General features: G+C 42.0%; 1 protein-coding gene across 1 annotated transcript; it reads right to left on the bottom strand.

Moving 5' to 3' along the window:
• Positions 1-33,353: 33,353 nt before the first annotated feature.
• On the bottom strand, positions 33,354-54,880 carry LOC120919498 (keratin, type I cytoskeletal 19-like). Its single transcript, XM_040331694.1, has 8 exons — positions 54,301-54,880; positions 51,214-51,296; positions 50,061-50,217; positions 48,676-48,837; positions 44,134-44,262; positions 41,738-41,958; positions 38,612-38,643; positions 33,354-34,451 (listed from the first exon to the last, which is right to left on the bottom strand). The coding sequence occupies exons 1-8, from the start codon at positions 54,757-54,759 to the stop codon at positions 34,369-34,371; spliced, it is 1,326 nt and encodes a 441-aa protein (XP_040187628.1). The 5' UTR covers positions 54,760-54,880; the 3' UTR covers positions 33,354-34,368.
• Between the last annotated feature and the right edge of the window lie 5,447 nt (positions 54,881-60,327).

Below are 60,327 nucleotides of genomic sequence, written 5' to 3'. Positions count from 1 at the left end.
AGTGAGTGTACAGCTTGTATAACAGTGTACATGTTCTGTCCCCTCAAAATAACGCAACACACAGCCATTATGGTCTAAACCGCTGCCAACAAAAGTGAGTACACCCCTAAGTGAAAATGTCCAAATTGGCCAAAAATGTTATTATTTTGTGTAGCCACCATTATTTTCCAGCACTTCCTTAACCCCCTTGTGTATGGAGTTCACCAGAGCTTCACAGGTTTTCACTGGAGTCCTCTTACGCTCCTCCATGATGACATCACGGAGCTGGTGAATGTTGGAGACCTTGTGCTCCTCCACCTTCTGTTTGAGGATTCCCCACGGATGCTCAATAGGGTTTAGGTCTGGAGACATGCTTGGTCAGTTCATAACCTTTACCCTCAGCTTCTTTAGCAAGGCAGTGGTCATCTTGGAGGTGTGATTGGGGTCATTATCATGTTGGAATACTGCCCTGTGGCCCAGTCTCTGAAGGGAGGGGCTCATGCTTGGCTTTCAGTATGTCACAGTACATTCATGGTTTCTTCAATGAACTGTAGCTCCCCAGTGCCAGCCGCACTCATGCAGCCCCAGACCATGACACTCTCACCACTATGCTTGACTGTAGGCAGGAAACACTTGTCTTTGTACTCCTCGCCTGGTTGCCGCCACACACGCTTGAGACCATCTGAACCAAATAAGTGTATCTTGGTCTCTCAGACCACAGGACATGGTTCCAGTAATTCATGTCCTTAGTCTGCTTGTCTTCAGCAAACTGTTTGTGGGCTTTCTTGTGCATCATCTTTATAAGAGGCTTCCTTCTGGGACGACAGCCATGCAGACCAATTTGATGCAGTGTGCAGTGTATGGTCTGAGCACTGACAGGCTGACCCCCCCACCCCTTCAACCTCTGCAGCAATGCTGGCAGCACTCATACATCTATTTCCCAAAGACAACCTCTGGATATGACACTGAGCACATGCACGCAACTTCTTTGGTCGACCATGGTGAGGCCTGTTCTGAGTGGAACCTGTCCTGTTAAACCGCTGTATGGTCTTGGCCACCATGCTGCAGCTCAGTTTCAGGGTCTTGGCAATCTTCTTATAGCCTAGGCCATCTTTATGTAGAGCAACAATTATTTTTTTCAGATTCTCAGAGAGTTCTTTGCCATGAGATGCCATGTTAAACTTCCAGTAACCAGTATGAGATAGAGATAACACCAAATTAACACACCTGCTCCCCATTCACACCTGAGACCTTGTAACACTAAGTCAAAGTCACATGACACCGGGGAGGGGAAATGGCTAATTGGGCCCAAAGTGGACATGTTCACATTAATGCTAAACCATAAGTGAATAAAAATTAAGGTGAATAAGAAAATAAATTGATATAAATAATGTCCATAAAGTCCAATGGGCAAAAAATTTGTCATCTGCAATTCAATTGCGAAACAAGGGTTTTTTCTCGCTATTTACCTCTGCTAATTACTGTCCCTTTAATTAATATCCCGGCTCAGTGAGGGGGATTTTTCTTCATCTATATATTTATTGCCAAATGAATTGACTAACAATCATTATAGTATGATGGGGATTTTTTTTTTTTTTTTATATAATAATTTTTATATTTTTAATTTGTATGATATTTGAGATTTAGTGGTGATTAGACCTTATCCAATTAATATGAGGTAATGTTCCTCTGCCCGTTCTGGTCATAGTGGTTGGCTCGACTCGAGGCTGTTTACATTTCCTATGTTATATTCATCATTATTTTTCCTGTACCTCGGGTGCTGCACTGAGATTATAATAGTCTCCGTGCGGTATCTGTTTACTATCCGTTTCGATGTGGTTTATGGCTCCCGTGATTGGTTGATTCCTGTCACGTGATGCCATAGGTCTCTCCTTTTTTTTCCCACATCGAGGCTTGGTTTTATCTATGTGTATATAAGCGCGACACGTCATTGCGTCGCCCGTTCCCCAGACGACGTCGCATACTGACGAAACGTACGTCGGGAGGAGGAGACGCTTTGACGTGCTGCGTCTTGGTCCCAGAGGACGGGCGTTCGTAGTAGCCGGCCGGCTCGATTTTTTATGCTGAAATTGACTGTTTTCCATGTAAGTGCAATCGTTTTAATAAATTTTTTATTATCTACGGTACATCACTATGTGGATTTATTCTTCTTTTGGTGATATACATCGCTGTGGCTGCTTGTAAGAGTTCCGATGCTCTGGCTGATGAATTGGAGGCAATCTCATTAAAGGCCCTGGCTGGGTTTGGCCACAAGTGTTTTGTTTTTATGTGTCTGGTAAGAGTCCCCCTTATTTGGTGATACCTATCGGTGGTGGCTTTTCCTTGGTGTGCTACTACAATTCGATTTATTTGCGGTACATCACTATATGATATTTCTTTCATGTACCTTGGATTTTCATCCTATCCACACAATTGGAGGATCACCATCTAGAGTGTCAGTGGCAGTTCCTGATAAAGATCCTAGCTGGGGGTTCCAGCTGCAAGCCTTGTTTGCTTGCCCTTCTGGTAAGCGCATAATCATATATTTATCCATTTCACTGGTGGAGGATCTATGTTTGCTAGTCACGTTGTGTATGGAATTTAACATTTTCATTCAACAATTCACTCACGTGATGTGAACTTTCACTACAATTTTTTTGCCCATTGGACTTTATGGACATTATTTATATCAATTTATTTTCAATTTATTTTCTTATTCACCTTAATTTTTATTCACTTATGGTTTAGCGCAACTGATTTTTTCCTTTCTTATGTATATTGTGTGTATATCACAATTTTTGTTGCAGCTCACTTATTCTTTTTGTGTAGTTAGTTAGCGCAGTATCATATTTCTCCTTGCCATTTTTGTTATATACCCAGTTACTGCAGGTTATATTTACAATGGATGTTTTTGATTATAGGGCTTCTAAAAAGGTCGACACCTCAGGGGTCTTTGAGTCATACAAAGATGATGAGGGAGATCTAACCGGTATCTTTACCAGACTCAAAAATTTGACTATATCAGAAACCCACACTCAGTGGGATATAGCCTACTTAGAAACCTACGTTAAAGAAAACATGGTCCCACGCAGTCTCAGATGGGAAGTTGCACCTCAGAAGGGTGACACCCAGCTTGATGACTGGTTCAAATATTTCAATGATGCTGGGGTCAAATTTCTCTGTTTTTTGATCGCTAGGAAGCGTGTTAAACTCACCAGACTAGACGAGGAGATCAAAACAATTGCAGAGAAGCTTGTCCCCTTACGTGAGACCATAGAGTATAAGGACAAATCACAGTCCCTTTCGTAATTTTTGGAGAAAGAGGAGAGAGATCAGAAAAATAAGAAAAAGAAAAAATATAATAGAGATCTCTCAGACTACCATATTGGAGAGGTTTTCTCTTGGCAAAAGAGAATTTTGGAGGAAAACAGGATTAGAAATGGGGAAACCGAGATGGAAACTAATCAGTTACGGACATCCGCCTCGGCTACCCACACTGCCGAACCCCAACCTCTAATAAAGGGTTGTCCCTCTTTTCAGGGTGCCAGGAGAAGGGGCTCACATTCATCCCCCTTTAGGGCACCCAACCAAGGTAGGGGTGGTTCTTCACAGTCACACTCACAACCCCTTCCACCGAGGAATTCAAAACCATCTCATGGCCCTGGTAGGGGTGGCAACCGGGGTAATTCTTATACCCATACTTATCCCAATCAGGGGCTCCCACCTCCAACCTACTCCCAAGGTTATCCACAATACACCAGTGGTCCACCACCCCCCCCTTTTTTTCCCCCTTCTCAGGGTCTTCCTTACTTTCAACCTCCTAATTATGGTCATCATGTATATCGCAATTTTTGTTGCAGCTCACTTATTCTTTGTTTGTGTAGTTAGTTAGCGCAGTATCATATTTCTCCTTGCCATGTTCACATTAATGGCTGTGTGTGTTGAGTTATTTTGAGGGGACAGCAAATTTTCACTGTTATATGAATATAAGAAATATGTAATTTCTTCAGCGTTGTCACATGAAAAGATATAATAAAATATTTACAGAAAAGTTTTTTTTTTTTACATTTTGGCGTTTCCCTTAACCAGTTCCCGACCCCCGCATGTACATATACGTCCACAATATGGCACGTACAGGCACATGGGCGTACACGTACGTCCTCGCCTATTAGCGGGTGGGGGGTCCGATCGGGACCCCCCCCGCTACATGCGGAGGTCGGGTCCGCTCGGGGAGCGATCCGGGACCACGGCGCGGCTATTTGTTTATAGCCGCTCCGTCGCGATCGCTCCCCGGAGCTGAAGAACGGGGAGAGCCGTATGTAAACACGGCTTCCCCGTCCTTCACTATGGTGGCGCATCGATCGCGTCATTCCCTTTATAGGGAAGACACGATCGATGACGTCATTCCTACAGCCACACCCCCCTACAGTTGTAAACACATACTAGGTGCACCCTAACTCCTACAGCGCCCCCTGTGGTTAACTCCCAAACTGCAACTGTCATTTTCACAATAAAGAATGCAATTTAAATGCATTTTTTGCTGTGAAAATGACAATGGTCCCAAAAATGTGTCAAAATTGTCCGAAGTGTCCGCCATAATGTCGCAGTCACGAAAAAAATTGCTGATCGCCGCCATTAGTAGTAAAAAAAAAAAAAATTAATAAAAATGCAATAAAACTATCCCCTATTTTGTAAACACTATAAATTTTGCGCAAACCAATCGATAAACGCTTATTGCGATTTTTTTTACTAAAAATAGGTAGAAGAATACGTATCGGCCTAAACTGAGGGAAAAAAATGTTTTTATATATGTTTTTGGGGGATATTTATTACAGCAAAAAGTAAAAAATATTGCATTTTTTTCAAAATTGTCGCTCTATTTTTGTTTATAGCGCAAAAACTAAAAACCGCAAATGTGATCAAATACCACCAAAAGAAAGCTCTATTTGTGGGGGGAAAAAGGACGCCAATTTTGTTTGGGAGCCACGTCGCACGACCGCGCAATTGTCTGTTAAAGCGACGCAGTCCCGAACTGTAAAAACACCTTGGGTCTTTAGGCTGCATATTGGTCCGGGGCTTAACTGGTTAAAATCCACACCAGACCCAAAGGGGATGACCATTGACAGCTTAACAACCTGATTTTACTGCGCCCTAATTGTGCAAAGCTTTGCCCAATCAGGGTGCAAAATGAACTGTGCAGCGTGCAGTACATTATAGGGTGGTCGGTGGGATGAACACCCGCTGAACGTCCTGCAAATTCGAGTGATCCCTTAGCCAATGTTCGGCCTGAACTCATGCTCGGGCCGAACCGTTTGCCTAACTCTCTTTGTCATCATTTCATAGGTGCATGCAAATTTAAAGCTTGACACATTGGGTATCTATTTACTCAGAACAGTTTCATTTAAACAAATGTACCAAAAAAATGGGGTAATACACTATATTACCAAAACTATTGGGACACCTGCCTTTACACGCACATGCACTTTAATGGCATCCCAGTCTTAGTCCGTAGGGTTCAATATTGAGTTGGCCCACGCTTTGCAGCTATAACTCTTCTGGGAAGGCTGTCAGAGCGTGTCTATGGGAATGTGGCACAGTGGTGTAGTGGGTAGCACTCTCACCTAGCAGTAAAAAGGGTTGCTGACTTGAATCCCAACCATGACACTACCTGCCTGAAGTTTTCCATGTGCCTGCGTGGGTTTCCTCCAGGTACTCCGGTTTCCTCCCACCATCCAAAGATATGCTGGTAGGTCAATTGGCTTATGTCTAAATTGACCCCAGTATAGGAATGTGAGTTAGATAGTAAGCTCCATGAGGGTAGAGACTGATGTGAATGTACAATGTATATGTAAAGTGCTGTGTAAATTGACAGCGCTATATAAGTACCTTAAATAATAATGTTTCACCATTCTTCCAGAAGCTCATTTGTGAGGTCAGGCACTGATGTTGGACGAGAAGGTCTGGCTTGCAGTCTAGGCTCTAATTCATCCCAAAGGTGTTCTATTGTGTTGAGGTCAGGCCAGTCAAGTTTCCTCCACCCCAAACTTGCTCATGCATGTCTTAATAGACCTTGCTTTGTGCATATATTTTGGTTGCAAATCCTTTCATATACCCAGTTAAGTGACTGGCCTCAGGTTATACACAGAGATTAAACAAATCCACTTACATAAGTTGTACTGTTTTATCTGCAGTCTTCTCCTCTTTACATTCGTTCAAAGTACAGCATTTTTAAAGCTTGTCTGAGCTGACACACTACAGAGCTCAGTAAGGAGAGCTCTGGTTGCTGATTGGAGAGAAGGGTCAGCTCCCCACCCCCATTTACACAGAACACAGGAACAAAGCTGAGGCTGTCAATCAAAAGCTGTGTGCTGGAGATCACTTCCCCGTCACCTTTTTTGTCTTGGTGTCAGGAAAACTTGTCAGTAGTGATTCATGCTGATAACAGAGGGATGAAGCAGCAGAGGGAAATACAACGTACTGCTCTCAATTGAAACAAGTATACATTGTAGAGGGATATGCTTTGTATTTTATACTTCATGTGTGAGGTTTACAACCACTTGAATTCCCATAATTTGCGTTTATACTGCATAAAACATCACTAATAACAATTGGAGACATTTGAAACAAAAGTAATTTTATTATATTACCTTATAATAGATACATCAGTTTATAGATACACTGTATATATTTGGTTTGTAGTCAACAATACATAATACCTAAAATATATGTAAAATATACAAGATTTATAAATAATAAAGTCAATACCCCCTCACCTATAAGTACAGCCTAATTAAGTCCTTTAAAGGGTAAGGGTAAGTTCATGCAAAGCCTCCTCACCCCTTTCCCCTTACCTTCCTGAGTAGATGTAACCCAATCTCCCCCCTCAAAGCCCTCAGCTTACCTAGATCTCACCACCAGGGCATGTGGTGATGTTTATTTCTCTCTCCAGCTTCCCGGCCTAATGCCCACGCTTGTGCAGTTCGGCCTCATGGACTTCTATGGGGCTGGGAGATTGACTCCTAGTCATCTAGCAATCTATAGGACTAAACTGCACACATGTGGACATCAGGTAAAAAAGCTTGTGCTGCAACGGCGAGATCTAGGTTAGTGGAGACCTTTGAGGTGCTAGGATGTATTACATCTGCTTAGCGGGTAAAGTGAAAGGATAAGGAAATTTTGTTTTAATAAAGTAATGTTGTGTTGAAAATGTTTGACCTATAGAGGGCTAATATAATATTAGTTATAGTAATAGGCATTAGATAGAATAATTATCTATCATTTTAAATAAAAAAAAGGTTTGGGCTTTAAAGTCTTCCATAACCATCTTCGGGTTGACAATGACTTTTAGGATTTTAAGTGGAGTAGAAATTGTCTTAAAGGAGTTGTAAAGGAAAACATTTTTTTTGCTGAAATGACAAAAAAGGGTACAGGGTATAGAGACATAGGGCCAGATTCAGGTACATTTGCGGCGGCGTAACGTTTTACAGGCAAGTGCTTGATTCACAAAGCACTTGCCTGTAAAGTTGCGGCGGCGTAGCGTAAATCCCTCCGGCGCAAGCCCGCCTAATTCAAATGATCCGGGTAGGGGGCGTGGATCATTTAAATTAGGGGCGTTCCCGCGCCGAACGTACTGCGCATGCTCCGTTTTGAAATTTCCCGCCGTGCTTTGGGCGAAATGACGTCGCACCGACGTAATTTTTTGAACGCCGACGTGAGTTACGTCCTTTCCTATTCACGGACGACTTACGCAAAAAAAAAAAATCGACGCGGGAACGACGGCCATACTTTAACATGGCAGGTCTATCTATACGCCACGAAATAGCAGCTTTAACTATACGCCGGGAAAAGCCGACTAGCGACGACGTAAGAGAATGCGACGGCCGCGCGTACCTTCGTGGATCGCCGGAAAAAGCTAATTAGCATACCAGACGCGGAAAACGACGCAAACTCCACCCAGCGTGCGCCGAAGTATTGCACCTACGATCCGAAGGTGTACGAAGCCGTACGCCTGTCGGATCGAAGCCAGAAGCCGTCGTATCTTGGTTTGAGGATTCAAACTAAAGATACGACGCGACAAATTTGAAAATACGCCGGAGTATCAGTAGATACTCTGGCGTATTGCTTCTGTGAATCTGGCCCATAATAGCTAACTGATTCATTTTAAAATTGATTAAAAATAGATAAAAATCAATCATATAATGTATCTCTAGTTTCGTTTTTGGATCTAGTTTCGTTTTTGCATCTAGTTTTCGTTTTTGCATGTTATCCTGCCTCTGTGCATGTACAGAGCCATAGAGCAGTGATGGTTTGGAAAATGAAACTAGAATCTCCCAGTACTGTGGTCATCAGGAAACAGACAACCAGGAAGTGTCCAGAACAGAGAAGAATTACAGCAACATCAGAGCAAAAACGAACAATGAGGACATGAAACCAGGACTGCAGTAAGGTAAAGGAAGCTATTTAGCTAAAAAAAAAATCCTTTAGTGACCCTTTAAAATCATCTGCCCTCTGCAGTAATGTCATTACCCCAAATACACACTCTGCCTTTCTGGTCTGCTTGACTAGTGTTGCTCACGAATATTCGCATTGCGAATATTCGACTCGAATATAGCATATTCGAGAAATCGCGCTATATTTCGAAATTCGCGGTGAATATTCGCAATTCCGAATATTCGATTTTTTACAATTTTTTTTTTGAATCAGATCACATCCTAGATATCTCCATCGACGTCTAAAAGCATTGCTGGTATCATTAGAGACCCTGGGCCGAGTAGCTGAAGCGTTCATTGAATTTTCCAGAAAGATCGCAATGCGATTATTCGGCAAACGCAATATCGCGCGATTATTTTCCTCGCCCCGATCTTCCGCATCAGAGCGATTTTTACAGTTTCATTTTTAAAACAGATCACATCCTAGTGATCTCCATAGACGTCTGAAAGCATTGCTGGTATGATTAGAGCCATTGGGCCGAGTAGCTGAAGCGATCATTTTATATTGCCGAATAATCGCAATGCGAATATTCGGCAATAGGAATATTGCGCGATTATTTGCTCCGCCCTTTTGCATCAGAGCCAATCAGAGTTCTCCTTCCACACTCGTCACAGGTTAGCAACCAATAGGAACCTGCCTGCATGGACATTATATAAGCTCACTCCCAGCACCATTTCATTGCAGATTCAGAAGCTTGCTATAGAGTGTGGAGGCTGTTTCTGTGTTCCTGGTTTCCTGGTTTCCTGTGTCTTTGTTCTTGATTGATTTAGATCATCACCAGCATTGCTATTTAGTGATTCCAGTGGATCTTTTCCAGTATATCAACTGCTTTTTTCAAAGCAATAGACCCAAGAGCTTTTTTCAAAGCTACGTTTTGTGCTGTTTTGTGCTGTTTTTTTCATTTGTGTTACTGTTTGATCCTGCAATCCTCCCTGTTCAGTTATATTTGCAAGAGATTTCAGAACACATATTGATCTGAGCTTTATAAAAGAGCTTTTCTAAAAGCTAAGTTTTGTTCATCTTGTGTTACTGTCAGATCTTGCAGGTTCACTGTTCAGTGATATTTGATAGGCATCTCAGTTCAAATTTTGTTTAGTTTTCCCTAAAGAGCTTTTATAAAAGCTAAGTTTTGTGTTCAGTTTAGTTAAATTTTGTGTAGTAAGTGTACACACTGTTAGTGTACATTTATTTCATCTAGCTTAGCTTAGTGTGTGTTTAGTGTCTGTGTTTTGTGTTTAAAAAAAAAAAAAAAAAAAAAAAGTTAGTGTTTGTTTAGTGCTTTTTTTTTTTTTCTTTAATTTTGTAGTCCTTGTCTGGTGTACTACTTTTCTTATAGTTTAGTAGCTGTCTGTGTACGTCTTTGTCTGCGTGCCTGTCTTGTAAAAAAAACACAAAAACACATTTTGTTCACATTTTCCCCCCCAATAAAGTTTAACCCCCCCACACACATATCAGCAATTATGAGCGGCATCCGTGGCCGTGGCAGTAGGGGTAGGGGAGTTACTCCCAGTGCTGGATCGCTGCCAGCACGGGGTACCTCTCGTGCCCCTACTAGTGGTAGAGGATCGGGTGCAAGGGGAGTACGCCTGATCCGGGAGTTCTTCCCATCGGGCAGCCGCCCGATATTGCCATCTCAGGCTCAAGTAGTGGTGGACTACATGGGGCACAGCAGTGCCACTGAGTCGTCGGTCCCGACTCACAGTAGTACCACCATTACACCGTTGCCTGTACTACCCCCCCCCAGCCCCCAAGAGTCCAGCATCTTACTGTTCGACAGCGACAGTGATAGGGATCTCTTGGGGGAGGCCATGCATCAGGCAGACCTCCAGCTCTGTCCTGATGGTCAGGACCTTTTTGAAGGGATGGATGAGGAGGATGGGATACCTGCTGGCAGTATCCCAGAGACATCCCTTCAAACTGGTGCTGCTGTTTTGGTGCAGGAAACAGCAGCACCTAGTCAGACCCAGGCGTGGGTGAGGGGACAGCGGAGCCAGGCTAGAGGCTCCATGTCACGTGGTTCCCTCAGACCAACACATCTCAGCCCTTGGTCTGACATCTCTGGGGGCGAAGAGGGTGACCCATCATGGTTGCCATCTGACGCGTCGGCTCACTACGTCAGTGACGACGGGGAAGGTAGGCACCCTGGTGAAACGGTGCGCCAGGTCACCACCAGGGAGACCATCGTCAGGGTCTCCACTGGTGATGGCAGCAGGAGGTGTCAGGAGGAGGAGCAGCAGCTGCAGCAGCAGCAGCAGGCAGCTCCACCTGTGCGCACCGAATCCCAGCAGGTGCAAGTAAGCGTCACCCCATCTGACAGGAGGGCGGTGCTGAAGTCACCTGTCTGGAATTTCTTTACCCTGGTGGCAGACAACCCTACCGTGGCCATCTGCCGGATTTGTAAAGTGAGGGTGAAGAGAGGGAAGTGTTTGGCTCGGGTGGGTACCACAGCCCTGAACCAGCACCTCAGGATAAACCACTGGGCGTTGTATGAGGAGATGAAGCGTGGTGGTGGTAGCAGCGCCACCACCACAAGTGAGCAGGGTACAGCAGCCCCTGCCACATCTTCATCTGTTTCCAGCAGGTCATGCCCCCCCGCTCCCTCTAGTAGAGGTACTGGTACCGGCAGCCAGACCTCTACTTCCACAGCACCCTCCACGTCTGTGTCCCGCACTGCCGTCCGGCGCCAGGCGTCGATTTCAGACGCCTTTGACCGCACCACTCCCTTCCCCCCTGGAGACCGACGTGTGCGTTCCCTCAATGGGCTCCTGGCAAGGGTTATTGCCCAACATCTGCTGCCCTTCAACATAGTTGACAGCAACCCCTTCAGGCAGATGTTGGAGCAGGCCCAACCCCAATGGCGTGTCCCCAGCCGCCATTTCTTTGCCAGGACTGGTGTCCCTGCCCTACACCAGCACATTGTTCAGAATGTAACCCTGTCGCTGGATCACGCTGTCAGCGACAGGGTTCATCTGACAATGGATGGCTGGACCAGCAGGCATGGGCAGGGACGCTACATCAGCTTCACGGCCCATTGGGTTTCCCTCCGAGGCGTCGGTGAGGGATCGTCGGCAACCGATCTTGTGGTGCCGCCCCGGGGTGTCCAGGGGAGAACTGCTGGTCTCCCTCAAGCCACTGTCTCCGCAGCTGCTGAGCCTCCCAGCAAGCGCCCCCGTAGCTACTCAAGTGTGGGGCACGTGCGCTGTCAGGCCGTGCTCCAGCTTGTTAGTTTAGGGGACCGGAGACACACTGCAGAAGAAGTGCTGAAAGCACTTCAAGCTCAGGTCCAGAAGTGGCTGACACCCCGAAGGCTCCAGCCAGGTATGGTTGTCTGCGATAACGGCAGCAACCTACTCGCCGCCCTCCATGCTGGCAGTCTGACGCACGTGCCCTGTCTGGCACATGTCCTCAACCTGGTGGTGCAGAAGTTCCTGCGCACTTATCCAGGGTTGAGTGACATTGTGGCAAAGGCGCGTAGGATTGCCAGCCACTTCAGGCGCTCCCCAACCGCTACCGCGTCCCTGTCCAAATTGCAGCGGAAGTACAATCTGCCCCTTCACAGGCTGATTGTGGACAGTGTGACGCGGTGGAACTCCACCCTCCACATGCTGAAGAGGTTGTGGGAGCAGCAAAGGGCGGTGAGGGAGTACCTGATGGAACTAGGCACTCAGAGGGCTTCACCACAACTCCCTTTCATCGCCTGTGCGCAGTGGGGGCAGATAAACCAGGTCTGCCAAGTGTTGTCCTCCTTCGAGCAGGCGACCAAGATGGTCAGCAGTGAGCAAATTGGCCTCAATAGCGTGCTGCCAATACTGTTCATGCTGGAGAGGACACTAGATCGCCTGCTCGAGGCTGGGGAGAGTGCCTTGGTGGAGCAGGAGGAGTCAGCAATGCTCCACCGAGACCAGGGCCAGGACCAGGAGGAGGAGGAGGAGGAGGAGGAGGATGATGATGAAGAGGAGGAGGAGGTGGTTGCTGGTGTCGTCCCGGAGTCAGGGCCTGGTCAGGAGGGAGAGCCGGTGTTGGGGGCACCGATAGTCCGGGGGTTGGGCATGTCTGAGTTTGACCAGCAGCGCCTCAGGGAAGAAGAGTCGCACCTCATTAACCTGGCCAGCATTGAGGAGTCACAGCGGGCTGTGCTCTTCCCCATGGCTGCCCACATGCTCAGATGCCTCAGGAGGGACCCCCGGGTTAAGACCATCAAGACGAGGGATGATTTCTGGATGGCCACCCTTTTGGATCCCAGGTGCAAGGGGAAACTGGAGCAGTTCATCCCAGCCAGCCGGAGGCAGCAGCGGATGGAGGAACTGCAGGCAGCCATTGTCAGACGGTTGGAGCAGGCAACTCCCCGGCCTCCAGTTGTCCCCCCTCATCTCACCCAGCAGGTGGCTGCACCCAGCTGCAGCCGAGCAGGGGACCTAATGGAAGAGATGAGGATGTTCTTCCAAACCGAGCGACCCAGTACCACCACCAGCAGCAGCAGCAGCAGCAGTCACCACCAGCGGCTGGCCCACATGGTGGCAGACTACATGGCGTCCGTCGGTGCTTCTGACAGTATGAGCACCGACGACCCCATGGAGTACTGGGTTGCCAGATTGGACACCTGCCGCGAGCTCGCTCAGTATGCGCTGGAGTTATTGTCTTGCCCCCCCTCCAGCGTACTATCTGAGCGGACATTCAGCGCGGCAGGTGGGGTGGTCACGGACAAGAGGACCCGTCTGTCCACAGAGTCCGTGGACAGACTCACATTCATAAAGATGAATGAGTCCTGGATCGGCGGTGACTTTCTGGCACCCGTCGTCGGTTCAGGGCGCTGAAGGGTCCCTTGCCATGCATTCCCTGATGAAGCCCCGGACCTGATGTATTTACAGTGCTGAATATAACTATTTCAACATCAGAGAAAATCAATGTTAATATTTGGTACAGTAGGCTTTCTTTGCAATTACAGCGGTCAAAAATTTCTTGTAGTTTTACACCAGCTTTGCACACACTGGAGGAGGGATTTTGGCCCACTCCTCCACACAGATCTTCTCTACATCAGTCATGTTTCTGGGCTATCGCTGAGAAACACGGAGTTTGAGCTCCCTCCAAAGATTCTCTATTGGGTTTAGGTCTGGAGACTGGCTAGGCCACGCCAGAACCTTGATATGCTCCTTACAGAGCCAATCCTTGGTTATCCTGGCTGTGTGTTTTGGGTCATTCTCATGTTGGAAGACCCAGCCTCGACCCATCTTCAAAGCTCTAACTCAGGGAAGGAGGTTGTTGCCCAAAATCTTGCAATACATGGCCCCGGTCATCCTCTCCTTAATACAGTGCAGTCACCCTGTCCCATGTGCAGAAAAACACCACCAAAGCATGATGCTACCACCCCCATGCTTCACATTAGGGATGGCGTTCTTGGCATGGTACTCATCATTATTCTTCCTCCGAACACGGTTAGTGAAATTATGATCAAAAAATTATATTATAGTCTCATCTGACCACATGATTTTCTCCCATGACTCCTTTGGATCAGTCAAGACAATTATGTCAGCAGTTATTTCACACCCTATATACTCTTATTAAGACTGCTGTACATCATGGCAACTCCTGCCCATGTGATATGACTCTGTATCAACTACTACTGTTAATACTACTGCTGCTGCTTCTGCTGCTGCTGCCCAGTCAAGACACCTATGTCAGCAGTTATTTGACACTCTATATACTCCTATTCCTACTGCTGTTCATGATGGCACCTCCTGCCCATGTGATATGACTCTGTATCAACTACTACTGTTAATACTACTGCTGCTTCTGCTGCTGCTGCCCAGTCAAGACACCTATGTCAGCAGTTATTTGACACTCTATATACTCCTATTCCTACTGCTGTTCATGATGGCACCTCCTGCCCATGTGATATGACTCTGTATCAACTACTACTGTTAATACTACTGCTGCTGCTTCTGCTGCTGCTGCTGCCCAGTCAAGACACCTATGTCAGCAGTTATTTGACACTCTATATACTCCTATTCCTACTGCTGTTCATGATGGCACCTCCTGCCCATGTGATATGACTCTGTATCAACTACTACTGTTAATACTACTGCTGCTTCTGCTGCTGCTGCCCAGTCAAGACACCTATGTCAGCAGTTATTTGACACTCTATATACTCCTATTCCTACTGCTGTTCATGATGGCACCTCCTGCCCATGTGATATGACTCTGTATCAACTACTACTGTTAATACTACTGCTGCTTCTGCTGCTGCTGCCCAGTCAAGACACCTATGTCAGCAGTTATTTGACACTCTATATACTCCTATTCCTACTGCTGTTCATCATGGCACCTCCTGCCCATGTGATATGACTCTGTATCAACTACTACTGTTAATACTACTGCTGCTGCTTCTGCTGCTGCCCAGTCAAGACACCTATGTCAGCAGTTATTTGACACTCTATATACTCCTATTCCTACTGCTGTTCATGATGGCACCTCCTGCCCATGTGATATGACTCTGTATCAACTACTACTGTTAATACTACTGCTGCTTCTGCTGCTGCTGCCCAGTCAAGACACCTATGTCAGCAGTTATTTGACACTCTATATACTCCTATTCCTACTGCTGTTCATCATGGCACCTCCTGCCCATGTGATATGACTCTGTATCAACTACTACTGTTAATACTACTGCTGCTTCTGCTTCTGCTGCCCAGTCAAGACACCTATGTCAGCAGTTATTTCACACCCTATATACTCTTATTAAGACTGCTGTTCATCATGGCACCTCTTGCCCGAGTGATTTGACACTGTATTGTCAATGTCTACTACTACTATTACAGCTCAGTCAAGACACCTGTGTCCCAATTTTTTGGTACACTATTGACTACTATGACCACTACTGATGCTGTAAAGTATTCCCCAAGTGTTTTTATGCTATGTATTACTATTACCACTACTGCTTGTAAATCATGCCTGTGTGATACTTAGTGGGAATGCTTTAATAAGCATTCCTAGTATGGATACCCGTAAATGTATTAATCTTAATTAGTGTGAATGCTTTAATAAACATTTCCAGTATTGATATCCGTAAATTTAGTAATCTTATTATTCCTTAAGTTTTTTGGTTCTGCGTAACTTCGGCATACTTTCAACTATTGAGACCATTCAACTGTAAAAATGTTCGTCTCGTTAAGCTAATGATGGGACTTCTTCAAGTTTTTTTCTACTTTTTACACTTTTATAAATTTTAAGCTTTTAGACCCTTTTATTAAACATTGAAGTCAATGAGAACATCCTTTTCCCCTTTGAATTCACATGCCATGCCAAAAGTTTCAGCTACTTCATACTTTCACTTACAGACACTGAAAAAACTTTAAAGCGGTCACAAAATATTTAGCTATCCGGCTATGACTTTTCAAATCGTTATCGTTTACAATTTTTTGGTGAAAACGCAATTTACGTTTTGCGAATTTTTCACAAAAATGCAATAGGTTATAATGTAATCCTATGGAGGGGATTTAGAGTCTGTCAGGTGACCTTAACATTGGAGATCTTTGTAATTAAAAATATCTTTACAAAAAGGGGAAACAAATTGGTCTCACGCCCACAAGATCTACTTTTCATACACAATTTTTAGATCAAAACGTAGCTATGCTTGTCTGGTTTATGGCAATGTGACCAATTCTGCGATACGTATTTTAGTTTTAATTATTGGAGCAACAGCCAGAAATTATGTCTCATAGACTCTCATGTGAAATTATCTAAAAAATGTTGCTGCAGAACTCACAAAGACGCTCTTTTCTAAATCGCCGAAATGGCCACATTTTTAAGTTTATCTACATAAATTTCATATCGATGCGTTTACAAGGGCCGTGTATTTCAAACGGTGTAGTCGTTGTATCAATTGCATGTACGTTTGAGGATTTATTAAGCTTTGTTTGGAGGCTTAAATCATGTATTAGATCTGTGAATTAAAAGCGTTTGTAATGTTATTTCTTTCCATAAATAACTTTCCTGACCTCAGTGCAATATTCCTCCTCACTGACCTGGGGGGGAGGGGAAACCTATTGAGGGGGGAGGGGCGACCAGGAAGTCAGCATACTCTATACTTTGCAGATAGAGAAAGAAGCTGTGTGTCCTAAAGATAGTGTAGTGGTTATGGTGAATGTCTTTGGCAAGGGGCTCACCAATTAAGCATTCCCACTCGCATTTTCCTCAGGAAATGCATTGTCTAGTTATATTATATTTTAATACTCCTGCTGCTGCCTCCATGCTGAGTAAAGCTTCATGACCTTTCTGGCACAGCGGATCCACCAACAGCCTCCGCTACAAGCTACCAGACCGGACTACCAGACCGGATCTAAACAGCAAGTGTAACTATAACAATGAACCTTATGTTAAACCCTGTTTTGCGGCATTTATACTGCAACCATTGGGCTGACTGCAAGAGCTCATCTGCATTCTCTCTCTTTCTTGCTCTCCCTCTCTCTCTCTTTGTATATATATATATATATATTGTTGCTTTTGTTATGTTCATTTTTCAACAGTTTATTTTGTGTTCGTCGTGTCTGTGTCGTGTGCTTTAGTTTGTCCTAGGTTAATGTTAAATAAAATAATAGTATAAAATGTTTTTGCTTATTATGAAGTTAAATGTGTTGATGTTGATTTGTTTGATGTGAAGTTAGATGTGTTGAAAAACCTACAACTCTATCTCAAAAAGAAATGAAACATTTCCAAAAAATAAGTTTTTTTAATACAAAAATAAATTTAAATATAGCTCTCAATCCGTTTTTGAATGCGGTGCATTTCCGCAATCTGACCCGATAGCTGCTGCTCTAGCAGAGCATTTTGTTGGTTGAGGTAGCTCATCTTACGCTGGTTCTGAAGGATCTTCTGGTGCGTCTTTTCAATGAGTATATTTTGCCTCTTCAGATCTCTTGATGCTTTTAGGATATAATAAAAAAACATTTGGATTTCAAATAACGTTACCAAATAAATAAATATTTTTTTTTGCTTATTAATCAATCATTATCATGTGTATACACTTGTTATGTGTCTAACACATCCCGGGAGTGCAGAATTATTAGGCAAATGAGTATTTGGACCACATCATCCTCTTTATGCATGTTGTCTTACTCCAAGCTGTATAGGCTCGAAAGCCTACTACAGATTAGGCATATTAGGTAATGTACATCTCTGTAATGAGAAGGTGTGTGGTCTAATGACATCAACACTCTATATCAGGTGTGCATAATTATTAGTCAATTTCCTTTTCTTTGGCAAAATTGACCAAAAGAAGGATTTGACAGACTCTGAAAAGTCCAAAATAGAGAGATATCTAGCAGAGGGATGCAGCACTCTTAAAGTTGCAAAGCTTCTGAAGCGTGATCATCAAACAAAAGAAGCGTGTGGAAAAACAAAGGTGCAAAATAACTGCCCATGAACTGAGAAAAGTTAAGCGTGCAGCTGCCAAGATGCCACTTGCCACAAGATTGGCCATATTTCAGAGCTGCAACATCACTGGGGTGCCCAAAAGCACAAGGTGTGCAATACCCAGAGACATGGCCAAGGTAAGAAAGGCTGAAAGACGATGACCACTGAACAAGACACACAAGCTGCAACGTCAAGACTGTGCCAATAAATATCTCAAGAAAGATTTTTCTAAGGTTTTATGGACTGCTGAAATGAGAGTGAGTCTTGATGGGCCAGATGGAAGAGCCCGTGGCTGGATTGGTAAAGGGCAGGGAGCTCCAGTCCGACTCAGACGCCAGCAAGGTGGTGGTGGAGTACTGGTTTGGGCTGGTATCATCAAAGATGAGCTTGTGGGGCCTTTTCGGATTGAGGATGGAGTCAAGCTCAACTCCCAGTCCTACTGCCAGATTATGGAAGAGACCTTCTTCAAGCAGTGGTACAGGAAAAAGTCACCATCCTTCAAGAAAAACATGATTTTCATGCAGGACAATGCTCCATCACACGTGTCAAAGTACTCCACAGCGTGGCTGGCAAGAAAGGGTATTAAATAAAAAAAAGTAATGACATGGCCTCCTTGTTCACCTGATCTGAACCCCATTGAGAACCTGTGGTCCATCATCAAATGTGGGATTTACAAGGAGGGAAAACAGTACACCTCTCTGAACAGTGTCTGGCAGGCTGTTGTTGCTGCTGCACGCAATGTTGATGGTGAACAGATCAAAACACTGACAGAATCCATGGATGTCAGGCTTTTGAGTGTCCTTGCAAAGAAAGGTGGCTATATTGGTCACTGATTTGTTTTTGTTTTGTTTTTAAATGTCAGAAATGTGTATTTGTGAATGTTGAGATGTTATATTGGTTTCACTGTTAAAAATAAATCATTGAAATGGCTATCTATTTATTTTTTGGTTAAGTTGCCTAATAATTCTGCACAGTAATAGTAGTCACCTGCACACACAGATATCCCCCGAAAATAACTAACACTAAAAACAAACTAAAAACTACTTCCAAAAAAATTCAGCTTTGATATTAATGAGTTTTTGGGGTTCATTGAGAACATGGTTGTTGTTCAATAATAAAATGAATCCTCAAAAAATACAACTTGCCTAATAATTATGCACTACCTGTATACTTCTAGCATCAATACCATATTATGGTTATACAATCTGACTGGTGCGCTTTATATGTTGTCCATTTTTATATCTACATTTTGTTGTTGAAATGTTATTAATCATTGTGCACATATTTACCTTCCTGAATGAGGCTCACAGGACCGCTCTCTTCCTCCTGCTCTTCTGCTTGAGAAGTTGGGGTGGTGGGGGGGGGAAGCTCCTCAGCTTGCTCCTCAACAGGAGCTGGGGTTGGGGAGTGGGAGGGCCCTGGCTGCTCCTCCTCATCCATGTCCTCCTCTGCCGCATCCTCCTCTGCCGCATCCTCCTCCTCCTCCTCATCGGCCTGGCGCCTTCTGCGCTTGGCGCGGACAACTGGCATTGGAGCTCCTATAATAACACAATGTTCATATATTATAAAAATGTTTTCTAATGACGTATGCAAATTCTGTGTACTGTGCTGTATTGTATATGAATACAAATTGATTTATATAGACAGTTAACCAATGGGACAATGTTATATTAAAGGGTCTTGTGGGCACTACAGGGGACTGAGCGTGAGCTGGGATGCAACCATGTTAAAATGAGCTGTTTTTGTCTCCTTTGTTTTGTTCAGACCATCTCATGTTAAAAAAATGGCCTGATGGAGCACACGGGATTACTATAACAACCCCACTCCTAACACAGGAATTTAGTGGTAATCTATATATATAAAACTCAACGTGTGTGTGTGCATAAATGTATGTATGTATGTATGTATGTATGTATGTTCCAGCATCACGTACAAACGGCTAAAGATATTTATATGAAACTTGGCACACAGGTTACTTATATGTCAGCCACAAACATAGGATAGGTGGTTTAAACCTTACCCACCCCCACTTGCCATGGTCGGGGTTTTTCTTTAAAGTCCCATGCAAAGCAATGGGAAAATTATGTTCCCACATAACTTCTGTGTTCCTGTCTGCTGCCCCATGTCTTTTTTCAACAGTACTATGAATACCTTGGCCGGTGGTGATATATGTTAGCACAACATGGCATCTTGTTTAACAACATCTGACCTTACATGAATTACATATGACCTTACATAACTGTCACCAAAGGAGCTGCGGTGGCTCCACGCGATTGCCACTGCACTGACAACTGATTCACCTCTGCAGCTAGGGGTTCGGATCCCGCTCTCGGCTACCTGTGAATTGAGTTTGGTGGTCTCAGCCCCGCCACTGGTGGGTGTGCTATGCGAGGTTGGGTTGGGAGGACCCCCTCACACCCGCCATTGCCAACCGGGGCATGGAGAAAGGTGGCAGATTGCCTCTGGGGGAGGCCTCCCAACTCCTGCAGGCCGGCTCCTCTCTCTTTCGAGTTCACGCACAAAATACACTTTTTTAAAAAAAAACATAACTGTCAACAATAACTTACCTGGATGATATTTAGCCCGAAGACGTCTGACATTACCCATTTGGCGCCTCTTGAGGTCAGACCACTTCTTAACAATGGCCTTGTGGTCATGTTGGCCGCCAAAGTCAGCGATTAGGGCGCTGACCACAGCCCTTTTCTGTGGCTGCCGCCGCAGGTCATCATATCCTGTTTCCAGGAACTTCTGCAAGATGAAGAACAAAGTATATTGTAATACTTCTGTTGACAGCCTTATGGATATATGACGTAAATGTATGCTATTCAACAATTGGAAGCATTCTCGCCTTATTAATCAATGACAGGGGTAACATGAAAGATTTTATATCCTGCCATTTCGGTCGCCACCTTTTTTGCATAAATATAGCAGCCATTATCATTTGCATAATTATGAATATATTATTAACAACACAGGATACACGTATAGGGGAGATATGCGTTGCTAACTCTTTTCCCTGTCAGGAGCCTAACGCCCCGGGGGGTCAGAGACGGGACCTTTTTCGGAGGACCACTGACGTATGTACCAGTCGCAGTTTTTTGTGATGTCACTCTTTAGGTGTGTGCACATTTTTCACTGCATCCGGGTGGAGTTTTTGGGTTGTGTTTTGCACGCCACAGGCTTTTCAACAGGAAAAAAACAGCTGGAGGCAGAATGGTTGCAAAACACTACGTGTTTGTTACTTAACTCTGGGTTTCAAGACCAGTCCACCTCCAGCTGTTGCAAAACTACTACTCCCATCAGCCACGGTCTGTCAGTGCATGCTAAGAATTTTACTTTTGCTGCATTTAGGGTGCCACAGTTTAGAGACCCGTGCATAAAGGCCTGAAAAATGGGGGCCTGCAGAACTTACAATACTAGAAGTGCCAGCATTCCCAGGCATGCTGGAAGTTGTAGTTCTGCAACATCTAAAGGGCAATATGTATTCGAACGTCCTTGGGCCTTGAGGACACTGAAGTCAGGACGTTCGCATACGTCCTATGTCCAAAAAAATTTTAAATTCATTATGCTAAATAACAAGGAAAAGTGCCAATATACACATTTGCCAACCAGGGTGTCTGCAGCTGTCCAGGCATGCTGGGACTTGTAGTTTTGTAAAAGCAGGAGACACATTTTTTGTGAAATACTAATATATGATCATATATACTAACTTTTAAACTAGACTTAAATGCTGGGCTGGGCTGGGACTTGTAGTTTTGTAAAAGCAGGAGACACATTTTTGGTTAAATACTAATATCTGATCATATATACTAACTTTTAAACTAGACTTAAATGCAGTTGAAGTTGATGAAATAACAGTGGTCAAAATACTTACACAAATCAGCAACTTTTCCTCAGACTTAGTGAAATTGCTTCCAACCATGTTGCTGTGTGATTGCGCTGCGATCATAAGTTGGAAACTGGCAAGGCTCCAGGAAATGGTCGCGTGTTGTTCGCGTGTTGATTGCGCTGCTTGGACCGAGATGGGTCCATATGGCTTCGGCTGTATGGACCACAGTAACTCTTTTCCCTGTCAGGAGCCTAGGAGCCTAACGCCCCGGGGGGTCAGAGACGGGACCTTTTCGGAGGACCACTGACGTATGCAACCGTCGCAGTTTTTTGTGATGTCACTCTTTAGGTGTGTGCAAATTTTTCCTTGCACCGGGTGGAGTTTTTGGGTTGTGTTTTGCACGCCACAGGCTTTTCAACAGAAAATAACCAGCTGGAGGCAGAATGGTTGCAAAACACTACGGGTTTGTTACCTAACTCTGGGTTTCAAGACCAGTCCACCTCCAGCTGTTGCAAAACTACTACTCCCATCAGCCACGGTCTTTCAGTGCATGCTAAGAATTTTACTTTTGCTGCATCTAGGGTGCCACAGTTTAGAGACCCGTGCATAAAGGCATGAAAAATGTGGGCCTGCAGAACTTACAATACTAGAAGTGCCAGCATTCCCAGGCATGCTGGAAGTTGTAGTTCTGCAACATCTAAAGGGCAATATGTATTCGAACGTCCTTGGGCCTTGAGGACACTGAAGTCAGGACGTTTGCATACGTCCTATGTCCAAAAAAATTTTAAATTCATTATGCTAAATAACAAGGAAAAGTGCCTAAATACACATTTGCCAACCAGGGTGTCTGCAGCTGTCCAGGCATGCTGGGACTTGTAGTTTTGTAAAAGCAGGAGACACATTTTTGGTTAAATACTAATATCTGATCATATATACTAACTTTTAAACTAGACTTAAATGCAGTTGAAGATGATGAAATAACAGTGGTCAAAATACTTACACAAATCAGCAACTTTTCCTCAGACTTTGAGAAATTGCTTCCCACCATGTTGCTGTAATATTGGGAAACTGGCAAGGCTCCAGGAAATGGTCGCGTGTTGTTCGCGCAATTGCGCATGCGCGATCGAAAAATCGCAATCGCAATATGTATTTTGGTTAAAATATCATACATATTCGATTTCAGAGTGCTGCTACAGCAGTTTTCGAAATATCTGCAATAAATTTCGCATTCGCATGTTGCGATATTTCGATAAAATATCAGGAATATTCTGAGCCAATCAGAGCGCTCCTCCAGCATATCTCGAAATTGCGCAATAAATATCGCATTCGCATGTTGCGATATTTCGATAAAATATCACGAATATTCTGAGCCAATCAGAGCGCTCCTCCAGCATATCTCGAAATTGCGCAATAAATATCGCATTCGCATGTTGCGATATTTCGATAAAATATCACGAATATTCTGAGCCAATCAGAGCGCTCCTCCAGCATATCTCGAAATTGCGCAATAAATATCGCATTCGCATGTTGCGATATTTCGATAAAATATCACGAATATTCTAAGCCAATCAGAGCGCTCCTACCGCAGTTATTAAAAAATCGCAATTATTTTCGCATTCGCAATAGCGAAAAATCGCATTCAATTAATTTCGATAAAATATCACGAATATTCGAATTTAGCGAATATATCTCGAATATTCGAATATATATTCGAGATATATCGCGAAATCGAATATGGCATATTCTGCTCAACACTATGCTTGACCACCTCATAGCTCAAGCAAACAGAACAGCAATGAACCATAATGTCTAGCTTTCGTTTGCTCACAAAAGAATATTCTCTATGCAATTATCAAAATAACTGACTTACTCTCCAAATTATGGTGGTTATAACTAATGCCGCATACAGACGATCGTTTTTTGTGATTAAAAAAATGACGTTTTTGAAAACCGAATTTAAAATGATAGTGTGTGGGGAAAATGTCGTTTTATGTCTTCAGAAAAACGACCAAAAAAAAATTCGAACATGCTCGAATTTTTTGTGTCGTTTTTCAAAATGTCATTTTTTGTGTCAATGAAAATGATAGTGTGTGGGCAAAACGACGTTTTTAAACCCGCACATGCCCAGAAGCAAGTTTTGAGACGGGAGGTAAAACTACCATTCATAATGGAGTAAGCACATTCATCACGCTGTAACAGACAAAAAAGCACGAATCGTCTTTTACTAACAAGTAACCAGCTAAAAGCAGCCTCAAGGCGAATAGAACTTCCCCTTTAGAGTGCCGTCACTTTGTTCATCATTTTTCAAAATGATGGTGTGTATGCTACATCGTTTTTGAAAATGAAGTTTCAAAAATGTCGTTTTTTTTCATCACTTCAAACATCATTTTTTTTTCATCACAAAAAACGACCGTCTGTATGCGGCATAAGGCCTTGAAAGGCAGAAACACGTCAACTGTTCTTATTTGTTCACTGTGACTTGTCAATAAAACAACGATTTTTTAAAGATCATCTTTTCTTCATTACTCTCCAAACTACGGCCTGCAGGACACACCTAGCTATAAGATTTTACCTAGCCCTCAGCAACTACTCCCGTATGTTCTGGGGGGCTCTGATGTGAAAGGGGGGCTCTAAAATAAAAGAAGGATCTGGTGTGAAGGGGTGCTGTGATGTGAGGGGGATCTAATGTGTGGGGGGCTCTAATGTGAGGGGGCTATAATGTGTGGGGGGCTCTAATGTGAGGTAGCTCTGATGTGTAAAGGGTGTTATGATGTGTATGTGGGCTCCGATGTGATAGAGGGTCTGATATGAGGGGCTCTGATGTGAAAGTGGGGCTCTGATGTGTAAGGACTAAGGAGAGTTTTGATGTGAAAGAAGCAATCTGATGTGAATGGGATTTTGATGTGTATGGCGATCTCTAATTTGAGTTTATTTTTGATGTCTAAGAGGGACTCTGATTTGAAAAGCAGTCTTTAATGTGAAAAGTGGAACTCTGAAGTGAAAGGGAGGCTCTGTTGTGTGAAGAGGTGGCTCAGAATTTAATAGGGGTTCTAAAATGAAAGGGGGGCTCTGATATAAAGAAGGGCTCTGATGTGAAGGGGTGCTGTGATGTTAGGGGGCTTTAATGTGTGGGGGTGCAGGCACTAATGTGAGGTAGCTCTAATGTGTAAAGGCTGCTCTGATGTGTATGGGGGCTCTGATGTGATGGAGGGTCTGATATGGAAGAGGTTAAAATGGGGCTCTGATGTGTGCTCTGATGTGTAAGGGGGCTCTGATGTGAAGAGGGGCTTTCATATGAAAGGGAGGCTCTGCTGTGAAACGTGAGCTCTGATGTGAGCGGGGTTTGGATGTGAGTTGGGGGGGGGGCTCTGATTTGAGTTGGTGTTTAATGTCTAAGAGGGGCTCTGATTTGAAAAGGGTTCTCTGGTGTGAAAAGAGGAACTCTGAAGTGAAATGGGTCTCGGAGTTGAAAAGGGGCTCTAAAATGAAAGTGGGACTCTTATATAAAGGAGGGCTCTGATGTGATGTGAGGGGGCTCTAATGTGTGTGGGGGGGACTCTAATGTGAAGGTGCTGTGATGTGTATGGGGACTGTGATGTGATAGAGGGTCTGATGTGTAAGGGTTGCTCTGATGTGAAAGGGAAGATCTGAGGTTTCAGGGGGGCTTTGATGTGTAAGGGGGGCTCTAATGCCACGTACACACAATTGGAAATTTTGACACGAAAACCGTGGATTTTTTTCCAATGGAATGTTGGCTCAAACTTGGTCACAAAAATGTTGTTGGAAATTCCGACCGCCAAGAACACGGTGACGTAGAACACATACGACGAGCCGAGGAAAATGAAGTTCAATAGGCAGTGCGGCTCTTCTGCTTAATTCAGAGCATGCATGGATTTTTGTGTGTCGTCATTCCATACAGACGATCGGAATTAAGAACCAGCTCTCAATTTTTTGTTGTCGGAAATTCCAACAGAAAATGTCCGATGAAGCCTACACACGATCAGAATTTCCGACCAAAAGCTCACATCGAACACTTCTTGTCGGAATTTTTGTCCGTGTGTAAGCACGCAGCATTAAGTGTTTAAAGGGGTCTCTGATGTGAGTGGGGTTTTGATGTGTAAGGGGAGCTCTGTTGAGTAAAGAGGTGGCTTGGAATTGAAAAAGGGCTCTAAAATGAAAGGGGGTACTCTAATGTGATGGAGGGTCTGATGTGTAAAGCCTCGTACACGCGATCAGGCCATCCGATGAGAACGGTCTGAAGGACCGTTGTCATAGGTTAACCGATGAAGCTGACTGATGGTCCGTTACGCGCCCACACACCATTGGTTAAAAAAACAATCGTGTCAGAACACGGTGATGTAAAACACAACGACGTGCTGAAAAAAACAAAGTTCAATGCTTCCAAGCATGCGTCGAATTGATTCTGAGCATGCATGGATTTTTAACCGATGGTTGTGCCTACTAACGATCGGTTTTGACCTATCAGTTAGGAATCCATCGGTTAAATTTATCGTGTGTACGAGGCCTAAGGGTTGCTCTGATGTGAAAGGGGGGATCTGAGGTTTCAGGGGGGCTTTGATGTTTAAGGGGGCTCTAATGCCGCGTAATTCTGACAAGAAAACCGTGGATTTTTTCCAACGAATGTTGGCTCAAACTTGTGTTGCATACACAAGGTCACAACAATTTTGTTGGAAATTCCGACAGTCAAGAACGCGGTGACGTAGAACACATACGACGAGCCAAGAAAAATGAAGTTCAATAGGCAGTGCGGCTCTTCTACTTGATTCCGAACATGCGTTGATTTTTGTGCGTTGTAATTGCATACAGACAATTGGAATTTCCGACAAGAACTTTTCTTGTCGGAAAAATTGAGAACCAGCTCTCAATTTTTTGTTGTCGGAAATTCCAACAGAAAATGTCCGATGAAGCCTACACACAGTCAGAATTTCCGACCAAAATCTCACATCGAACATTTCTTGTCGGAATTTCCGGTCGTGTGTACACACGCAGCATTAAGTGAGGGGGACTTTGATATGAAAGGTAGGCTCTGATGTTTAAAGGGGTCTCTGATGTGAGTGGGGTTTTGATGTGTAAGGGGAGCTCTGTTGTAAAGAGGTGGCTTGGAATTGAAAAGGGTCTCTAAAATGAAAGGGGGTGCTCTGATGTGAAATGGAGGGCTCTGATGAAAAAGGGGGGCTACTGATGTCATGGGGAGATCCTGTTGTAAAGATATATCTTGGGGTGTGTTTATGTATCCATTTATAAAACTGATCTGTTTTCAGTCCGCATAAATTTGTAAAATATACAATGTGGCCTTCGAACTGACAAGTTGATATAGCTGTACATAAGAAATCCTGGTATAAAACTGCACACCTTCCTTCATAGTTTTAAAACATCCTGGGCCAGATTCACAGAAAAAGTACGCCGGAGTATCTGCTGATACTCCGGCGTACTTTCAAATTTGAATTCACAAACAAAGATACAACGGCATTTGCCTAAGATCCGACAGGCGTACGGCTTCGTACGCCTTCGGATCTTAGGATGCAATACTTCGGCGCCCTCTGGGTGGAGTTTGCGTCGTTTTCCGCGTCGGGTATGCTAATTAGCTGTTTACGGCGATCCACAAAGGTACGCGCGTTCGTCGCATTCTCTTACGTCGTCGCTAGTCGGCTTTTCCCGTCGTAAAGTTGCGATTGCTATTTAGGTGGTGTAAAATTAGACAGCCTATGTTAAAGTATGGCCGTCGTTCCCGCGTCGAATTTCAATTTTTTTTTTTGCGTAAGTCGTCCGGGAATACGAAAGTACGTAACGCACGTCGCCGTTCAAAACATTATGTCGGGGCGACGTCATTTCGCGCAAAGCACGAAGGGAAATTTCAAAACGGAGCATGCGCAGTACGTTCGGCGCGGGAACGCACCTAAATTAAATGGTACACGCCCCATTTGAATTAGGCAGGCTTGCGCCGGACGGCTTTACGCTACGCCACCGCAAGTTTACAGGCAAGTGCTTTCTGAATCAAGCACTTATGCTAAAAACTTGCGGCGGTGTAACGTAAACGGGATACGTTACGCCGCCGTAAAAGTACATGAATCTGGCCCCCTGTGTCCTTTGGAAATAGCTTTAAGGTAAAGGTATTAGTGCTAAAGAAGCAGAAGTTAAATGATGATGATATGGAAGTAGATTCTTCTTTTAAAAAGTGTTTTTTTTTTCAGATATGTTCAGTGATATTTGAAAAATTTAGTAAATATATCATTCAAAGATAACATATGTAATATCCACAAATTATGAGAGAATATTTTAAAATGATTCTGGTATATCGGAGAGTGAATGTCAAGAGTAGCAACTTTCTGTCCAATAAACACAAAGGGCAGGATTCAGATAGTAGATACGACGGCATATCTCCTGATACGCCGTCGTATCTCTGAGTGCGGTCGGTCGTATCTATGCGCCTGATTCAGAGAATCAGTTACGCATAGATTTGCCTAAGATCCGACTGGTGTAAGTGTCTTACACCGTCGTATCTTAGGCTGCATATTCACTCTGGCCGCTAGGTGTCGCTTCCGTATAGTTACGCAAGGAATATGCAAATGAGCTAGATACGCCAATTCAGAAACGTACGTCCTGCCGGCGCATTTTTTTTACGTCGTTTGCGTTAGGCTTTTTTCGGCGTATAGTTACCCCTGCTATATGAGGCGTAGCTAATGTTAAGTATGGCCGTCGTTCACGTGCCGAGTTTTGAAATTTTTACGTTGTTTGCGTAAGTCGTTCGCGAATACGGCTGTACGTCATTTACGTTCACATCGAATCCAATACGTCCTTGCGGCGTAATTTGGGGCAATGCACACTGGGATATTTTACGGACGGCGCATGCGTCATTCAAAAAATACGCCTAAAACGCGGGGTCAAGTAAAATTTAAATAAAACACGCCCCCAACATCCCCATTAGAATTAGGCGGGCTTACGCCGCCACACATACGTTACGCCGCCGTAACTAAGGGCGCAAGTTCTTTCTGAATACAGAACTTGCGCCCAAAGTTACAGCGGCGTAACGTATCGGAGATACATTACGCCCGCAGAAAGATGCGCGCATCTTTCTGAATCTAGCCCATTGACACTAATTGAGCAAAAAAATACACAGCCAAAGGATGAAATGTCAAATATTCTAATTTCTATTTAGGTTTACATATTTTATACATAAACTGATCCAAATGTTTTTCGTATACAAAGTCCAAAAAGGGTGTCAGACCAATGAGCCTATATATGACATCCAATCAATTTCAAGGGTTCAAAGCTATCCCTCTTTTTCAGGGCTACAACGCAAATACAGAATTCATGCACAAATGAATGTGCGTTTGTAAAAACATAAAATTTGGCACTGAAGCTTATATGCCACAGAAAAAAGTTAATACAATCAAATCTCATCTATGACCAAATTATTTACTGTAGGTCAATCCTGATATTTCAAGACATTTTGAGACAAGGACCTTGTATCTGTTATATTAATTTTCAATTATTTACAGTTGCACAATAAATATGTATTATATTTTTAAATCTTCTATTTCAAATAGTCCTTTTTATTTTTAATAATATTATTTCTGTATGTGTTTTATAAATTTGTTATATAAGTTTAGATTTTTTTTTTTTTTACTTTTCTTTTCTGTTGCTATATTTTTACACCTATTTTTGTACCAAGTCCGTATTAGTTTTATAGCTCTGAGGAAGGGGAATACATTTGAAACCCTTAAAATGCATTGGCTGTTTTATATTGTCTTGTTGAACATATGCTGATTTTAAGTGCTTTTGGACCCTCAGTTCTTTGGTCTGGCACTCTTTTTGGACTTCCTATATTTAGCTTCTGAACTTGAGGTCCCCCAATGTTAGGGGCACCTAGTTTTCATTTAAAGACTTTTCTCAACGCCCTGCCAGTGCAACGCTTCAGTGTGAAAGGGCAAGGCGTTTTTACAGCGCTTTCAATTCCTTTCAATGGAGAGGGGCGTTTTTCAAGCGTTTTTTTTTCGCGCCCAAAAGCTGCTCCAAAGATGCTGCTTGCAGGACTCAGTGTGAAAGGGTCCATTGAGATGCATGGAGAGTGTTTTATTAGCACTATTTTTAACGCTAAAACGCTGTAAAAACGCTTCAGTGTGAGAGTCTTAAAGAAGTTATCCACAGCAGACAGAATACTGTGCTTGGGATTATAATTTATACATATGTATAAATAATTATTATTTTATATATATTTATTCGATTATTCGAAAATTCGAAAAATAAAAAATTCGAAATTCGAAAATAAAAAATGAAAAATTCGAAATTTCAGAATTTCTAAAATTTGAAAATTTGAAAATTAAAAAAAACGAAAATGAAAATTCGAATTCCCGAAATTCAGAAATACGAAAATTTCGGAAATACGAAAATTGGAATTTTCGGAAATCCGAAAATTCTTATATATTCGGTAATTTGAAATTTTCGGAAGTCTAAAAATTCGGAAATTTGGAAATGAAAAAATTTGGAAATTCGAAATTTCGGAAGTCCGAAAATTCGGAAATTGAAAAATTTGGAAATGCGAAAATTTCAGAAATGCGAAAATTGGAATTTTCGGAAATCCGAAAATTCGGATATTTGGAAATTCGAAATTTTCGAAAGTCCGAAAATTCATAAATAAAAAAATTTGTTAATACGAAAATTCGGAAATTAAAAATTCAGAAATTCGGAAATGAAAAAATTCCAAAATTTGAAATTTCGCAAGTCCGAAAACTCGGAAATTGAAAAATTTGTAAATACGAAAAATTCGGAAATACCAAAATTGGAAATTTCGGAAATCCAAAAATTCGGATATTCGGAAATTCAAAATTTTCGGAAGTCCGAAAATTCGTAAATAAAAAATGTGTTAATACGAAAATTCGGAATTAACGAATTTCCGAATTTTCGTTAAAAAAATAATTAGAAACTAAACGAATTGCACATGTATAGTTTAAACAAAGGAAAATGTAGGTTTTGGAGTGGCTTGTCAAAGCCCGGACCTAAATCCAATTGAGATGCTGTAATATGACCTTATGTGCTGGAAAACCCTCCAATGTGGCTGAATTAAAACAATTCTGCAAATAAGAGTGGGCCAAAATTGCTCCACAGCAATGTGAAAGAATCATTGGCAGTTATCACAAACGCTTGATTTCATTTATTGCAGTTTGATGATCTGAGTCATTTAAATTTGACAAATATGCAAAAAAAAATCAGAAAGGGGACAATACTTTTTCACAGCATTGTTAATATATAATATATACATATATATATGCAGTATCTCACAAAAGTAAGTACACCCCTCACATTTGTGTAAATATTTTATTATATCTTTTCATCTGACAACACTGAATAAATTACACTTTGCTACAATGTAAAGTAGTCTGTGTACCGCTTGTATAACAGTGTAAATTTGCTGTCCCCTCAAAATAACTCAACACACAGCCATGAATGTCTAAACCGCTGGCAACAAAAGTGAGTACACCCCTAAGTGAAAATGTCCAAATTAGGTTGTCCCTCCCAGGTGTTACGTGACTCATTCGTGTTACAAGGTCTCAGGTGTGAATGGGGAGCAGGTTTGTTAAATTTGGTGTTATCGCTCTCACATCGGTCACTGGAAGTTCAACATGGCACCTCATGGCAAAGAACTCTGATGGCGCGTACACACAACCGTTTTTAATGTCAAGGAAAGAAAAACAAAGTGTTTTTTTTACGTGATTGTTGTCAAGCCTGCCTTGCATACACACGATCATGAAAAAAAATGCTTGCATAAAGCGCGGTGACGTACAACACGTGCAACGGCACTATGAAGGGGAAGTTACATTTGAATGGCGCCACTCTTTGGGCATATTATGCAAATTTTCCTTCTCATAACTTGCTTCTGAGCATGCACGTTTTTTCCCCGTCGTTAAAGCCTACACATGTCCTTTTTTCACGACGAGAAAAGCGACGACATGAAAAACATTGAGAAAAAATAGAGCAGGTTCTACATTTTTAATGCCCATTTTTCTCATCAAGAAAAATGCTCTGGAGCCCACACACAATCGTTTTTAATGATCAATTAAAAAAATTGCATTTTTCCCGTCTTGAAAAACAGTCGTGTGTACGCGGCATCAGGATCTGAAAAAAATAATTGTTGCTCTACATAAAGATGGCCTAGTCTATAAGAAGATTGCCAAGACCCTGAAACTGAGCTGCAGTGCGGTGGCCAAGACCATACAGCGGTTTAACAGGACAGGTTCCACTCAGAACAGGCCTCAGCATGGTCGACCAAAGAAGTTGAGTGCACGTGTTCAGCATCATATCCAGAGGTTGTCTTTGGGAAATAGATGTATTTGAGAGTGCTGCTAGCATTGTTGCAGAGGTTGAAGGGGTGGGGGGTCAGTCTGTCAGTGCACAGACCATACGCCGAACACTGCATCAAATTGGTCTGAATGGCTGTCGTCCCAGAAGGAACCCTCTTCTAAAGATGATGCATAAGAAAGCCTGCAAACAGTTTTCTGAAGACAAGCAGACTAAGGACATGGATTAGTGGAACCATGTCCTGTGGTCTGATGAGACCCAGATAAACGTATTTGGTTCAGATGGTGTCAAGCGTGTGTGGTGGCAACCAGGTGAGGAGTACAAAGACAAGTGTGTCTTGCCTACAGTCAAGTATGTGGTGGGAGTGTCATGGTCTGGGGCTGCATGAGTGCTGCTGGCACTTGGGAGCTACAGTTCATTGAGGGAACCATGAATGCCAACATGTACTGTGACATACTATAGCAGAGCATGATCCCCTCCCTTCGGAAACTGGGCCAAAGGGCAGGATTACAACATGATAACGACCTCAAACACACCTCCAAGACGACCACTGCCTTGCTAAAGAAGCTAAGGGTAAAGATGATGGACTGGCTAAGCCTGTCTTCAGACCTAAACCCTATTGAGCATCTGTGGGGCATCCTCAAACGGAAGGTGAAGGAGCGCAAGGTCTCTAACATCCACCAGCTCCGTGATGTCATCATGGAGGAGTGGAAGAGGACTCCAGTGGCAACCTGTGAAGCTCTGGTGAACTCCATGCCCAAGAGGGTAAAGGCAGTGCTGGAAAATAATGGTGGCCACACAAAATATTGACACTTTGGGCCCAATTTGGACATTTTCACTTAGGGGTGTACTCACTTTTGTTGCCAGCGGTTTATACATTAATGGCTGTGTGTTGAGCTATTTTTAGGGGACAGCAAATTTACACTGTTATACAAGCTGTACACTCACTACTTTACATTGTAGCAAAGTGTCATCTCTTCAGTGTTGTCACATAAAAAGATTGAATAAAATATTTACAAAAATGTGAGGGGTGTACTCATTTTTGTGAGATAATATATATATATATATATATATATATATATATATATATATATATATATATATATAGATAGATAGATATAGATAGATATAGATATAGATATATATAGATATATATATACAATATATATATATATATATATATATATATATATATATATATATATATATATATATATATATATATATATATATATATATATATATATATATATATATATATATAAATATATACATATATAGCTATATATAGATATGTATATATTGTATATATATATATAGATTAGGGCAATAGAAATAAAAGGCAGATATTTATTTACCTATCTATCTACCTATCTGTCTGTCTATGTATCTATTTATCTTCATAATCTACGTATCTATCTAAAGAAAAAAATAAAGAAAAATCCAAAGTATATTTGTGACTACTAGATCTAAATAAACCACTAAACAAAAAAGTGATAATGTTACAGTCAGACATTAACATACCGTTTAATGGATTTTTGACATTAATGTACCTAAAGTGACTGTAAAAAAAAGGCCCTCTCCAACCTCCTGATATTAATTTTTCCAATGACCTCACACAGTTCTTCCTCCATAATATTTTGCGTTGACTGATGTCAGAGGAACCAATAACATCACCCCCTCCTTTATATGACAACGCTGGGGCATAATGATTGACCGGTAGACCAGAGCACTGTTACATAGGAGGAGGTCAGATGCTCCCCATACCTGGGTATCAGCTGAAATAGAGGAAAAAATGGCAAGGGATTGCTAAAGAGGTGAGTATCAGTGATTTAGGGGGATACTTTTCATCATATCTTTGCTATAAAAAGAAAAAGTCACTGAATCTCTTAAACTTGCTGAAATTTTAACTTAAGTTTTTGTTTGTGATGAGAATGGCTGAACGTTGCTGAATCACCGTTTTAAATAATGATGTGATCGATGTATAAGCTACAATGACATAATTATCACCTTTGCCCTTTCATCCTCTAGTTTATTCATGTTTTTAATGCTTCAGCCTCTCCCTTACTTCAAAGTTTATTGATTGCAAGGTAAAATTTGACATTTAATAGAGAATTACGAAGAAAGACTTCATAGCGTTAATAAAACTGACCTCACTGTGTAGGTTATGATGACACAAACTCTTACATCTTAGGAGAATGATGCATAGAACAAGTCAAACCAGTAGTGAGACCAATGACTCTAGTATCCTAGTGATCTACAAAACCATGATTTTCATCATGTAGCAAGCAGAAGATCATAGGTACTTTAAATAATTAAAAAGCTCTGGCCCACCACAGTAATTTCTAAGAGCTCTCTTTTGGTGACACAATTTTCCTGCTCTCAAGTTCTTCAGTAATTGAGACGACTCTGACGAGTTTGGAACACCCTAAGAAAGATGGGTAAAAAAAAAAAAAATGATTTGTTGAATACAATTTCTCCATATTTAGACAAAATCCCACATTTTATAAAACATTCTTTTTGAAAATAGGGAGTAAGCAGTTAAAATGTATAGACCATGGAGGCATGCATATTCCACATAATGCAACCCGAGGTTCAAAGCAAACTCCAGACAAAACATTTTTGGTTTGTCAAGAGCAAGAGTCTCTAAACTATACCTCACTGGCCGGATACGGCCTGTTTCAAGATTTTATGCAGCCTTCTGATGTAAAAGGGGACACAATTGTAAGGGGATTCTAATGTAAGGGGAATTTTGATGTAGGGGGGACCTTTATTGGAATTTCTTTGCTTTGTTTTACGGAAGTTTCTTTCTTTTGTTCATCAGTGGTTACAATAAAAAAACAGGCAAATGTATTCATTTCAATTTGATTTGTTCATTTTTTTCAAAATGTGGCCCCAGTACTGAAAAGTTTGGAGACCCCTGGCCTAGAGTGTGCTAAGATTAAAAACCTCTGTTGGATTTTCATAGAAAAGAAATTCCAAGAGCCGCACACCATACAAAGCCCCCATGTAAAGAGTGGAAGCAACCTCAGCCTAGACGCCTTCCAGGCCGCTCCCTAGACAAGTTTCACCCCGCCCATGATTCCAAAGACAGGGACAGATACAAATATTATTGGCTGCTGATGAATTGAGAAAAGACCATTATCAGATGAATGTCTGCCACACATGGGAGCCATGGAACACAAAGATCTAGCCCACAATAATTCAGAAAGATGTCCAAAGGATACAAAAGGATAAAGAAATAGTCCAAAAGAATAAAAAATATAAAAACTAAAAAATAGTGAAAATAGATGAAGAAAGAGGAAATCGTGATAATGTCCTTAAAATGGAACCCTCCCCTCCTTTCATCCGAGAGTGGAATAGGGAGTCCAGCAATAAAATAATAATTCAGTTTAATTACATAATAAATAAAATAAGGTAATCAGAATGTAAAAAATCACAATAAAAAATAAAAAAATGAGAATATGAAAAATAACAAAATTGAGATAAGGAACTCCCTTGAAAATTTCACTCATATTTTATTCATAGTTAATAATATATATTATTATGTAAACAACCATATTTAAGTTTCCATTTATTTGTGTAATTTTTTTTAATTGTATTTATTAAGTAAAAAAAATGATATATATTAAAATAAACAGATTTTTAGTATATTGTTGGACTCCACATTCGGATGAAATTGAGGGTTTTAAATTTAAGGACGTTATCTCCATTTCCTTTTATTTTTGCCCGCAACATCCCCGCCAGACCCGAAAAATAGAAAAAAAAACAACTTTCCGTCTCCTGGGAGATCTTCCGCCGTATGCCTGTTCTGCACTTGACAGTTCTTATATAGGCAGGAGGTGGGGCCACTCAACTATGTCACCCCGTGGCACCGCCCCTTCTGATGTCACACAGACTCTGACAACCACAGCCCAGGGTTGTCGGGAAGAGGCCCTTGTCCCCATCAACAGCCTCCTGCCCCAAAGCACCCACACCCCCATGTTGAGGGCATGTGGCCTTGTATGGTTCAGTCAGGGGGCTCTTGCTCCTCCCCTCCCCTTTCCTGATCTGCCGGGCTGCATGCTCAGATAAGGCTCTGGTATGGATTTTGGGGGGACACCACACCATTTAAAAAAAAATATTTTTTTTCTTTTTTTTTTCAAAAGCCGGTTGCTGGCAAAATGGGATTTGACTCTATTTTTTCTTTTTAAATGTAATTTTTGCTGTAGCATGTCTTATGCATGCTACAGATACGCCACTTTACATGCACATTAAGGGGACCCCCAAGGCACTATATTTAAAGGAATTTTTTATTTTTATTTTTGCACATTAATCATAATTAAAATCACTCCTCCTGAAAAAAATGATTGTTTACAAAAAAAAAATATATATATATATATATATATATAGATACATGTCACCCAGGGCAGTACCCAGACCCCATACCCTTTTTATGGTCAATTACTTGCATATATGCCTTTAAAATGGGCACTTTTGATTTTTCCTGTTTGGCTCCCATAGCCTTCAATGGGGTTTGCCATTCAGGTTAGAACATTTCTCCTGTTCGAGAGTTCTGCTGCAAACCGAACAGGGGGGTGGGGGGTGTCTTCCCATCCCTAGTTTTCTTCTTTTTTATTCTTTTGGGCTATTTCTGTATTGCACATTTCCTTAATTTTTTTTCTTTTAACACTCTGCCACCACGGGTTTTTGAGCATTTTTGTATTCTGCATTCTTTTGGACATTTTGTATCCTTTGGACATCTTTCTGAATTATTGTGGGTTAGATCTTTGTGTTATGGGGCTCCCATGTGTGGCAGACATTCACCTGATATTGATCTTTTCTCAATTAAGCAGCAGCCGATGATGTATTTTTTTTATTCTCCCTATCTATGGATTCTCTATTTCCAAGACTTAGGCCCCGTACACACGATAGAATCCATCCGCTAAAAAATCCCAGCAAATGGGTTTCAGCGGATAGATCCTATGGTGTGTACACTCCAGCGGATCTGTTTCCGCGGATATTTATCCCCTGGGATGGATTCCAGCAGATCGAATATTTGCTGACATGCCAAGCAAATCCATCTGCTGGAATCCATCCCAACGGATGGATCCGCTGGTCTGTATAGACTCACCGGATCCATCCGTCCGAAGGGATCCCCCGCATGCGTCATAATGATTCGACGCATGCGTGGAATTCCTTATATGACAGCGTCGCGCACGTCGCCGCGTCATAATCGCGGCGACGGCGCGACACGTAATCGCCAGAGGATTTCGGCGCGGATTTCAATGCGATGGTGTGTACACGCCATCGCATAGAAATCTGCTGAAATCCCCGAGAGGATTTATCCGCGGATATGGTCCGCTGGACCGTATCCGCGGATAAATCCTCTCGTGTGTATGGGGCCTAAGCCCCGTGTGCAGGGCAAAACATGTCAGAGGCATGGCTCGAATGGAGTCTAGGCTACTCTTTACATGAGGGTTTTGTGTGATGTGCGGCTCTTGGGACTTATTTTCCCTCTTCATTGCCTTCTATGGAGCTGATCTCTTTCTTTTCTTGCAGTCCTAGCAGTTGTCAGCATATAAGGACCTACTACAGCCTGAAGCGGGACCCTCAATTTCAAACATATGAGAAATGTCTAAATCATTTCTTATATAGGTGTCAGTTGCCAGACAGAACAGAAAGAGAGCAGAAACCACCCAATAGGAAACACAGGCAGTAATTAAAATCTGTATTGAGTTGATCTAGAATCGGAGCACCACACTGTGATATTAAAGTCCAAACACAAGCATATTCAGTTGTTAAAGCTGCGGTGGCTCAACGCGATTGGCACTGCGCTGACAAGCCATTCACCTCTGCAGCTAGAGGTTCGGATCCCGGTCTCGGCTTCATGTGAATTGAGTTTGGTGGTCTCAGCCCGGCTCCCGGTGGGTGTGCTGTGCAAGGTAAGCCTGTGCTTAGTACGCCCACCCCCCTCCCACAAAAACCACCACACACGCACTCTAAATTGGGTTAACACACGCACTTTGACCACGCGGTCTCTAAAAGAGAGGCGAAGGACTAATGGGGCTGGTTGAGCGGGCTAGATCCTCTCACTCCCTTATAGGGAGTCCCTCTGCCCCGTTGGGCTTCAAAGCGGAGCAGGTAGGGTGGGCTGTGTGGGAGGACCCCCTCACACACCCGCCATTGCCACCCGGGGCATGGAGAAAGGTGGCAGATTGCCTCTGGGGGAGGCCTGCCTACTCCCAACTCCTGCAGTCCGGCTCCTCTCTCGAGTACACGCACAAAATACACTTAAAAAAAAAAAAAAAAGATGAAAAAAAAACCATACACAAAGCCAACACATTTCAATGGCTAAAACAAGCCTCCTTCATCAGGGCTTTATAAAAATATTACAAAGTATGCCTAAAGTAAAGTAAATAAAAAAAAATACTATTATGGTTATACAGGCTGCAGTATCTACAAATACTGTGGACAATAGAGGAAATAGAATAGTGGTGTCTATTCTCTGATACAAATTGACCCTATCATTTAGTTAGGGCTCAGTATGCTTTACATAATATCTTATAGTTAACTGTCATGTACAGTAGATGTCTTTTTCTCACTGACCTTCTGAGAAATGTGGCATAAGTCTTGGAACCCTGCAAAATAAAGAGGTAATCCATGGTTTTAAAAACATTTTAAGACACCTGATGCAAAGCAGCTAATAGACATATTAATATCAATGAAAAACGTGTTGCACTATCAATATAAATTGCATAAATATAGTATACCGGTACATACTGCATATAAAAGAAGACTTTGGACGGATATGTGCATCTCACAGTATATTTTTGCTGGTTTAGCACCAGCCAACATATTATAATATACATAGTTACATTTAGTCAGGTTGAAAAAAAAGTCAATCAATTTCAAACAATAAAAAATAAAAATATAGAATAAATAAATAAAATAAAATAAATTGAAATCCCCAATTGACAGGATCTTATACTTTTCCCAGCGGGCAAATATTTCTGGACTTGTTTTAAAACAGCCCGTTGGAATCCTGTCCACTCGGACATGTTCGGTCGTCTGTACAGACCTACCGTACACGTCCGAGCGCCCGCCATCCCTCGCATGCGTCGAATGACTTCGACGCATGCGTGGAAGCATTGAACTGGCAGGGCCGCCCACGTCGCCGCGTCATCGTCGAGGCGACGGCGCGGCCACGCCCCGCGTATTGTTTACGCGCGGATTTCTGTATGATGGTGAGCCACCATACAGAAATCCCCGGGCAGACATGTACGGTGAAAACGGTCCGGCGGACCGGTTTCATCGTACATGTTTGCTCGTCTGTACACGGCCTTAGTTATACTTCAATATACAGTAAAACCTTGGTTTGAGAGTAACTTGGTTTGAGAGCATTTTGCAGGATGAGCAAAATGTTTCAATACATTTTACCTTGATATACAAGCGATGTCTTTATATAATGGGAGTGTCATGTCACAACTGAGTATAAAAGAGAAGAGAGGAGCCTCCAAGTGTAGCAATATGGTTACATTTAATGAGGGTACAACATTTATCAACTTATTGCTACACTTAGGCCCCGTACACACCATAGAATCCATCCGCGGATAAATCCGAGCAAATGGGTTTCATCGGATAGATCCTATGGTGTGTACACGCCAGCGGATCTGTTTCCGCGGATATTTCTCCCCTGGGATGGATTCCAGCAGATCGAATATTCGCTGACATGCAGAAAAAATCCATCTGCTGGAGTCCATCCCAACGGATGGATCCGCTGGTCTGTATAGACTCACCGGATCCATACGTCCGAAGGGATCCCCCGCATGCGTCGTAATGATTCGACGCATGCGTGGAATTCCTTATATGACAGCGTCGCACACGTTGCCGCGCGACACGTCATCGCCAGAGGATTTCGGCGCGGATTTCAATGCGATGGTGTGTACACTCCATCGCATGAAAATCCACCGAAATCCTCGAGAGGATTTATCCGCGGAAACGGTCCGCTGGACCGTATTCGCGGATAAATTCTATCGTGTGTATGGGGCCTTAGAGGTGCTTACAGGTAAGCTGTGCCAATAATATTAATAGTATAAAGTCCACATTGATCCTTAGAATGACAAAAAAATTATAAACAGATGTATAATGTCCCAAACGTGCACCAGTGTTGGGAGCTAATTAAATAACAATCCAGTAAAGTCCATCAGCTGTACAGTGGTCCGTAAAAACACAGAATCTGTTGAGTGACACTACAGTGATTAACACAAATAAAGTGTCCACCACCTTAACCACATGGTATCCCGGCCATATCCAAAAGACGGCCACAAGGTGGCTCTCAATTGCCGGGAGGACGTCTATAGACATCCTCGGCTCCTCCGGCCACTGGGGGGCGCGCGAGCGCCCGCCGCATCACTGCGGTGCCGATGCGCGTGCCTGGCGGCCACGATGTCCTCCAGATACCCGCGATCGGCCGTTACACAGACAAGGACATGGATCTGTGTGTGTAAACACACAGATCCACGTCCTGTCAGGGAGAGGAGACCGATGCTGTGTCCCTTGTACATAGGGAGACAGATCGGTCACCTCCCCCAGTCAGTCCCCTTCCCCCACAGTTAGATACACTATGCAGGGCACACATTTAACCCCTTCCTCGCCCCCTAGTGTTAACCCCTTCCCTGCCAGTCACATTTATTCAGTAATCAGTGCATATTTATAGCACTGATCGCTGTATAAATGTGAATGGTCCCAAAAATGTGTCAAAAGTGTCCGATGTGTCTGCCAGAATGTCGCAGTCCCAATAAAAATCACAGATCACCGCCATTACTAGTAAAAAAAATATATATAAAAAAAATCATAATTATGTCCCCTATTTTGTAGGTGCTATAACTTTTGCGCAAACCAGTCGCTTATTGCAATTTTTTTTACCATAAATATGTAGAAGAATATGTATCGGCCTAAACTGAAAAAAAATTGGGATATTTATTATAGCAAAAAGTAAAAAATATTGTGTTTTTTTCAAAATTGTAGCTATTTTTTTGTTTATAGCGCAAAAAATAAAAACTGCAGAGGTGATCAAATACCACCAAAAGAAAGCTCTATTTGTGGGAGAAAAAGGACGTCAATTTTGCTTGGGAGCCACGTCGCACGACCGCACAATTGTCAGTTAAAGCGACGCAGTGTCGAATCGCAAAACCTGGCCTGGGCATTTAGCTGCCTAAAGGTCCGGGGCTTAAGTGGTTAATGGTCTATTGGTCAAAAGGGGAGCTGGAAATAAAAAAAAAGGGAACTTAGCCTTTAAAGTAAAAACTATAGGCACAACATTTTTTATTTTGAATATAGTCATATCCTATGTTCCTTTACCAATTCCCATCACTTCCTGTCCCATAGCCAATACAGAAAATTAGGGGACATCCTTGCAAATTAAGGAAATTCCAAGGGGACCCACAGATCACCAGAACTATCGCCCCCATTGGAAGGTATCCCTCTATTACTTTTCTGGGGACAAACCAAAATTTGGGATTTTCTTTTACTTTCACTACACAATGAAAATGGTAAACAGGACAAAAAGAAAGGGGTGAATCTCCCTAATGAGGGAACAGATATAAATGAAAACTGACAGGGGTTCTAATGCATCTGTACTCTGTCCAAAACGAGAAAAAAAAACACGTTTTGCCTTTAGTTGTATTAAGTCGCATGCACAAATTAAAAAATGCTAGCGCCTTTGTGACTTACCGAATATCTTGTTTCTCAAGCAGGAGTTGGTAGGTAGCTATTTCTCTCTCCAAATGTGTTGTAACGTGCATTAGGGCCTTATAATCTTTATTCTGGTGCTCTTGTTTGTCCCGTACTTGAGACAGGTTTCCTTCCACTTGATTGATTAGCTGCTGTAGATGTGAGAGCTGGGAACTGTAGCTGGCCTTTTTTTCAATTATTGTGCTTTCCAGGGCCATTTTCTGTGGTCAGGGGAAAAAAAATCTGTTAGTCTATTGTCCAATGCCCAGACTTGATGAGATACAGTCTAGTTAGAAATTTACATTCCATGAAGCATACCATCAGATTTCTTGCACCCAAGGTTAAAGCGGAGGTCCACCGACCATTCCTTTTTTTCTTTTTCAACCATGCACACAATCAAATAATCGCAATGGTACACTCACTGTTCTGGTGATTTCTCCCCCGATGTCCGGTTTCCATTAAAAAAGTTATAAAAAATGGTACGGCTGGTTTCATCTTTCTTGTGGGCATGTGAAGCCCACAAGCATTAACTTCCTGGTTCCAGTGAATGCTGAGCTACCAGCATGTGCATTAGTTTTCGTCTGAATGCATATTCATCCAAATTTCAGGTATTTTCGTTATCATTTTAACAAACGATAACGAAAGCACAGAAAACGAAAACCGAAAGATCCGACATCCGACAAATGCTTTATTTTCGTTTTCGTTGCAGTCGAATGTGCCTAACCTTAACTCTATTAGTCCAATATTATTCTACATAAAGAGAAAAGATTCGACATTATAGAGACATGAAGAAGAGTCGACATAGAGAGAAAAGATTCGACATTATAGAGACATGAAGAAGAGTCGACATAGAGAGAAAAGATTCGACATAGAGAGACATAAAGAAGAGTCGACATAGAGAGAAAAGATTTGACATAGAGAGAAAAGATTCGACATAGAGAGACATGAAGATTCGACGAAGTAGCTAAAAACATACGATCGCAGCAAGCGGACATTTATGGGGAAATGCTCTGCCCATAGGCTCTAGAAGAATTCTAATGTTGGTTGACTAGTAATAATAATTAATAAATATAATTATTATTAGTCATACAACATTAGAATTCTTCTATAGCTTGCAAGCGGAAAATTTTACCCGAAATGTACGATTGTGGCATCGTACAGTTTCGTTGCTCCGTCAAATCTTTTTTTTTTTTAAAGATTCTGTCAAATCTTCTTTTTTTTTTTTTTTAAGATTCCGTCAAATCTTCTTTTTTTCTTTTTAAGATTCTGTTGAATCTTCTTAGAACATTTGACAGACACCATAAGCCTTCAACGATTCGACCTTAATTAATTAGGATTTTCAGACGAATGCATTTTTTTAACGAAAAACTAAATAAATAAAAACGAATTTCGGGAGTAACTAAATAAATTTATTTTTCGGACTAAAACAAAATTTCGAAACAAAATATTTCAATGTGCACATGTCTAGCATTTACTGCTCATTCCCGCGCATGCTCAGTTGTAACGGCGCGGAGCACCGTAAACTGAGCAGGTTGCCATCACAACGGGCGTCGTCGTCGGAAGTTCCCACCTCGTTGTGATGTCAACCAAAAATATACACAATAAACACAGACGAAGTAAAGGTTAGTACGGGGAGAGAAAGCAGACGACCTTGCAAGATTTTGCGGAGGCAATCCACACTGACTCCTGGGAATGCTGACACTTAGCTCACAGGAGACAGTGCTCCGCCGGGCAAAAGGAATGTACACGCCTACTCCTGTGGGAGTAACAGACAGAAAGTGCCACAATAAAGACAAATTATAAGGTAAATACAGCACTTTTGCCCATTTGAGCATCTATGCAACGCACGGAAGGGGATAGCATTAAGTCAGTAATTTGTGTGGACCTCCGCTTTAAGCCTACTGTAATATAAATTTGATACTTTTTTTTTTTTTTAAGTCTATAACCTCATCTTTCAGACCTCTTCTTTCTGTGTGCTCCCAGCACAGTGACCAAGCTGTCAAAGTCAGCTCTTGGTTCACAATGATGATTGGGAGTCAGCAGGACCTGCTGCCGATCATGGGACCATTTTAACAGCTAACCACTGTTGTCACATGACTGGCCGATCCCTCCCGAATTTAAACTTTCATTATAGCACAGAAGTGAACAAATGCCATAAACATGCAGTCAGACAACAATATATCTCCACCTGCACAGATAAATAAAAACTGTTCCTAGGGAAATTTTGAGAACTAAAACAAAATTGAACAGCAAGAATTTTTGATCCATACTGTTCATAACATATAAAATAGAACACATGTACAAAGACACTATGCGTTTCTTTTATATCCATATTTTTTCTATGGTTATATATCTTCTCAAATACCATTGATTAGAAGGTTAAGTTTATTTTGTACCATGCTTAGCTGGCTCTGTAGATCTATTTCCAAGGTATGAACGGTCCTCCTTAATTCTATGATCTCACTCTGATGAGTAGGGAGCTGTTCTGAAGATTTAGATTCAATGTCACATTTCAGTTCTTCACTCTGAAAATACATAAATGACCCTCATTTACTACCAACAATCATGTTGTCTTTTATTGCAGTCTTTCACCATGTTTTCTTACTATTGATTGTTGCAACTGCCTGTTTGCATGAGGAAGCAAAAAGGCAACAAATAACCCTAAACCCAACTCGATTTGTCTTCAATCAGAACTGCAGGTTCTCAAATATAAATAGCAGCTTTAGCTGCAATACTCACATTCACTCTGGTTCTGTCCCTTGAAGACTCTGGGCCATATTCTTCAATAAAGTAGGCGGGCGGCGCGTAAGCCATTTACACTCCGCCGCCCCAACCTACAGGAGCAAGTGCTGTATTCCCCAAACACTTGCTCCGTAGTTTGGGGCAGCGGAGTGTAATTGGCCCGGCGTATCCCCGCGTATATCCAAGGGGGCGGCTTCTATTTAAATTAAGCGCGCCCCCGATTCTAACGAACTGCGCATGCGCCGGGCTTAAAATAGCCCAGTGCGCATGCTCCAGTTCTCGGCGTAAAACGTCAATGACGCCGACGTGTGCGTCATTGACGTAAAGTCGTATTCAAGAACGACTTAGTAAAACGACGTACCCGAAGGGAAAACACGACGCGGACCCGACGCCATACTTAACATGGCCTACGTGGGACTGGCGTAAGGTTACCCCTCATATAGCAGGGGTAAGCCTTACGCCTACGCAAACGACGTAAGCGACGGTTACGCGACGCAAATTTGTTCGGGAATCGGCGTATCAGGCTCATTTGCATAAACAAATGAGACCTGAATGTAAACGCCACCTAGCGGCCGGCGGAGTAATTACATTTAAGATCCGACAGTGTAAGTGACTTACACACGTCGGATCTTAAGCGTATCTATGCGAAAATGATTCTAAGAATCACTCGCATAGATACACTGGCCAAAAAAGAGAGATACGATGGAGTATCCTGAGATACTCCATCATAACTTTACTCAGAATATGGCCCTCTATAAACTTACTAGTAGACACGGCCTGAATGTCTGGTGGCATCGGCCAGTTCAATAGAACTCACCCGACATTCGGCCCGTGTGGACTGCAGTCATTCCTAACAAGGGAATGGGGGCGGGTAATCACAGTCCCTTGAATTCACACTAAAATGCTGTAGTACGACTGCTTATTGTATCATTAAAGAGAAGCTTTGATCAGGTTCCAAAAAATGTAAAGTCTGCGGCTACAAAAACTGTAGCCACTGACTTTTCATAAACACTCACCTGCCCAAGGATCCAGCGCCATCCTCACTAAGCTAATTCTTTGCCAGTATTTGGGTTCCCAGCACCAGAATGTTAACTGTGGGAAGATGGTTGTGACTCCTTGTAGCTTCGCAGCTGGCTTTCCGCTGCACATGCGCAAGCTCTGCTGCACCCTGTGAATGGTCATGCAGCTACCTGGGATCTGTGACAAGTCCCAGAAATTTGCTGATGGGGGACTAAACTTCTGCTTGGGTCATTTAGGCAGGTGTGGGAAATGGGATCGAGTACCTACTAAAATTAGATACCCACTTCCCCCCAAAATAAATACATTATTCCAAATAAGGTGGAGGAGGAAGAGCAAGAGTGGATCGTCCCCTTTTGGTTGAAGTTTCATTTTAAGGACTGTCAATCTCTAAATAAGAAAATGTGGGAAATACGGTTCTATGCAACTCATGACCACCTAGAAGACATCTAAAATAAGGCAAGCAATATAAAAATAATAAAAAAAATAATAACAAACACATGAAGAGAGGAGGCCTCCAGGGCAGGAGGGGAGGTAAACTGGGGGGCGGCTAGCAGGAGCAGGTATTGGGCTGTAAACCTCAACTTGTGTGTCTATGGCAATAATAATTTCCCATATCCCTGTATGTTGTGTTCACTAAGATGCAAGTCCAAGAGTCTTAAAACTATCAATACTCCCCGCTGACACCACCGATTGTGGAAGAGAGTTCCACATTTTTAGTGCCCTGACACTTCCTGAGACTGAATAGTTTGCTTCCTATGCTGGGATCACCGTTAAGGTATTTGTATACCACTATCATATCTCCTTTCAAGCGTCTCTTCTCCAGGGAGAATACGTTTAATGCTTGTAGCCATTCCTCGTAGTTGAGGTCCTTCAGGCCCCTTATTAATTTTGTTGCCCTTCTGTGCACTTTTTCCAGTTTCACCACATCCTTCCTGAAGATTGGTGACCAGAACTGGACAGAATACTCCAGATGTGGCTGAACCAGAGTTTTATAAAATAGCAGGATTATAGTTTTATCTCTGGAGTAAATTCCTTTTTTATGCATGCCAATAGTCTGCTGATTTACTTGCTGCAGCTTGACATTGCATGCTATTTCCCAGTCTGTCTTCTAACAGGACCCCCGAATCTTCACCAGGGCCCCTTCCTCTCACTTATGAATGGTCAGTGGTTTAAAAGAAAATTCTTGATCAATACATGTAAAAATAGGTTTGACTTCACTTAGCCACATCAGTATATCTAAGAGAAAAGGGAAATTGTGGACTGCAGTAATTCAAGCTCCGCCTATATAGATCGGACTTTATAGGCTCAATATGGGAGACCACACAAGTAAATTTCATAAAATATATGTTTGATCAAAAAAAATATTAAAATTCATAGATACAATATAGACATAAGCTGCCTTCACATGATCCAAATGTTTGCACAGTCAAAGTAATATGACCTTGCAGCTATTGGCTTTGGTGACTCTGTGCCTGCCCTCAGGCTTTGCTGATGGGCGCCCCCTGATCCACCACAGTGATGTGAGTATTTTACGTATTTAGTAACACTATTGCTTTAAATATAATATGTTGTGATATTGATATTTGTACATTTTCTTATATACAGTATAGTGCCACCCTACTACTAGCACTGTGTGTCCTGAGGAAGCCTTGAACCGGTGAAACCTTCACATAACTACTGAAAATATTATTATTATTATACAGGATTTATTTAGCGCCAACAGTTTGCACATTGATTTACAACATCAGGGAAGACCGTACAGTTACAATACAATTCAATACAGGAGAGATCAGAGGGCCCTGCTCATTAGAGCTTACAATCTAGAAGGGAGGGTCAAGTGGAACAAAGGGTAGTAGCTGTGAGGGATGATCAGATGGACAAAATGAAAATACAGTTGTTAGGTGTGGGTAGGATAGGCTTCTTTGAAGAGTTTTATGGGATCCTCTAAAAGCTAATAAAGTAGGAGATAGACCGACAGATTGGGGTAAGGAGTTCCATAGGCTTGGAGAGGCTCTGGAAAAGTCCTGGAGACAAGCATGTGAGCAGGTGATGAGAGAGCTAGAGAGCAGGAGGTCTTGAGAAGAACGAAGAGAACGATTAGGTTGGTATTTTGAGGCTAGGTCAGTGATGTAGCTGGGGGCAGAGTTGTGGATGGCTTTGTAGGTAGTTGTTAGTATTTTGAATTTAATTCATTGGGTGATGAATTATACAGAATCGATGTGTACAGCTTTATTCTGCTGTACATACAGTAAAATTATTAATCATTTCCAGTAGCTATAGTGGGGCATATTACTTTGATTGTGTCAACATTTGGATCACGTGAAGGCAGCTTATGTCTATATTTTATTTATGAATTTTAATACATTTTTGAATAAACATATATTTTATGAAATTTACTTGTGTGGTTTACCATATTGAGCCTATAACGTCTTACGCCTATAAATTACTTCAGCCCGCAAATTTTTTTTTTCCTTGAGCCATACATATACTCATTCATTGATGTTAGTGGTATAAAAATAGACCAGATTTTAGCAATAACTATCCCTATTCAATGGTGTTTAGTTATTACTTACATAAACACATGCTGCCATGCTGCTCCCTCTCGCCTCCATCAGGCCAGAACAACACTCTGACTAGTGGGCAGGGCTGCCATCATTGGATGCTTGGTGCTGGAATGTACAGAGCACACAACACCCATCTGCCACTCTAAAAAGGGTATTGCTGGGCTGCAAAGGAAGGCTCCACAGGCCGCAAAGAAGCCCTAATGGGCAATCAGTTGGACAGCCCTAAAAAATGACTTACATTTTATCTTCTAGCACACTTAATTTAAGTTTCCATTTATTTAAATTTCATGAGAAGTGCAGGCTGTAGGCTGCCATTGGTGACCGTGTTAAAATTCTAGTCCCCTGCCTAGCGGTTGTGACTGACTTCAACACTTCTGAGTCACAGTCCAGACCCACAAAAAGAACAAGGCAAATCTGAGAAAAGTCAGATTTGCTTATCTCTATATCTGTTCCAGGTCAGTTACTCAGAAAGCACTATAGCCAAGGCATAACAGCCAGCCAACCAGTATTTTCAGATGAAGACAGCGACAATGGAAGCTCATATATTTTTCTCTTGACGCTATTGAACTTTACAGCACACTACTTTCTATAAAATACAAATGACACACTTACCTTTGCCAGGAACCATTTTTCTGCCTCTGTTTTGTTTCTTTCCATCAGATCTTCATATTGCTCTCGAATTTCAGACAGGATTTTACTCAGGTCTGCAGACTGGGGGGATTCCACTTCCACAGTGACTCTGGCACCCAGCTGGCTATAGAGGCTGATGACTTTCTGTTCACATACAAAGAGGAACAATTATATAATTGTGTACATTTTGGTTAAATGTTGGGATTATTCAGTCATAAAAGCTATTTTATGCAGGTTACCATACACCTAGCAACCACCTTTTATGAGTTGCAGTCAATAAAATACAATGACTAAAGGGTTGTTAAGGGTTGAGATGAGTCCCATTGCATCTACTTAGCAGGGAAAGCATTAGGGAAGTCAGCAATAAAAACCTGACATGTTTTCTTATTCTATCCAAAGCTAAAAAAAAATGTTTAGCATGACACACACTATGGAAAGTTGTCTGAAACTATAGATATGAAACAAGAGATGGTCAAGGACAACATCATGCTACAAGAGATAGATAGAGACTTCACACATGCTACAAGGAATGGTCAGAGATAGTGAACATTCTATAGCAGCTGCTGGAAAGTGAGGAATTGCTTCACGGAGAAGGTCATAGATAGGAAACACATTTAATTGCCCTGCTAGAGGTCGCAACTATTATGCCCCGTACACACGGTCAGAATTTCCGACAAGAAAAGTCTGATGTGAGCTTTTGGTCGGAAATTTACGACCGTCTGTAGGCTCCATCTGACTTTTCCTGATGGAATTTCCGCCAACCAAAATTTGAGAGCTGGAAATTCCGATCGTCTGTAGCAATTCCGATGTGCAAAACTCCAAAGCATGCTCGGAAACAATTTGACGCATGTTCAGAAGCATTGAACTTAATTTTCTCGGCTTGTCGTCGCGTTCTTGATGGTCGAAAGTTCAGAGAACTTTTGTGTGACCGTGTGTATGCAAGCCAATCTTGAGCAGATTTTCCTACGGAAAATCCGATCGTGCATTACAGTCCTTTTTAAAATCAATACATTTATGCTTCCTACAGCCCCATTAAAAAGCATACTTGATATTTATCTAAGCAAAAAACATTATAAAAGATTAGATGGAAAAAAATAAAAAGAAGAGAGGGGTGGACAGCTCTGAGATAGTATGAAGTAAATAGCCAAGGCATTAGCTACTTGAACCCAGTGTTAAGAATGTTCCTCACCTACTCTACCTGATAGCACAGCTTGAGTGGGCATCTAGATAAGGAAAACACTAAATACTGTCTACAGAATCCACAAGGGTTGCACAGTAAATACCAAAAGGCCACATGTTTGGGCTTTATAGTATTAGGATATTGATATATAGTATTTCCCAAACACTATTACTCTTTAATACAGTACATCTTCATTGGCCTTCTTCTTTTGAAGCATGTCTTGCTGGAGATGTTGATGATCAATGTCTAGATATTGAACTTCTTCCTTGATTTTTTCAAGCTCATTACGCAAATCTTTCAAATCCAGCTCAATGTCAGTCCTAAGTTTGTACTCCATCTCATACCTAGAAAAGATGAAGGGCTGAAATATATTTAAAAACTACAGGTTATCATTTAGTATTATTATATACTTTATAGAGGGACAAAACACTGTATCAACAAACATATGTGGACACCCCTCAAAATTATAGAGTTCTGGTACGCAGGTCCAGGAAGGCATGATTTGATGTAACTGGTGTAAAAGAACTAAACTAGCCCTAAACTCAACCCCTAATGAGAACCTTCAAATTAACTGGAACACTGATTGCGAGCCAGGCCTTGTCAACTAACATTAGCACCTGATTTCACTTAATACAAATGCACATTCTATAATCTTCTAGAACGCTTTCTCAGAAAAATGGTGACTGTTATAGCTGCAAAGAAAATGGGGGAAGGAGGGGGGGTAAAATCATACATAATAATGTCTATGGTTTTGGAATGGGATGTCCAACAATCTTATACACTGTAGGTGTGACATATGGGTCTCCACAAACTTTTGGCCATATAGTGTATGACGTTGTTGATAAGCAGTTAGAAACATGAATTTTTATATTTAATTGTTAGTGCTAAGCCCCACAGCTGGTTTGGGGCAGGTTTGGTGAACATTACTAAAGTTAAGGTCCTGAATTCGAACCCCATTGAGGTTAAGGGGAGTCAAATGATAAAAAATAAGGGCAATTCCTAGGCTAGTAGTAGTAAGGGATTGCAAAAAAAAATGCCATGGGGGAGCTCTAGTGAACTCTGGTGAGTTTATCCTAAATGAAGACCTGATATAGATGTTAATGAGTTGAAAGTCCTACATTCAAACGAAAGCCTGAACAAGCAAAGTTTGGCCTGAACCTTTTCTCAGAGCTCATCCCTAATAAAGACTTAGTAAAAATAGAAATATTTTTTTTAAACATGAGCCCATAATGATAATTACACTAGGGAGATCTCTTCTACACGTTCATCTAAACAAGATTGAAAATATTATAAATTCCCACTATTAGATTTAGTAATTTCTTCAAGGACAGAAAACTCACTTATTGTGAAAATCATCTGCAGCCAAGCGAGTATTGTCAATCTGCCGAGTAAGCCTTGTGTTCTCCATAGTGCTCCTGAAAACCTAAATATAAAATTATTTTTATTCCTATAGTAATCACAAAAACTTTTACATTTTAAATAATGTTATACATAGAAAAGAAGGCATGGACCTCAATCACTGTTCCACACAGAGTATATGAACTGTAAACACAAAGTAGAGAGTCCTTTATCAGAACACAAAGTCTTGTGAGAAATCCAATATTTTAGCAGCGCTCCTGTCAATCATTTAAAATGTGCCGGCATTCATATGTGTATATGAAATACAGAAAAGCGTGACAAATGGTGATGAGGGAGTTCTGTTTGGTGCGTGAAGATCCTAGTTGGTATTTAATAAGTGTGCTCCATACGCCAAAATCCACACCGTGTGAGTCCAGTTCCCCTAGGGGTTTAAACTCACCATCAATCACACCTTGAATAATCAAAGATATCATCCAATTGGCAAGGTAAACTCGAACAATGTAACGCTCGCCAAACTGGCATGTCGCAAAGTTCCCCTACAGCTGCTTTCAATCCTATTTGAGATTTAGCAATGACAGTGAAACATGTACACACTGGCAGGAGATGGGTCACGGTGATGGATGTGGATTACATCATTGGAAGCTGTAATTGACAGTGAAGTGGCCCTTGTTTCTAAACATTGAGACAAGGTTCTTTCCAAGGGGGAGGGGAGGCATGTGGACTTGGCCTTGTCTTATACAGGAAAGGGGGGTGCACTCTCACTACCTCCTTTTTCATGGCCACCCAGGCTGCATGTCGGGATAATTTTCTGGTTAGAATAGTAAGGGGAACCCCATACTTCCCCATAGTTTTTATTTCAATTACACCATTCAAACTGAAAGTAATACAATTGAAGTGCTGCTGCCATATGTAAAACTAATTGTAAAAAATAAATAAATTCCACAGCCAAATATTCTATATATATATATATCTACACTGTGACTGAGGCTGTCCTTGAAAATTGTACTGTTCTGTTATACCACATGCAACTTAAAGACATCCCCCAAGTAAGTTATTTGATTTGTTTATTTTTAAATGTTGCTTTCAAAGCCACATGAAAAGACACTTTGCCATTTTTTATTCAATAGCTGATCGTTTAGTCTTGAAAATGGACAGAATTTAGTATCAAGATTCGCCATCCATACACTTCAGTGGAGCCTGATGCTAAGTTCAGCTTTTGTGGACTTTATGCTAAGTTTGAAGAACCTACCATGGACCAAACCTCCATTGTGGCTCAGCTACTGTGGTCAATTTGTTCCTCCATGAAGAGAATTCATTCATCCCTTCTGGGAGCTATTTTTCGTCTAGACCATTGGCACCAATGTATTAAGAGGCTATTGTACTTTGGGGGTGACATGATATCACTGACACCATTCATTTTTGGGGCTCACTATTGGGGCATTAAAACTTTTGAGAACAACTGGTTATTAAAAAATAAATAAACTTTTTAACTTTTTTCATCATGTTTTACATCTCAGGCCTCGTACACACGACAGAGGAACTCGTCGTAAATGAAACATCGTTTTCCTCGGCGAGTTCCTTGTTAGGCTTGTCGAGAAACTTGACAAGCTTGCTTTGCGTACACATGGTCAAGACCAAATCTCCTCGTTCTCAAACGCGGTGACGTACAACACATACAACGGCAGGGGATGTTTGATTCCACTGTCACAGCCCTTGGGGCTGCTTTTGCTAATCTCATGTTACTGCGTGTTAAGTAAAAGTTTGGTAAGAAACGATTTGCACTTTTCAGTCTGTTACAGCGTGACGAATGTGCTATCTCCATTACAACGCTACTTTTACAGAAGGTGCGCTCCCATCTCATACTTTATTCTGAGCATGCGCGGGTTTCTTAGCATACACACGAACGTGTTTCTCGTCGAAAACCAGCCTGACGAGGAACACGACGAGGAAATTTAGGTAATTTGTAACATTACAAACGCCACTTTTACCGAAGGTGCGCTCCCATCTCATACTTTATTCTGAGCATGCGTGGGTTTCTTAGCATACACACGAACGTGTTTCTTGTCGAAAACCAGCCCGACGAGGAACACGACGAGGAAATTGAGACTCCTGTCGAGGAAAAAGAGAACTTGTTCTCTTTTTTTCTCGTCGAGTTCCTCGATGAAAAACATACACACAACTGTTTTCCTTGGCAAAAAAGCTCTGCCACCAAGTTTCTTGATGGATTCTGTCGAGGAAAACAGTTGTGTGTACGAGGCCTCAGTGCTGCTGATCTTCTATAGTCTTTTTCAGACACTTCCATGCACTCACTCCAGCCCCAGCTGCACATCCTTGCAATGGACCAGCTTTCTGATAGTGACTACAGTGGTCTATGATTTTTCAATGTGTGTAAGCACTGCATGTGGTAAAGCAGGACTATATCCTGGAGTCAGTTGTCACCTATAACACGATGTGCCTGAACAAGTGACTTTGCCTGAACAAGGAACTTTCATGTCATGATCACCAGGTATTATTTTAATGAGAGCTGCAGATTTAAAGAGGTTGATAACTTTAAAGATCAGCAACACTAAGCTGCAAAATAGAGTGAAAACTTAAAAAAAAGTCCATAGTAATTGCTTATGATACACCATGCTTGAACAAAAAATAATTACCTTTTATATCTACTTTAATTAATTCATAACAGTATAAGTAGAAAAATATTACAATAAAGAAACTAAATAATTAAAAAAAATCCTCATTTCACAATAATGGTAAATTTGAAGTGTTGGCTTCGGAGATACAATTCAAATTAATTGTAAATGTGGGTAAAACTGTATATATTTATACTATAAAGTTGTTCCTAAAGCCAGTTGAACCATATGGGGACAGTTCTGTGCTATCCCTTGTTTAACCCATCCAAAATAGATAAACATTATTGTAGATAGCAATCTTTAGAAGCCTTTTGCCCTATTAGGAGCCAATAATACACACCATAGAGGTTTTGTAGACTTGTATAAGCCATAAATCTTAATCTTTGGAAAAAAATCTGTAAACCTCTGAAAATGTCTAAAAATTAATTAAACAATTACCTTACTTTGAAGTTCTTCCATTTCTGCAAAATAGTGACTGAAATCTGGCAACATTTGAGGATGATTCTTGTCATACCAGTCTCGGATGTTCTTCTCCAGATTGGCATTTTCTTTTTCTAAAGAACGTACCTTCTCCAAGTACGTTGCCAACCGGTCATTTAGAATCTTCATGGTTTCCTTCTCATTGGTGGTGAGCAAACTGTGTTTTTTGGATTCTCTGTTATGTAGGACATCTTTGCCAAAATTACTATATGTAAGTCCAAAGTTAGATCCATGGTTGAATGAATGATGTTTGGTGATGGTGGGACTTCCACTAGGCTTGGCCTGAAAACTAATGGGCCTCCAGGTACCAGCATTGTTATCTTTACGAAACCCTCTGAGACTTAGCGAGGTTATTTGGCTAAAGATGTTACTTCCTTTAAGTTTTCCAGTTTGGTTCTGCTTATTGCTGTCGCTCATTGTGTCAGTGTAGTGTATATTATATCTGGCAGGTTTGACAGTACAAAGAGTGTATTTACAAATTTAAGACGTCTTTTAAGAAGCATGGCAAAGGGCGTTGTGAACTAAGCTTCCTATTCTTTACAGGCTATATAATATAATAATTCCCATTCCTCATCCAGTAAGAGGATTTGTCAGACAATGTAAAAAAAAGCATCTAAGAACATGGGGGCGGCTAGTTAGCCTGTAGAAATTTACAAGATTTAGATGTAAGTTGCATTAAGAGATGCTTTGACACACCTAGCTAAGCAAAAAAAAAACACTTTTAAAGGTAGCTGATTCTCCTAACACACCTGCAATAATTTCCTTAAGTGATTTTAACATGTAGAATATAGATATCTAAATTGTAGTCCAGAGTATGGTGATTCAGAATGAGAGGGCACTAAGCAATCTACCTGGATTGACATTGTCCAAATATGCTTTAATTGAATGTCATACAGAATCTCATATAGTGGTGTCATAAGTAAATCTGTTTTAATGTCCTTAATTTCCTTTCCTGTTTTTATCATTTTTACTGTGAACTTTTATACCATGTCTATATTTGTAACACATTATCTTTTGATCTATATATACTTTTAAAATGTACAGTATATAAAAGCAAAAGTTTCTTTTGTCTCAAGTTTGACTTTAACCACTTGACCACTGGGCACTTAAACCCCCTTCCTAACCAGATCAATTTTCAGCTTTCGGTGCTCTCACAATTTGAATGACACTCAGGCCCCGTACTCACGACCAAACATGTCTGCTGAAACTGGTCCGCGGACCAGTTTCAGCGGACATGTTCGTTCGTGTGTAGGCAGTAACGGACAGGATTTCAGCAAACATTCGTCGGCCAGACCGTTTTCCAACGAACAACTGTTTCCTGGTCTTGCTTTAAAACAGTCTGCTGGAATCGTGTCCGTCAGACATGTTCGGTCGTCTGTACACAAAAGCAGCGTACAAAAACCCCGCGCATGCTCAGTCCAAATGAGGAGACGGGAGCGCTCGTTCAGGTAAAACTCGCGTTTGTTTGGGATATGGCACATTCGTCATTAGAAACCTTTTATTCTAGCAAGAGAACAATGTCTTAAAAAGGCGCACTAAACCACATTTTCTTGCCTCGTTTTATTAATTCTTCTCTTGCTAGAATAACCCCGTTCTCTTGCTGATGCAATTTCAATAGAGTTGTCCCATACTGAAATGTCACATTTCTTGCTTGTGATGTAATCCTTTAATAATGTTTTCTATGCCAGACGTGTGTTTTGGTTGGTGGTCCTCCATAATTTATAGTAGTCATTTTTGTAAAGGAATGTGCATCTTTTTTGGTTTTTTGTTGTTTCTAGTTATGTCACCATTTAGTTTAATTTTTTTTAACATGTTTTTTTCTTTTTTTTTTTTATTTTGGTTTTTTTTTGTGTTTCATTTGAGAATATTAAACCATGTTGGCACACCAAATGTCCCCCCCCCCAAGGAGTGTGTCCTTTGTAAATGACCCATTGTATATTTATTAAAGGTTTGCTGCCTAATAATCCCCACAGTATAACAAACAATAGACATGTTTTCAAATGAAAGCAAAAAGCCTTTTATTTAGGCAAATGTCATCACAAAAAATAAACAGAACGGCAGCACTAGAATAGATAGCAAACTATATGCAAACTTGCATTTCCAACATGGTGAAGGATAAACTTCCAAGCCTCAGGAGCCAAACCCAAAAATATGAAGCAGCAGCACAGAAACAAAGGAACCCAAACTGTGGTAGTCCAAACAATATGTCCTTTATGTGGAAGGAAATGGAAGGCAGAGAATCAACGTTTCCTCCTCTTTCCAGCCTTCCCTCCAGGCAGCCTTCCAGCGGATCTAACACGGGGTCTTGCAGGTGGGGTCGATGTGGCAGCAGGAGGATGGTGTTCCGCAAGCCGGGCCGGGTCACATAGCCCAGTGTCTGGGGTCAGCAGGCCCTTCTGCATCCACCAAAGGACCTGGTTCATCAGGGCCTTTGCCAGTCTTCTCTGGTCCTCCTCCCCTTCATTCAAATCGTGGGCCAATGAGGCACTGAAGGCCTCTGTGGGGTTGAGGGGGGCCCTCATGATGGCGCTTGCCTCCTGTATCATGCGGAGGCTTGCCTCCTCCACAGGCCTCAACTGCCTCCTTCGGCCTGATGGCCTCACCTGGGGGGGAGAAGACTGGCTGGTGGTGGTTCTCCTGGCCGGGGGGACCTGCTGCAGGCCACTGGGCCCAGCCTCCTCCTGGCTGCCACTGACCCCGGCCTCCTCCTGGCTGCCACTGACCCCGGCCTCCTCCTGGCTGCCACTGACCCCGGCCTCCTCCTGGCTGACAGAGACGTGAGGATCTGCCACCTCCTGGCTGATCTCTTCTTCCTGTGTGGAAAAAAAAGGACATTTTTTACAATTTCGCTAAATAAAACCACACTCATTTTCATGTTTTTCGTTTAGTATTTTCTGTTCATTATTACTTGAATACACTCTACTTCTGACCCCTGCAGTTGTCATCCCTGACACCTATTTGTCTGTACACCTTTTTTTTTGCTTTTTCCCAGCTTGGCTTTTCTTTTACAATATCAAATCATTAATCCACCAAGAATTATTTACGCCAGAAATATAGAGGAAACTACTATACCTCCTCATCGAAGGGTGGCAGATCTGCATCTCTGTCAGCCAGGCCCTCTTCCTCCGACTCTGCAGGGCTGTGGTCATCTGGGGAATGTCCGCTGGAAGGTAGCATGGAGGAAAGGTTGGAAGAAAGACTCGACATTGTTTTCCTGCCTTCCATTTCGTCCCGCAAAAAAGCCATCTGTTTATAATACCACAGTTTGGGTTCCTTTGCTTGTGTTGCTGCTGCTCCCGATTTTTTGCTTTTATTAGCTTTGTATGCTCTCCTGTATGTGCTTCTGAGGTTGGCAAGTTTATCCTTCACCATGTTGGCAGTGCATCCTGGCACCCATGTTTGCATATAGTTTGCTAGCTCTTCTAGTGCTGCCGCTCGTACATCTTTATTGCAATATAACGCGTGTTTGGAATTCCACAGGATGGGCGTGTCCTGATATTTTTGAAGTAAGGCCTCTATAGCTTCCTTTGTTTGTAGGAGGTCCATTTCACTTTTTGAAAAATGATATTTCTTTTTGAGTCTAGATTCGCAAAACATAAACCAAAGAAAAATAAATATTCAAAAGGATCAGCGTTGACCTTGATATAATATGTGTCTTCAAATTTATTACCTATATCTAATTACAAACACAGTCTCTCTTGTTTAAACAATGATTGGCAGCTCGGCCGCATTGGTTGTACCAAACATTGATTTGCTAGATGCAGAGCCATTGTTAACATTGCAGTAAATATTTTTAATATAGAAAAATAAACAATGCTTACAAATGACAGTATTCATCTAGGCACTCTTTCATGTGTAAATCTCATGCCCCTGACAATGGATGACATAAAAGACACTTCCTAATGACCTCTGTACAACCAACACTTGAACAATACTTTGCCTGATCTGAATACACCATTCAAAAACTTATCAATGAGGTACAGCATTGTTCACATCTCTATTTTGTGAGTTGTCCAAAAGCATTTGGATACCAAAATAACATTGTGGTACCCCATAGACAGAATAGCTTAACAAGGGTGCAACCAACAGCCCAAACCCCCATCCCATGTGTCTACATTTTCCAGGCCTCTGCTGATCCCATTTTTAATTTCCTTACCTTCCTGTCTCTCGCTCCTCGTTTCTCACGCTCGCCTAATTACCGCGTAAGATGCGTAATCACGGCGTGCACCTTTTAAACACTCCGCGTATTTATTAAACCCCGCCCTCGTCACCTTTTCTAGGCCCCTAATCAATGAGTTTCGGAAATATGGCGTTAACTGTGTATGTTCAGGATGCGATCGAAGATTCTCCGCGTAACCTACGTAAACACGTTGTTTGCATTCTCTACACTCCGCGTATGTATTAAACGCCGCCCTCTTCTCCGCCCATGGCGTAAGAATTCATCTTTTCCACGCCCATAATCTCTGTGGGAAAGGAAAGATGGCGATGTCACACGAGCGGGCACGATGCTCTCATGCCACAAGTGAAGGGACAGAGGCAGGGACGTCCCGATCAAGGCCAAGAAGATACAAAGCCACTAATATGCGGTTCCATGAAATGGTGGAGTTAGTTTACATCATGCGAAAGAAGGACTATGATGGTGAATTAGGGCCATACAAGACCCCTAACCGCCGAAAGGCACATATTATGGACAAGGTGGCGAGGAGAATGCAGAGGATGTTTGGGATCACCAGGTCCAAGGAACAGCTGAGGAAACGCTGGTCAGACTTAAAATTGAGGGAGCCACATCAGATGAAGAAGATCCTTAAAATTCTGCGTAAAAGTAAGTAAATATATATTGGGGTTGGGGGGGGGGGGTGATTGTCTGCAATAATGTGTTGCCATTTATATTTCACCATCTGCCTCCTTGGCCTGCTTGTAATTTTAAAGACATGTTGTCATTTTTTTTTTTATGACATAAATACCTACATATTTACAAATAGTGTTCTTATTAAACCACGTAACATCACATAGTTTCTCCGAAAGGCTCGGTTATTCCAGGAACAACACACCTGGACATGGCTCACTGGCCAAAAACTTTGTTTGTAAACATTGTTTAAAAGCTAGTTCTAGAAAATAAAATTAGGAGAATGGGAAAGGCAAACAGGATTCATTCTAAAAACAGTGGGAATAAAGCAGATGTTTTCACATCTGCAATGCAGAGCACCTGTGTCTCCCCAAATCAAAAATGGGTTTTGGTAGGGTCTCCCAGAAATACTGTTTAGGGGGGACATCCATGTGTGTCACTTTGCAAAAAAGGGGCAGGATCAGAGCTTGCCATAGAAGTAATTCCAAAATGTAGGTTTGGTGAAAGATAAAAGTAACTAAATGAAAGCATCTTCTAAGCAATGTGTGCGATTTATGCTCTCCAATATCTGTGTGCTGATGAGTCTACATTTTTATATTTTTATTTCAGGGGAAAGAAGTCGCCAGCATTTGGAGGAGGCAGAGAGGGCCAGACAAGGCCAAAATCTTCCATCTCAACATGTGGAGGAGGAGGAGGATGTGGAAGGAGAAGAGGATGTGGAAGGAGAAGAGGATGTGGAAGGAGAAGAGGATGTGGAAGGAGAAGAGGATGTGGAAGGAGAAGAGGATGTGGAAGGAGAGGAGGAAGGAAGAAAGGAGGAAGGAAGAGAGGAGGAAGAAGTAATTTTGGACTTAGAATTTATAGCAGATGAAGGGCAAGTGGCGGAAGAACAATTTGGCGAATTGAAAGAAGGTGTATTGATGGATGAAGGAGGAGTCCAAGATGATGGGGAAGTGGTGGAGGAAGGAGGAGTGATAGAAGATGATGGGGAGGTGGTGGAAGAAGGAGGAGTGATAGAAGATGTCGAAGAGGTGGAAAGGAGAAGCCCATCAGGTCAGTGTCACCCTAGCTTGATTAAACAAAACATATGTAGATAGGCCTCATCGAAAAATAATTTTTGAAATGACCATTTTTTTTTT

Source organism: Rana temporaria, chromosome 12, assembly GCF_905171775.1.
Source record: "Rana temporaria chromosome 12, aRanTem1.1, whole genome shotgun sequence".
Classification (NCBI taxonomy): domain Eukaryota; kingdom Metazoa; phylum Chordata; class Amphibia; order Anura; family Ranidae; genus Rana; species Rana temporaria.
Note: the sequence above shows the minus strand (reverse complement) of the source record. Positions and strands in the feature narration are given on the sequence as shown.

Excerpts from the sequence above, each read along its gene's own strand:
- LOC120919498 (XM_040331694.1), bottom strand. The coding sequence starts at position 54,759 with ATGAGCGACAGCAATAAGCAGAACCAAACTGGAAAACTTAAAGGAAGT. Across the intron at positions 51,297-54,300 it reads TGGAAGAACTTCAAAGTAAG|GTTTTCAGGAGCACTATGGA; the intron begins GTAATTGTTTAA and ends TTTTATATTTAG. Across the intron at positions 44,263-48,675 it reads AAAAATGGTTCCTGGCAAAG|AGTGAAGAACTGAAATGTGA; the intron begins GTAAGTGTGTCA and ends ATGTATTTTCAG.